Source organism: Oncorhynchus clarkii, chromosome 27, assembly GCF_045791955.1.
Source record: "Oncorhynchus clarkii lewisi isolate Uvic-CL-2024 chromosome 27, UVic_Ocla_1.0, whole genome shotgun sequence".
Taxonomy (NCBI): domain Eukaryota; kingdom Metazoa; phylum Chordata; class Actinopteri; order Salmoniformes; family Salmonidae; genus Oncorhynchus; species Oncorhynchus clarkii.
In genome coordinates, this window is record NC_092173.1 from 12,565,560 (window position 1) to 12,637,223 (window position 71,664).

The 71,664-nt window shown below is 43.7% G+C and overlaps 3 protein-coding genes across 4 annotated transcripts; all 3 read left to right on the forward strand.

The window, feature by feature from the left end:
• The first annotated feature begins 11,519 nt into the window (after positions 1-11,519).
• On the forward strand, positions 11,520-14,990 carry LOC139386347 (B-cell CLL/lymphoma 7 protein family member B-B-like). Its single transcript, XM_071131885.1, has 6 exons — positions 11,520-11,700; positions 12,166-12,241; positions 12,350-12,437; positions 12,668-12,838; positions 13,045-13,148; positions 13,292-14,990. Exons 1-6 carry the CDS (start codon positions 11,609-11,611, stop codon positions 13,358-13,360), a joined length of 600 nt encoding a protein of 199 aa, XP_070987986.1. The 5' UTR covers positions 11,520-11,608; the 3' UTR covers positions 13,361-14,990.
• Positions 14,991-16,365: 1,375 nt separating this feature from the next.
• LOC139386348 (B-cell CLL/lymphoma 7 protein family member B-A-like) lies at positions 16,366-18,961 on the forward strand. Its single transcript, XM_071131886.1, has 4 exons — positions 16,366-16,413; positions 16,644-16,814; positions 17,021-17,124; positions 17,267-18,961. Exons 2-4 carry the CDS (start codon positions 16,691-16,693, stop codon positions 17,333-17,335), a joined length of 297 nt encoding a protein of 98 aa, XP_070987987.1. The 5' UTR covers positions 16,366-16,413; positions 16,644-16,690; the 3' UTR covers positions 17,336-18,961.
• Positions 18,962-33,950: 14,989 nt separating this feature from the next.
• Positions 33,951-59,625, forward strand: LOC139386337 (bromodomain adjacent to zinc finger domain, 1B). Of its 2 annotated transcripts, XM_071131865.1 has the most exons (21): positions 33,951-33,972; positions 34,536-34,655; positions 36,050-36,166; positions 37,105-37,249; positions 37,380-37,596; positions 39,297-39,418; positions 39,678-39,875; positions 41,578-41,751; positions 41,972-43,544; positions 44,597-44,735; positions 44,964-45,097; positions 50,225-50,336; positions 50,502-50,600; positions 50,785-50,965; positions 51,214-51,399; positions 52,069-52,216; positions 54,333-54,480; positions 54,811-54,929; positions 56,311-56,447; positions 56,581-56,687; positions 56,952-59,625. In XM_071131865.1, exons 2-21 carry the CDS (start codon positions 34,537-34,539, stop codon positions 57,559-57,561), a joined length of 4,785 nt encoding a protein of 1,594 aa, XP_070987966.1. In that variant the 5' UTR covers positions 33,951-33,972; position 34,536; the 3' UTR covers positions 57,562-59,625. The 2 variants fall into 2 exon arrangements, with proteins under 2 accessions (XP_070987966.1, XP_070987965.1); XM_071131864.1 differs by lacking the exon at positions 33,951-33,972 and having other exon boundaries at positions 34,349-34,655.
• The last annotated feature ends 12,039 nt before the right edge of the window (positions 59,626-71,664 follow it).

The window sequence follows — 71,664 nt, forward strand, 5'->3', positions numbered from 1 at the left end:
AGTAGTTCTTCTTCACGATTGGCTGAACCTTTCTGATGACCTGGTTGGACATGACTCCAGCAGGGTCACCAGGAAGGATCAGCCAATGAAGTTGGAAGTCCAACCTGGACTCAGAGGTCAACATAACATAGTACATGTAAATCCGGGACACACTAATTAGTATGATATGTTAGGTTTCAAATGGTACTGTAGGTATTAATTTCTGATTGTCCATCATTCATGTCGTATGATATGTTACGAATTCCAATTCGTATGATATGTTACGAATTGTAATTTGTACAGTATGTTACAAATTTGCTAAACGTATGATATGTTACAAATTCCAATTTGTTGTGACTAAAGTTAGCTAAATTATGGGTTATGGTTAGGTTAAAGGGTTAAGGTTAGGATTAGATAACATGCTAAGTAGTTGCAAAGTAGATCAAAAGTAGTAAATAGTTGAAAAGTTCCTAATTATCTAAAAAGCAAAAGTTGTCCGCGATGACAATCGAACACGGAACCTTTGGGTTCTTAGAAGTTCACTAGACCTTTGCCTTAAACATTTCATACTGATTTGAGTATCCTGGATTATAATTTAATATGTTACTTCTAGTCTATGAGACCAGGCTGGAAAGTCCCACCCAGTTGACTACATTAAAATGGTGGAAGCCCTCAATGGTGCTGACCATGCTAATATGGTATTTTGGCCATGCCTTTTGGCCACTAGAGGCCTCTATCATTCTCTACGGCCCAGATGCACTGGCTGGAATTCCGCTGTTGTTGAACTGACCCCAATTAGTTGACTGGTCGATTTTTTTGGTTGTTAGGCTGTTGGTCGACCAAGATTGTTTTAGTCGAGCAGTAACAAATATATATTTGCGGCCATCTCAGTGAACTAATCCGTTGCGGAGGCCAAGACTAAATGCCAATTTATGCTTGATTTGAAAATGTGGTCGTATGCTCCATATGGAGGCAATTGTGGAGCCTCCAGAGGCACGCAGAGGCCAAATCGAGCTCTGTAAGGCATCACCATGGGCCTCCCAAATGTTGTAACAATGCGGAGGGCACCACCCTCTTTTTGAAAGATGCTGACCAGATTCCTAGAGCAGTCGATGTGATAAATATTTTGTGTTTCTTGGCCCAAGCAAGTCACTTCTTATTATCTGTGTCCTTTAGTAGTGGTTTCTTTGCAGCAATTCGACCATGAAGGCCTGATTCAAGCAGTCTCCTCTGAACTGTTGATGTTGAGATGTATCTGTTACTTGAACTCTGTGAAGCATTTATTTGGGCTGCAAATTCTGAGGTTGGTAACTCTAATGAACTTATACTCTGCAGCAGAGGTAACTCTGTGTCTTCCATTCCTGTGGCGGTCCTCATGAGAGCCAGTGTCATCATAGCGCTTGATGGTTTTTGCAACTGCACTTGAAGAAACTTGAAGCTAAGTAGTAACATCAACATGATGCCTTCTAATTGCAGTCGCTGTACTCATAATATACAGGAGAACGATCGCCTTACGGCGAGGATAGCTGTGCTGCAAGCCCAGCTTCAGATGCAAGTGTAGGAACGGATGAAACAGTGTCTCTGCCACCAGTAAGTACAGATAGTAGTATAAATCCCCTTGCACAGTCCCCGCAGCCGGACAACTTTCTCATGGCTTCTGGAGGGAAATGCTGTAGGAATGCTCAACCGGTGTCGCTCATTCAGCCGACAGAAACTTTCAACCGGTTCTCCCCATTAAGCATTAAGCAGCGAGTCGGAGTCAGAGGCCGAGCCTTCTCTGGTCTCTACTCCTACCGTTACGGGGAACTGAGACGCCGAAGCCTCCCACTATTAGATCTGACAAATTGAAAACCCTAGTCATTGAAGACTCCATTACCCGCAGTATTAGACTTAAAACGAATCATCCAGTGATCATACACTGTTTTACCAGGGGACAGGGCTACTGAGGTTAAGACTAATCTGAAGATGGTGCTGGCTAAAGCTAAAACTGGCGAGAGTATAGGGATATTGTTATCCACGTCGGCACCAACGATGTTAGGATGAAACAGTCAGAGGTCATCAAGCGCAACATAGCTTCAGCGTGTAAATCAGCTGGAAAGATGTGTCGGCATTGAGTAATTGTCTCTGGCCCCCTCCCAGTTAGGGGGAGTGATGAGCTCTACAGCAGAGTCTCACAACTCAATCGCTGGTTGAAAACTTTTTTCTGCCCCTCCCAAAAGATAGAATTTGTAGATAATTGTCCCTCTTTCTAGGACTCACCCACAAACAGGACCAAGCCTGGTAGACGCAGCACTTCCCAGGAGTCACGTGTATCCTCTGTCACAGGAGGAGACTGCGGCTATGGAAACATATGTCTCCGACTCTCTGGGGCAGGGATACATTCGGCCTTCCACTTCACCTGCCTCCTCAAGTTTCTTTTTTGTGAAGAAGAAGGATGGAGGTCTGCGCCCGTGTATTGACTATCGAGGTATCAATCAGATCACTGTGAGGTACAGTTACCCGCTCCCTCTTATAGCCAGTGTGATCGAGTCAATGCACGGGGCGCGCTTCTTCACAAAATTGGATCTCAGAAGCGCTTACAACCTGGTGCGTATCCAGGAGGGGGATGAGTGGAAGATGGCATTTAGTACCACCTCTGGGGACTATGACTACCTTGTCATGCCGTACAGGTTGATGAATGCTCCATTAGTCTTCCAATCTTGTAGACAAGATTTTCCGGGACCTACAAGGGCAGGGTGTAGTGGTGTATATCGACGACATTCTGATATACTCCGCTACACGCGCCGAGCATGTGTCCCTGGTGCGCAAGGTGCTTGGTTGACTGTTGGAGCATGACCTGTAAGTGAAGGCTGATAAATGTCTGTTCTTTCAACAGTCTGTCTCATTCCTAGGGTACCGCCTTTCCACGTCAGGGATGGAGATGGAAAGCGACCCCATTTCAGCCGTGCGTAATTGGCCGACTCCAACCACGGTAAAGGAGGTGCAGTTCTTAGGGTTTGCCAACTACTACCGGAAGTTTATCCAGGGCTTTGGTCAGGTAGCAGCTCCCATTACCTCACTGCTTAAGGGGGGACCGGTGCGACTGCAGTGGTCGGCTGGGGCGGACAGGGCTTTTGGTCACCTGAAGGCTCTGTTTACCCAGGCTCCCGTGCTGGCTCATCCCGATTCCTTCTTGGCATTTATAGTGTCTAGGAGGGTAGTAAGTTTTAAGTTCCTCGGCGTACACATCACGGACAAACTGAATTGGTCCACCCACACAGACAGCGTCGTGAAGAAGGCACAGCAGCGCCTCTTCAACCTCAGGAGGCTGAAGGAATCCGGCTTGTCACCAAAAGCACTCACAAACTTCTACAGATGCAAAATCGAGAGCATCCTGTCAGGCTGTATCACCGCCTGATAGGGTAACTGCTCTGCCCACAACCATAAGGCTCTCCAGAGGGTAGTGAGGTCTGCACAACGCATCACCGGGGGCAAACTACCTGCCCTCCAGGACACCTACACCACCCAATGTCACAGGAAGGCCATAAAGATCATCAAGGACAACAACCGCCCGAGCCACTGCCTGTTCACCCCGCTATTATCCAGAAGGCGAGGTCAGTACAGGTGAATCAAAGCAGGGACCGAGAGACTGAAAAACAGCTTCTATCTCAAGGCCATCAGACTGTTAAACAGCCACCACTAACATTGAGTGGCTACTGCCAACACACTAACTCAACTCCAGCCACTTTAATAATGGGAATTTATGGAAATTGATGTAAAATATATCACTAGCCACTTTAAACAATGCTATTTAATATAATGTTTACATACCCTACATTACTCATCTCATATGTATATGTATATACTGTACCCTTCCTTCGTCACAAGGAAACACCACGATCCTGGTCGTTGTGGATCGGTTTTCTAAGTCCTGCCATCTCCTACCTTTGCCCAGTCTCTCTACGGCTCTACAGACTGCGGAGGCCCTGTTCACCCACGTCTTCCGGCACTACGGGGTGCCTGAGGATATAGTTTCTGATCGGGGTCCCCGGGGTCTGGAGGGCGTTTATGGAACGTCTGGGGGTCTCGTCAGCCTCACATCAGGTTTTCACCCCGAGAGTAACAGGCAGGTGGAGAGAGTTAACCAGGATGTGGGTAGATTTCTGCGGTCCTATTGCCAGGACCGCCTGGGGGAGTGGGCGGCTTTCATCCCCTGGGCAGAGATGGCCCAAGACGCCCACGACTTCACTAACCTATCTCCTTTTCAGTGTGTACTAGATTATCAGCCAGTCCTGGCACCGTGGCATCAGAGCCAGATCGAGGCACCTGCGGTGGATGAATGGTTTCGGCGCTCGGAGGAGACATGGGACGCTGCCCATGTGCACCTGCAACGGGTCATCAGGCGGCAGAAGGCGAGCGCCGACCGCCACCGCAGTGAGGCCCCTGGCTCTCGACCCGAAACCTGCCCCTTCGCCTGCCCTGCCGGAAGCTGGGTCTGCGATTTGTGGGGCCATTTAAAGTCCAGAGGAGACCGAACAAGGTTTGTTATAGGTTACAGCTCCCCCTGATTACCATATTAACCCCTCATTTCATGTGTCTCTCTTCAGGCCGGTGGAGGCTGGTCCGCTCCAGGAGTCTGAGGTGCGGGAGGTTTCCCCGCCCCTCTGAACATCGAGGGGGCCCCGGTGTATAATGTTCGAGCCATCATGGACTCAAGGCGTCGGGCAAGGGGCCTTCAGTACCTCGTGGTGTGGGAGGGGTACGGTCCAGAGGAAAGATGCTGGGTGCCGGTGGAGGACATCCAGGACCCTTCGTTACTGTGGGAATTTCACCGTCTCCACCCGGATCGACCTGCGCCTCGTCCTCCGGGTCGTCCCCGAGGCCAGTGTCGGCGCACTGCTGGAGCTGCGCGTCAAGGGGGGGGGGGGGGGTACTGTCACGACTTCCGCCAAAGTTGGTGCCTCTCCTTGTTCGAGCGCCGTTCAACGGTCGATGTCATCAGTTTTCTAGCTGCCACCGATCTACGTTTCATTGTCCATTTGTTTTGTTTTATTGCACACACCTGGTTTCCATTACATTGTTATTTATTCCCTATTTAACCCTCTGGTTCCCACATGGTTTTGTGCGTGTTTGTTCGTTGATAAGTGTTCGCTATTTCTGTGAGCTGTATATTTTCCCTGCGTGGAATTATTTTGTTGTTTATTCAAGTAAAATATGTTTTTTACTCAGTTCTGTGTCCTGTGCCTGACTCCGTCCTACCTGCTGCACATTGACACTTGACAGAAATAGGGTGCAGGCCTGGCAGCAGGCTGCCAGCTTAGTGGAGTCTGTCACTAGCACAGTCAGTGTAGTCAGCTCAACTAATCACTGATCACAATCTTGATGTGATTGGCCTGACTGAAACATGGCTTAAGCCTGATGAATTTACTGTGTTAAATGAGGCCTCACCTCCTGGTTACACTAGTGACCATATCCCCCCGTGCAACCCGCAAAGGCGGAGGTGTTGCTAACATTTATGATAGCAAATTTAAATTTACCCCCCAAAAAACGACGTTTTCGTCTTTTGAGCTTCTAGTCATGAAATCTATGCAGCCTACTCAATCACTTTCTATAGCTACTGTTTACAGGCCTCCTGGGCCATATACAGCGTTCCTCACTGAGTTCCCTGAATTCCTATCGGACCTTGATTATGAAGAAAAACATTAAGATCCACAACATTTATTCCACAGGACAAAACTAGGTCCAGAGTATGACTGTGGCAGTGAGTAGGTCTGGAGACATGTTGGCCAGACCCACTGAGTCGATGATGGCTCCGAATGCCTTTTGGAGTGGGTCTGTGGACTTTTCCATGTGAATATTAAAGTCACCAAAAATTAGAATATTTTCAGCCATGACGGCCATCACTATTTTATTAAGTTTGCAAGCGCAACAAATAATCTGCTCAGACCCCAACCAAGGATCATCAAAAGTCGTGCTATAAATTCTCGGACAACCCAAAGATTCCTAGATGCCCTTCCAAACTCCCTCCGCCTACCCAAGGACGTCAGAGTACAAAAATCAGTTAACCACCTGAGGAACTTAATTTAACCTTGCACAATACCCTAGACGCACCCTTAAAAACAAAACACATTTGTCATCACAAACTAGCTCCCTGGTATACAGAAAATACCCGAGCTCTGAAGCAAGCTTCCAGAAAATTGGAACGGAAATGGCGCCATACCAAACTGGAAGTCTTCCGACTAGCTTGGAAAGACAGTACCGTGCAGTATTGAAGAGCCCTCACTGCTGCTTGATCATCCTATTTTCCAACTTAATTGAGGAAAATAAGAACAATCCAACATTTATTGTTGATGCTGTCGCAAAGCTAACTAAAAAGCAGCATTCCCTAAGAGAGGATGGCTTTCACTTCAACTTTTTGAGGAAAAGATCATGATCATTAGAAAGCAAATTATGAACTCCTCTTTAAATCTGCGTATTCCTCCAAAGCTCAGTTGTCCTGAGTCTGCACAACTCTGCCAGGACCTAGGATCAAGGGAGACACTCAAGTGTTTTAGTACTATATCTCTTGACACAATGATGAAAATAATCATGGCCTCTAAACCTTCAAGCTACATACTGGACCCTATTCCAACTAAACTACTGAAAGAGCTGCTTCCTGTGCTTGGCCCTCCTATGTTGAACATAATAAACGGCTCCCTATCCACTGGATGTGTACCAAACTCACTAAAAGTGGCAGTAATAAAGCATCTATTGAAAAAGCCCAACCTTGACCCAGAAAATATAAAAAACTATCGGCCGATATCGAATCTTCCATTCCTTTCAAAAATGTTAGAAAAAGCTGTTGCACAGACACTCATTGCCTTCCTGGAAAAAAACAATGTATATGAAACGCTTCAGCTCGGTTTTAGACCCCATCATAGCACTGAGACTGCACTTGTGAAGGTGGTAAATTACCTTTTAATGGCGTCAGACCGAGGCTCTGCATCTGTCCTCGTGCTCCTAGACCTTAGTGCTGCTTTTGATACCATCGATCACCACATTCTTTTGGAGTGATTGGAAACCCAAATTGGTCTACACGGACAAGTTCTGGCCTGCTTTACATTTTATCTGTCGGAAAGATATCAGTTTGTCCTCTGACAAATGAACTGTAAATTTTGGTGTTCCTCAAGGTTCTGTTTTAGGACCACTATTGTTTTCACTATGTATTTTACCTCTTGGTGATGTCATTTGGAAACATAATGTTAACTTTCACTGCTATGCGGATGACACACAGCTGTACATTTTGATGAAACATGGTGAAGCCCCAGCTTTGCTATCACAGACTGGAACATGTTCCGGGATTCTTCCGATGACATTGAGGAATATACCACATCAGTCACTGGCTTTATCAATAAGTGCATTTAGGACGTCGTCCCCACAGTGACTGTACGTACATACCCCAACCAGAAGCCATGGATTACAGGCAACATTCGCACTGAGCTAAAGGGTAGAGCTGAAGCTTTCAAGGTGAGCTAAAGGGTAGAGCTGAAGCTTTCAAGGTGCGGTACTCTAGATTAAGATCATACTACACCGGCTCCGACGCTCGTCGTATGTGGCAGGGCTTGCAAACTATTACAGACTACAAAGGGAAGCACAGCCGCGAGCTGCCCAGTGACACGAGCCTACCAGACGAGCTAAATCACTTCTATGCTCGCTTGAGGCAAGCAACACTGAGGCATGCATGAGAGCATCAGCTGTTCCGGACGACTGTGTGATCACGCTCTCTGTAGCCGACGTGAGTAAGACCTTTAAACAGGTCAACATACACAAGGCTGCGGGGTCAGACGGATTACCAGGATGTGTGCTCTGGGCATGTGCTGACCAACTGGCAGGTGTCTTCACTGACATTTTCAATATGTCCCTGATTGAGTCTGTAATACCAACATGCTTCATGCAGACCACCATAGTCCCTGTGCCCAAGAACACAAAGGCAACCTGCCTAAATGACTACAGACCCGTAGCACTCACGTCCGTAGCCATGAAGTGCTTTGAAAGGCTGGTCATGGCTCACATCAACACCATTATCCCAGAAACCCTAGACCCACTCCAATTTGCATACTGCCCTAACAGATCCACAGATGATGCAATCTCTATTGCACTCCACACTGCCCTTTCCCACCTGGACAAAAGGAACACTTATGTGAGTATGGTGTTCATTGACTACAGCTCAGCGTTCAACACCATAGTACCCTCAAAGCTCATCTCTAAGCTTAGGACCCTGAAACTGAACACCTCCCTGTGCAACTGGATCCTGGACTTCCTGATGGGCCGCCCACAGGTGGTGAGGGTAGGCAACAACACATCTGCCACGCTAGTGCCCTTCTGCACAACTCCAACACCATCATTAAGTTTGCAGAAAACATGATGGTGGTAATGATGAGAAAGTGTATAGGGATGAAGTCAGTGTGGTGCCAGGACAACAACCTCTCCCTCAACATCAGCAGGACAAAGGTGCTGATCGTTGACTACAGGAAACGGAGGGTTGAGCACACCCCCATTCACATCGACAGGGCTGTAGTGGAGCGGGTTGAGAGCTTCAAGTTCGCCGGTGTCCACATCACTAAGGATCTATCATGGTCCTAACACACCAACACATGACAATGCCTCCTCCCCCTCAGGAGGCTGAAAAGATTTGGCATGGGCCCTCAGATCTTCAAAAAGTTCTACAGCTGCACCACTGAGAGCATCTTGACAGGCTGCATCACTGCTTGGTATGGCAACTGCTTGACATCCGACTGCAAGGCGCTACAGTGAGTTCTGCATACGGCCCAATACATCACTGGGGGCAAGCTCCCTGCCATTCAGGACCTCTATACCATGCAGTGTCAGAGGAAGGCCCTAAAAATGGCCAAAGACTCCAGCCACCCAAGTCATAGTGTTCTCTCTGCTACCACATGGCAAGCGGTACCGATGCACCAAGTCTGGAACCAACAGGACCCTAAACAGCTTCTATCCCCAAGCCATAAGACTTCTAAATAGTTAGATAAATAGTTAACCAAATAGCTACCCGGACTATCAGCATAGACCCGTTTGCACAATTTTTGTTTGACTCATCACATACACTGCTGCTACTGTTTACTATCTGTCCTTTATTCCTAGTTATACAGTGGGGCAAAAAAAGTATTTAGTCAGCCACCAATTGTGCAAGTTCTCCCCCTTAAAAATATGAGAGAGGCCTGTAATTTTCATCATAGGTACACTTCAACTATGACAGACAAAATTAGAAAAAGAAATTCAGAAAATCACATTGTAGGATTTTTTAATGAATTTATTTCCAAATGATGGTGGAAAATAAGTATTTGGTCACCTACAAACAAGCAAGATTTCTGGCTCTCACAGACCTGTAACTTCTTCTTTAAGAGGCTCCTCTGTCCTCCACTCGTTACCTGTATTAATGGCACCTGTTTGAACTTGTTATCAGTATAAAAGACACCTGTCCACAACCTCAAACAGTCACACTCCAAACTCCACTATGGCCAAGACCAAAGAGCTGTCAAAGGACACCAGAAACAAAATTGTAGACCTGCACCAGGCTGGGAAGACTGAATCTGCAATAGGTAAGCAGCTTGGTTTGAAGAAATCAATTGTGGGAGCAATTATTAGGAAATGGAAGACATACTGATAATCTCCCTCGATCTGGGGCTCCACGCAAGGTCTCACCCCGTGGGGTCAAAATGATCACAAGAACGGTGAGCAAAAATCCCAGAACCACACGGGGGGAGCTAGTGAATGACCTGCAGAGAGCTGGGACCAAAATAACAAAGCCTACCATCAGAAACACACTACGCCGCCAGGGACTCAAATCCTGCAGTGCCAGACGTGTCCCCCTGCTTAAGCCAGTACATGTCCAGACCCGTCTGAAGTTTGCTAGAGAGCATTTGGATGATCCAGAAGAAGATTGGGAGAATGTCATATGGTCAGATGAAACCAAAATATAACTTTTTTGTTATGGAGGACAAAGAATGCTGAGTTGCATCCAAAGAACACCATACCTACTGTGAAGCATGGGGGTGGAAACATCATGCTTTGGGGCTGTTTTTCTGCAAAGGGACCAGGACGACTGATCCGTGTAAAGGATAGAATGAATGGGGCCATGTATCGTGAGATTTTGAGTGAAAACCTCCTTCCATCTGCAAGGGCATTGAAGATGAAACGTGGCTGGGTCTTTCAGCATGACAATGATCCCAAACACCCCGCCCGGGCCACGAAGGAGTGGCTTCGTGAGAAGCATTTCAAGGTCCTGGAGTGGCCTAGCCAGTCTCCAGATCTCAACCCCATAGAAAGTCTTTGGAGGGAATTGAAAGTCTGTGTTTCCCAGCAACAGCCCCAAAACATCACTGCTCTAGAGGAGATCTGCATGGAGGAATGGGCCAAAATACCAGCAACAGTGTGTGAAAACCTTGTGAAGACTTACAGAAAACGCTTGACCTCTGTCATTGCCAACAAAGGGTATATAACAAAGTATTGAGATAAACTTTTGTTATTGACCAAATACTTATTTTCCACCATAATTTGCAAATAAATTCATTAAAAATCCTACAATGTGATTTTCTGGATTTTTTTTCCTCATTTTGTCTGTCATAGTTGAAGTGTACCTATGATGAAAATTACAGGCCTCTCTCATCTTTTTAAGTGGGAGAACTTGCACAATTGGTGGCTGACTAAATACTTTTTCTTATTTACAATGATGGCCTACACCGGCCAAACCCGGACGATGCTAGGCCAATTGTGCGCCACCCTATGGGACTCCCAATCACGGCCGGTTGTGATACAGCCTGGACCAGGGTGTCTTTAGTGACGCCTCTAGCACTGAGATGCAGTGCCTTGGACCGCTGTGCCACTTATTAAGGTAGTTAGCCACAGCCATAAGATCAGAATACATAAAGGTTACACAAAATATCTCACCCTGCTGATTGAGCCTGCCAACCAATATTTGTTTGCTCCAGTGCCTGACTTGGGCAGGAGCTCACCGGAACTGAGTACCAGTACCTAAAATGTTTTACTGCTTCAGTTCCTGCACCTCCGATAAAATATTGGTTTAAAACTATTGCAGAGTTCCTGCACCTAAAAATAAACAGTACTGACACACAAAATGAGTACCGGCACCAATTTCAGTCCACGTCAAGCACTGGTTTGCTCAATAGAACCAAGCTTACAAATGTATGCCATATCAGTGTTTATTGGTCAGGGCAACCCTCTGCTTGACTAAAAAGATAGGCCCATAATAACACATACTGTATATAATTGTATCACTCCCTCTCTATTGTAGTTTCTTCATCCCCCTCACTTCCTCTCATACATAAGGATTATCATCTCATATCCAATTTGATATAATGAACCATGTAAATCGTTGTTTATGTCATTTATGCGATTAAATTATCCAGATATTCATCATTCCCATCATAACAACCTATTATTTTACTGTCAATGGTAATGTGATGACGTCGGTTCAAAGATGATGGGGAGGATGGAGAAAACAGACAGACCAACCACTAGGAAAAGAGAATGGGTGTTAAAACCTCGCGAGAATATTAGTATATTGGAAGAGTAGGCACACTGCAAGTTTGGAGTTGCAAGAAAATACATCTCCAAAAAGTAACAACAACTAAAGATGTCCGGACGGTCAGGTCGCGCGGAGACACGGAGTCGTGCTAAAGATGATATTAAAAAGGTGCTGGCAGCAATTGAAAAAGTGCGTAAATGGTAAGTAAAACCGCGGGGATTATGTAAATGAAATGTAAACATCTGCAACGCCACACATCAAACTTCACTCGTAAAATGTTAGAAGGGTTGGTGAGTGATTGAAACAACAGCCAATAGAGAGACTGGGCTGCCGAAGCCCGGTCATGCTAGAGGCGGACCTAACGGAATTTTTCCCAATCTGTCAAAATGGCTACACTTGTCCATATGTTGTTGCAATATTACGCATTCTGATATAACTGTGACCCACATTGGACATATCCATCGTCCATCTGAGCAGTTTCGCTCGGCGACTTTCAGGAATATTTGGCAGAAAATGCACTTGAGCATATAAATAAAATAATATCACACACAGGCTATTTACATACCCACCAGTAAATGAGCCAACGCCAGCAGAATCTTAGGTTCATGCTTTTTATTACTGAATGTAGTAAATCTACTCTCTGTTCTGTTACATTTCATTTTCAGGGAGAAGAAGTGGGTAACAGTGGGAGACACATCCCTACGAATATTCAAGTGGGTGCCTGTGACAGACACTAAACAGGTATGTTATCTTATAATGCTGCGTCTCTCCATTATATGGTTCATGAATTTAATGAGTTTGTGTATGAAACTACGCTGGCTCTATTTTACTCTCTCTCCTCTCTTTCAGATATACCGGAGCAAATCCATAACTGGAGAGGTTCGAGGTCTAAAAGATGTGGTGTTGGAAAACTCCAGCTCTACCTTGGATTTCCAAGGTGAGGCACTGACTGACTATGAGCAGCACAAGCAGCACTGTATTTGGAGCAGGTTTTAGAGCACTGCAATACTCTGTATAACAGGGTTTGGGGCGATTCTGTGGAAATTCACTCAATGCAGATTAAATCAATTTGACATACTTTTTAAATGGAAATTCAATTTACCTCCTGAATTGAAAATGATATTGATCTGAAACCGTTCAAGACTGCTCCTGTTCTCTTCAACATAGATGAATGCAGCAACCAGAGTTTCCTGTCTGATATCTACCAGCCCAAAATGGACAGCAGCAGCTCCAGCTCCCAGCATGCCAGTGAGGCAGTCAGTCCTCTTCCCCACACCACAACCCTCCGCACGACCGAAGACGCTCAACCACCCATGCTGGGCCAGGAGAGTGTGGACGGTACAGTTGACCTAGCATACTACACCATCACACTGCACCCATGTAGGGCAAGGAGCTTTTCCAGACCCTGTAACCTGACTAGGAAAAACTCTGGGCCCTAGCTATTATGTCACTCATGTAACATGAGGTATACTCTATTGGCTATATTACGGTTAATATCTCAATGCCTTTTAAGTGTTTCACTCAGTCTATCACTCTATATGCAGAACCATCCCAGCCAGCACATGAAGTTGCTGATGAGCCTCCAACATTGATCAAAGAGGACCTGGTTTTGCCCCTTGGTGTCCGAGTAAAAACTCCATGCACAGAGGTAAGTGGTTTTCTATATTAATAAAGGATATTACCTTTTTTTTTTCCTGCAATTTTTTTTTATTGATAATTGCTTCAGCTCTTAATAATAACATGAAAGAAATCACCATTGTCAATTTATTTAAATACCAATATTTCTAACAGGAAGAAGAGGGATCAGGAGCCCCTCCACTGAAGAAAGTTTGCACTGAAAAAAAGGCTGTACTGAGATAACTAGTTGATTGGATGGACATGCATGTAACCCATGTACTAGCTTTATTGAAGGCTTCAAATTGGACATACGAATAACTGACAAAATAATAGAATCACTTGAGTAAATGAGGGATACAAAGTATATTGAAAGCAGGTGCTTCCATACAGGTGTGGTTCCTGAGTTAATTAAGCAATTAACATCCCATCATGCTTAGGGTCATGTATACAAATGCTGGGGCAGGCCATTACTTTGGCTACCGTAGTACTGTATGACAACACCAAATGATGCAATTTCTTGTGGCAGAATGGAGTCGCCGCCCTCCGATAGAGTTCCAGACACTTGTAGAATCTATGCCAAGGTACATTGAAGCAGTTCTGGCTCGTAGTGGCACAACGCCCTATTAAGACACTTTATGTTGGTGTTTCCTTTATTTTGGCAGTTATTTGTAGATAGATTATTATAAAATATGCATTTCTGTTAATCAAGTTATTACAAATGGAATACATTTAAAAAGAACGTTGAAGTTATTGTTTTAATACAGTTTTGAATTGTTTTTAAAAAATACAATTTTACTTTCTCAGCTTTGAAAAGGAATCTTAAGCCGTTTAATGCGTTACACTGTACATAAAGTCGTGCTCACAGAAAGTGCCTATCGCTCTGAAATATACACTATTTATTTTCTGTCAGGCAAGTGACTCATATATTATGCTATTGTATAAATTGCACAGATATAAATAATTATGGCCCCTATTCAATCAAATCAGTTTGTTAATCCTAAGGGATGAAGTGGAGCACATCTTAATTCATGTTCGGTTGAGTTTCTTTTGTTTCACACTGTTAGCGCTGTTTTGTTAAATACATTTATCCAAGCAGCACAGGAAGTATGAGGGGAAACTTATTCCTGTCACTGGATTTGATTGAATATGGGCTGAAATTTTTTAAATCATTTTTTTACGTTTGTACTTTGCTTTGCTAATAAGATTAGAAAACTGTTTGTCATGTCTATCCTTTTTGATATACTGTATCTTGCTTGTTCCATTTTCATAGAGCATTGAAAGTGAATGGTGAACGACGTTGAAAGGTAGTTCAAGACCTTGGTGTAAATACACTTGTATTGCAATTCAGAGAATGTTTCTTATGGTCAGGTGGGTCATGCTCTCAAGTGCTTATTTTTGTGCTGCAAAAGTGATGCACATGCTGGAATATACACTGCTCCATAGTAAAATATGGTTGTAGATATTGTGTTTTCTGTTTGCAGTGTTTTGCATCTTTTGACTCCCATTCTCTCAAATAATTGGCCAAAATATTTTTCACCATATAGGATGACCACTTGACCTGGTTGCATTTTATCAACACTGTTTCATGGAAATTATTGGATTGCAAATCCATGGCCTGGGCTGTGGCTGACCATACATCTCCAGACTTAGCACTGTGGGTTTTTATCAAGTCCATGAAATAAACTCCTGACACCTGATAGAGATGATATAATTATTCTTGGTTGAATGTTAAAATCCATGGGAAGTAAATAACTCCTACCACTGTAGGACATTTCATTTCAGTATAAATTCTTGTGAAAATGTGATTTTAGTGTTTTCGTTATTTGTAAAGAATACTATTTTCCTGTCATACTAAAGATTTTCATGAGAAATACTCCATTGCTTGTTATTGAATGTAAGGGATAGTTCACTCAAAATAAAACAAAGTGGATTATAGGGGAATAAGGTGGCTTTTCAAATGTTCAAACAATGTTTTCAGACAGGGATACTGAATCTAAATGCAATGGGACATTTTTTTTTTACAACCCTTTCTCTTTCTAGAAGGGGCCCAACAATGTCAATATATTTGACAGTTATGGAGGTGCCCAGCCCACCCAAGCAATAGAGCAGTGGTTCCCAACCTTTTCGGTTACTGTACCACCAAATGAATTTTGCTCTGCCAGGAGTACCCCTGAAGTACCCCCACATGTGCATTTTACCAGTAGGCCTATGGTCTCATGAGTCTTCTCAAGTACCCCCTGTGGAAAGGCCAAGTACCCCCAGGGGTCCAAGTCTCCTGGGGGTACCACTGAACCACTGAAATAGAGCCCCACAGCGAATGCATCATAAAAACTAGCGGTCAAACAGGGAAATATTTCCCAAACTTTTTTTTTCACCATTCATTTTTCCCATAGGGCATTTTATAACCACTTCAAACAAGGTCTGTGTCTCATGTAGACTTTCCCTGGCGTGACGTTTTGATAACCATGTAAACTCTGTCAGACAAGGTGATTTTTAACAATATATTTGGCTCTATTTAATCTCTGATTCGAAAATGCTAATTAGCATCAAAGTAGACATGCAAGACTACAAGCTCCTGCACTTCATTTCTTGCAGACACCTTTGCTGTCAGCTAGCTAGCTACTAGCAACCTTGATCCAAAACAAAATATATATTGAAAATTGTCATTTACTGTTCCATATTTGGTCTTGTGTCATGTACATAATACTATTCTAGTAGCAGTCAGATATTTACAATGTGCCATGAATACTCAGCAATTTTTTTGCAAAGAAGCTAGCTAGCCAGCTACGTACATGAATACTAGCAACATACCCTTATTTTACAAGATCCTCTTCTCCTTCAGCCAGTGGAGGTCTATATTTAATCCCTTAACATTTCTGACAACTATATGAACGAGGAGAAATCTATTTCAATTAATGGTGTCAGAATGCACTGCTGTATTAAAGCAATTCAGAACTAACTTGTGGACATGTTCTGAAAATTCTTGCAATTCAAAGCAAGATTAATTAATTGCAGAATGTATACATAATTATGAATGAATACGCATATTTGTTTGACAAGAATGCACCTAGTCACCCATCAATCACTTCAAACAACTGAACTCCAACAGTTACATTGTTTTAAAGAAATGAACAATGCATGCATAAGCCTTTTATACATAACATATAAACATCTTACTTAAACATTAAACAATTTATTAATCAATGCCACAAACCTGGGACATCGAAGATCACCATATGAGTGAGGTCTAAAAGATGTGGTGTTGGAAAACTCCAGCTCTACCTTGGATTTCCAAGGTGAGGCACTGACTGACTATGAGCAGCACAAGCAGCACTGTATTTGGAGCAGGTTTTAGAGCACTGCAATACTCTGTATAACAGGGTTTGGGGCGATTCTGTGGAAATTCACTCAATGCAGATTAAATCAATTTGACATACTTTTTAAATGGAAATTCAATTTACCTCCTGAATTGAAAATGATATTGATCTGAAACCGTTCAAGACTGCTCCTGTTCTCTTCAACATAGATGAATGCAGCAACCAGAGTTTCCTGTCTGATATCTACCAGCCCAAAATGGACAGCAGCAGCTCCAGCTCCCAGCATGCCAGTGAGGCAGTCAGTCCTCTTCCCCACACCACAACCCTCCACACGACCGAAGACGCTCAACCACCCATGCTGGGCCAGGAGAGTGTGGACGGTACAGTTGACCTAGCATACTACACCATCACACTGCACCCATGTAGGGCAAGGAGCTTTTCCAGACCCTGTAACCTGACTAGGAAAAACTCTGGGCCCTAGCTATTATGTCACTCATGTAACATGAGGTATACTCTATTGGCTATATTACGGTTAATATCTCAATGCCTTTTAAGTGTTTCACTCAGTCTATCACTCTATATGCAGAACCATCCCAGCCAGCACATGAAGTTGCTGATGAGCCTCCAACATTGATCAAAGAGGACCTGGTTTTGCCCCTTGGTGTCCGAGTAAAAACTCCATGCACAGAGGTAAGTGGTTTTCTATATTAATAAAGGATATTACCTTTTTTTTTCCTGCAATTTTTTTTTATTGATAATTGCTTCAGCTCTTAATAATAACATGAAAGAAATCACCATTGTCAATTTATTTAAATACCAATATTTCTAACAGGAAGAAGAGGGATCAGGAGCCCCTCCACTGAAGAAAGTTTGCACTGAAAAAAAGGCTGTACTGAGATAACTAGTTGATTGGATGGACATGCATGTAACCCATGCACTAGCTTTATTGAAGGCTTCAAATTGGACATACGAATAACTGACAAAATAATAGAATCACTTGAGTAAATGAGGGATACAAAGTATATTGAAAGCAGGTGCTTCCATACAGGTGTGGTTCCTGAGTTAATTAAGCAATTAACATCCCATCATGCTTAGGGTCATGTATACAAATGCTGGGGCAGGCCATTACTTTGGCTACCGTAGTACTGTATGACAACACCAAATGATGCAATTTCTTGTGGCAGAATGGAGTCGCCGCCCTCCGATAGAGTTCCAGACACTTGTAGAATCTATGCCAAGGTACATTGAAGCAGTTCTGGCTCGTGGTGGCACAACGCCCTATTAAGACACTTTATGTTGGTGTTTCCTTTATTTTGGCAGTTATTTGTAGATTATTATAAAATATGCATTTCTGTTAATCAAGTTATTACAAATGGAATACATTTAAAAAGAACGTTGAAGTTATTGTTTTAATACAGTTTTAAGTTGTTTTTAAAAAATACAATTTTACTTTCTCAGCTTTGAAAAGGAATCTTAAGCCGTTTAATGCGTTACACTGTACATAAAGTCGTGCTCACAGAAAGTGCCTATCGCTCTGAAATATACACTATTTATTTTCTGTCAGGCAAGTGACTCATATATTATGCTATTGTATAAATTGCACAGATATAAATAATTATGGCCCCTATTCAATCAAATCAGTTTGTTAATCCTAAGGGATAAAGTGGAGCACATCTTAATTCATGTTCGGTTGAGTTTCTTTTGTTTCACACTGTTAGCGCTGTTTTGTTAAATACATTTATCCAAGCAGCACAGGAAGTATGAGGGGAAACTTATTCCTGTCACTGGATTTGATTGAATATGGGCTGAAATTTTTTAAATCATTTTTTTACGTTTGTACTTTGCTTTGCTAATAAGATTAGAAAACTGTTTGTCATGTCTATCCTTTTTGATATACTGTATCTTGCTTGTTCCATTTTCATAGAGCATTGAAAGTGAATGGTGAACGACGTTGAAAGGTAGTTCAAGACCTTGGTGTAAATACACTTGTATTGCAATTCAGAGAATGTTTCTTATGGTCAGGTGGGTCATGCTCTCAAGTGCTTATTTTTGTGCTGCAAAAGTGATGCACATGCTGGAATATACACTGCTCCATAGTAAAATATGGTTGTAGATATTGTGTTTTCTGTTTGCAGTGTTTTGCATCTTTTGACTCCCATTCTCTCAAATAATTGGCCAAAATATTTTTCACCATATAGGATGACCACTTGACCTGGTTGCATTTTATCAACACTGTTTCATGGAAATTATTGGATTGCAAATCCATGGCCTGGGCTGTGGCTGACCATACATCTCCAGACTTAGCACTGTGGGTTTTTATCAAGTCCATGAAATAAACTCCTGACACCTGATAGAGATGATATAATTATTCTTGGTTGAATGTTAAAATCCATGGGAAGTAAATAACTCCTACCACTGTAGGACATTTCATTTCAGTATAAATTCTTGTGAAAATGTGATTTTAGTGTTTTCGTTATTTGTAAAGAATACTATTTTCCTGTCATACTAAACATTTTCATGAGAAATACTCCATTGCTTGTTATTGAATGTAAGGGATAGTTCACTCAAAATAAAACAAAGTGGATTATAGGGGAATAAGGTGGCTTTTCAAATGTTCAAACAATGTTTTCAGACAGGGATACTGAATCTAAATGCAATGGGACATTTTTCTTTTTACAACCCTTTCTCTTTCTAGAAGGGGCCCAACAATGTCAATATATTTGACAGTTATGGAGGTGCCCAGCCCACCCAAGCAATAGAGCAGTGGTTCCCAACCTTTTCGGTTACTGTACCACCAAATGAATTTTGCTCTGCCAGGAGTACCCCTGAAGTACCCCCACATGTGCATTTTACCAGTAGGCCTATGGTCTCATGAGTCTTCTCAAGTACCCCCTGTGGAAAGGCCAAGTACCCCCAGGGGTCCAAGTCTCCTGGGGGTACCACTGAACCACTGACATAGAGCCCCACAGCGAATGCATCATAAAAACTAGCGGTCAAACAGGGAAATATTTCCCAAATTTTTTTTTTCACCATTCATTTTTCCCATAGGGCATTTTATAACCACTTCAAACAAGGTCTGTGTCTCATGTAGACTTTCCCTGGCGTGACGTTTTGATAACCATGTAAACTCTGTCAGACAAGGTGATTTTTAACAATATATTTGGCTCTATTTAATCTCTGATTCGAAAATGCTAATTAGCATCAAAGTAGACATGCAAGACTACAAGCTCCTGCACTTCATTTCTTGCAGACACCTTTGCTGTCAGCTAGCTAGCTACTAGCAACCTTGATCCAAAACAAAATATATATTGAAAATTGTCATTTACTGTTCCATATTTGGTCTTGTGTCATGTACATAATACTATTCTAGTAGCAGTCAGATATTTACAATGTGCCATGAATACTCAGCAATTTTTTTGCAAAGAAGCTAGCTAGCCAGCTACGTACATGAATACTAGCAACATACCCTTATTTTACAAGATCCTCTTCTCCTTCAGCCAGTGGAGGTCTATATTTAATCCCTTAACATTTCTGACAACTATATGAACGAGGAGAAATCTATTTCAATTAATGGTGTCAGAATGCACTGCTGTATTAAAGCAATTCAGAACTAACTTGTGGACATGTTCTGAAAATTCTTGCAATTCAAAGCAAGATTAATTAATTGCAGAATGTATACATAATTATGAATGAATACGCATATTTGTTTGACAAGAATGCACCTAGTCACCCATCAATCACTTCAAACAACTGAACTCCAACAGTTACATTGTTTTAAAGAAATGAACAATGCATGCATAAGCCTTTTATACATAACATATAAACATCTTACTTAAACATTAAACAATTTATTAATCAATGCCACAAACCTGGGACATCGAAGATCACCATATGAGTGAGTATTACTATCAGAGAGCGCACAGATTCTTCTGCTTTTCCATTTTAGAAATTAGACCAGCAAAAATAACACAATGTAAAACGTATTGTGTATTGTGATTTTTGTTGGGTGAGAAACAACTGGATGCGTAAGGTAGGTTTAATATAAAATACTAGGTCAACTCCGGCAGAATGAGAAACAACTGGATGCGTAAAGTAGGTTTAATATTAAATACTAGGTCAACTCCGGCAGAATGAGAAACAACTGGATGCGTAAGGTAGGTTTAATATAAAATACTAGGTCAACTCCGGCAGAATGAGAAACAACTGGATGCGTAAGGTAGGTTTAATATAAAATACTAGGTCAACTCCGGCAGAATGAGAAACAACTGGATGCGTAAGGTAGGTTTAATATAAAATACTAGGTCAACTCCGGCAGAATGAGAAACAACTGGATGCGTAAGGTAGGTTTAATATAAAATACTAGGTCAACTCCGGCAGAATGAGAAACAACTGGATGCGTAAGGTAGGTTTAATATAGAATACTAGGTCAACTCCGGCAGAATGAGAAACAACTGGATGCGTAAGGTAGGTTTAATATTAAATACTAGGTCAACTCCGGCAGAATGAGAAACAACTGGATGCGTAAGGTAGGTTTAATATAAAATACTAGGTCAACTCCGGCAGAATGAGAAACAACTGGATGCGTAAGGTAGGTTTAATATTAAATACTAGGTCAACTCCGGCAGAATGAGAAACAAAATATCACGTCCTGACCATAGAAAGCCTATATTTTCTATGGTAGAGTAGGTCAGGGTGTGACTAGGGGAATACGTCTAGTTTATATTTTCTATGTGGGGTTCTAGGTTGTTTTTTCTATGTTGGGGTTTTGGTATGATTCCCAATTAGAGGCAGCTGGCTATCGTTGTCTCTAATTGGGGATCATACTTAAGTTTTTCCACCTGTGGGTTATGGGATATTGTTTATGTTTAGTTGCCTGTTAGCACTGCATTGTCGTCACAGTTCGTATATTCTTTATTGTTTTGTCTTTGCTAAAGTTTCACTTCTTTATTAAATTATGTGGAACTCATATCGCGCTGCGTCTTGGCTCAACCATTATTACGAACATCGTGACACAAAACAAGGAAGCCATGCCTAAACACAGCTATATCAACAGCCTTCTTCTCAATGTAATGTTGCTGCTGTCAATTGTGAGCAGAATATGTACCACTGCATTCAGTCTGAACCCCAGAATTAGCAGGACAGAATTACACAGGTGAAATAAGGTAACAAAAACAGTACACCACAACACTTTTAAACCTTTTTTTTTTTAAATTATGACTTTTTTATTGAATAATTAAAACATATAATATACTTGCAGGGAAGCTGCTCAACAACAACATCACATCTAAAAGACTCCCATCCAGAGCGACACACAGAAGCAACCAGGGTCAACGGCCAGCTCAAGGGCACGTCGACAGATGTTCCACAAAGTCAAAAACGGGGACCCGAACCAACGATCCATCAGCCACCGACCCAAGTTTCCAACCGCTGTCCAAGATCCCCCTCCCCACAGTTACCCAAGAGCTGCCCCTCAACCATCTGAGACCCCCCCCCCCCCCCCCCCCCCCCGAGAAAATATAATTTTAAAATAATAATAATTCCACCACCCCCTTCCCAATAACCAGGAAAAAGAACAAAAGAGAAATAAGAGAAAGACAAAGGAAAAACAGAAAACAACAATGCAGAAAACAAAAGACATCAAGGACAACAAAAAATCATAACAAGCAAGGCCAACTGAATATGTTTGAGTGCATGTATGGCCCTATTTGCATGTGTGTGTGTATGTGCACGTGTGTGCATTTGAATGAGAGTGTGTATATGCATGTGTACAAACACCTGCACGGCATCAGCTTCAGGCAACCCGGCATTAGCTGTAAAAACCCTGCCCCTCAGTGTCATTCAAACTTACTTTATGTTGTTTTATTTTGACTTTTTATACTTTTATCTTTGACCGCCATTCTATCCCACGCCCAGCAACTCCACTCCCACTTGTTTCCAATTCCACATCCCAACCCTCAGCCCATCCTACCTACCTCTGCTGGCCACTTTTAAACATGTTACTTAGTCTAGATTTGATCAAATCAGGAGCATGGGAAAATGGGTGAAGGTAGGGTGGGTTTATAGAGATAAGATGGAGAGTTCCAAAATGCTCAAAGTTGAAGGACCACAGGGCATAAAAGGCAGTGTGGAATAAGGGGTAGCTATGGAATAAACATTTAACTTGCTTGTCATGGTACTGGTGTGTTTCTGCACCCCTTCTAAGTCATTGTCACAAATATTGTCACCGGCCCATGTCGTCATACTCAGGGTCTTAGCGTGTCCCTCAACGTCATTCAAATTGTGAACATCGAGTGTCTGTGAATCATAACATTAAAGTTATCGTGATTGGACTTTAACATTAATCTGAAGACTGTTATTTATCTAATTAACTAACTATGTTTAATTGTTACCCGATTAAATGAATCATGTAAAACATAACTCATTAGGATCTGGGGCACCACGAGAGCGGTTCTTTAAAGAGTTACCATCTCCTGAATTAAACTCTTAAAGGTCTTTACCTATCACATCTATAAACAGTCAACTTATGAATCATAACCTCGTATCATATCATCATTCTGAACAGTCGTAACCTCCTTGAATCTGCAAAAAACAGAATCTTACGATTCAGTACTACACAAATTGGTTAAATTATTTATGTACTAGCTAATTAAACGGGAGCACAGGATAAACACACACTCTGCATCGGTTATTGACTGGAGACTTATTACTCTGAAAACAGGTCTCTAGCGGAATGACAACAACATGGATGCTTGTTAAAGAAGGGACAGAGAGGGAGAGAGAGGAGCAGAGATACAGTGCCTTGCGAAAGTATTCGGCCCCCTTGAACTTTGCGACCTTTTGCCACATTTCAGGCTTCAAACATAAAGATATAAAACTGTATTTTTTTGTGAAGAATCAACAACAAGTGGGACACAATCATGAAGTGGAACGACATTTATTGGATATTTCAAACTTTTTTAACAAATCAAAAACTGAAAAATTGGGCGTGCAAAATTATTCAGCCCCTTTACTTTCAGTGCAGCAAACTCTCCCCAGAAGTTCAGTGAGGATCTCTGAATGATCCAATGTTGACCTAAATGACTAATGATGATAAATACAATCCACCTGTGTGTAATCAAGTCTCCGTATAAATGCACCTGCACTGTGATAGTCTCAGAGGTCCGTTAAAAGCGCAGAGAGCATCATGAAGAACAAGGAACACACCAGGCAGGTCCGAGATACTGTTGTGAAGAAGTTTAAAGCCGGATTTGGATACAAAAAGATTTCCCAAGCTTTAAACATCCCAAGGAGCACTGTGCAAGCGATAATATTGAAATGGAAGGAGTATCAGACCACTGCAAATCTACCAAGACCTGGCCGTCCCTCTAAACTTTCAGCTCATACAAGGAGAAGACTGATCAGAGATGCAGCCAAGAGGCCCATGATCACTCTGGATGAACTGCAGAGATCATCTACAGCTGAGGTGGGAGACTCTGTCCATAGGACAACAATCAGTCGTATATTGCACAAATCTGGCCTTTATGGAAGAGTGGCAAGAAGAAAGCCATTTCTTAAAGATATCCATAAAAAGTGTTGTTTAAAGTTTGCCACAAGCCACCTGGGAGACACACCAAACATGTGGAAGAAGGTGCTCTGGTCAGATGAAACCAAAATTGAACTTTTTGTCAACAAACAATGCAAAACGTTATGTTTGGCGTAAAAGCAACACACCATCCCCACTGTCAAACATGGTGGTGGCAGCATCATGGTTTGGGCCTGCTTTTCTTCAGCAGGGACAGGGAAGATGGTTAAAATTGATGGGAAGATGGATGGAGCCAAATACAGGACCATTCTGGAAGAATGACCTGAGACTGGGACGGAGATTTGTCTTCCAACAAGACAATGATCCAAAACATAAAGCAAAATCTACAATGGAATGGTTCAAAAATAAACATATCCAGGTGTTAGAATGGCCAAGTCAAAGTCCAGACCTGAATCCAATTGAGAATCTGTGGAAAGAATTGAAAACTGCTGTTCACAAATGCTCTCCATCCAACCTCACTGAGCTCGAGCTGTTTTGCAAGGAGGAATGGGGAAAAAATGTCAGTCTCTCGATGTGCAAAACTGATAGAGACATACCCCAAGCGACTTACAGCTGTAATCGCAGCAAAAGGTGGCGCTACAAAGTATTAACTTAAGGGGGCTGAATAATTTTGCACGCCCAATTTTTCAGTTTTTGATTTGTTAAAAAAGTTTGAAATATCCAATAAATGTCGTTCCACTTCATGATTGTGTCCCACTTGTTGTTGATTCTTCACAAAAAGATACAGTTTTATATCTTTATGTTTGAAGCCTGAAATGTGGCAAAAGGTCGCAAAGTTCAAAGGGGCCGAATACTTTCGCAAGGCACTGTACTTAACATTGCCACATTCAGAAGCTTCTCTCACCTACAGTAACCATTATCGTGACTTTACTTTCATTAATCTGATGACTGTTATTTATTTAACCAACTAACTACCTTTAATTGTTACCCAATTAAATTTATCATGCAACAATTAACTCATTAGGATTTGTGGCACCATGGAATAGGTTGTTAAATAAACTTCAGTTAGTGCTAAATACGGCTGCTAGAATCCTGACTAGAACCAAAAAATTTGATCATATTACTCCAGTGCCAGCCTCCCTACACTGGCGTCCTGTCAAGGCAAGGGCTGATTTCAAGGTTTTACTGCTAACCTACAAAGCATTACATGGGCTTGCTCCTACCTATCTCTCTGATTTGGTTCTGCCGTACATACCTACACCTACGCTACGGTCACAAGACGCAGGCCTCCTAATTGTCCCTAGAATTTCTAAGCAAACAGCTGAAGGCAGGGCTTTCTCCTATAGAGCTCCATTTTTATGGAATGGTCTGCCTACCCATGTGAGAGAAGCAAACTCGGTCTCAACCTTTAAGTCTTTACTGAAGACTCATCTCTTCAGTGGGTCATATGATTGAGTGTAGTCTGGCCCATGAGTGTGAAGGTGAACGAAAAGGCTCTGGAGCAACGAACCGCCCTTGCTGTCTCTGCCTGGCCGGTTCCCCTCTTTCCACTGGGATTCTCTGCCTCTAACACCCTATTACAGGGGCTGAGTCACTGGCTTTACTAGGGCTCTTTAATACCGTCCCTAGGAGGGGTGCGTCACTTGAGTGGGTTGAGTCACTGATGTGATCTTCCTGTCTGGGTTGGCGCCCCCCCTTGGGTTGTGCCGTGGCGGAGATCTTTGTGGGCTATACTCAGCCTTGTCTCAGGATGGTAAGTTGGTGGTTGAAGATATCCCTCTAGTGGTGTGGGGGCTGTGCTTTGGCAAAGTGGGTGGGGTTATATCCCTCCTGTTTGGCCCTGTCCGGGGGTGTCATCGGATGGGGCCACGGTGTCTGCTGACTCCTCCTGTCTCAGCCTCCAGTATTTATGCTGCAGTAGTTTATGTGTCCGTTTGTTATATCTGGAGTACTTCCCCTGTACTATCCGGTGTCCTGTGTGAATTTAAGTATGCTCTCTCTAATTCTCTCTTTCTTTCTTTCTCTCTGAGGACCTGAGCCCTAGGACCATGCCTCAGGACTACCTGACATGAGGACTCCTTGCTGTCCCCAGTCCACCTGGCCGTGCTGCTGCTCCAGTTTCAACTGTTCTGTCCATGCTGGTCATTTATGAACATTTGAACATCTTGGCCATGTTCTGCTATAATCTCCACCCGGCACAGCCAGAAGAGGACTGGCCACCCCACATAGCCTGGTTCCTCTCTAGGTTTCTTCCTAGGTTTTGGCCTTTCTAGGGAGTTTTTCCTAGCCACTGTGCTTCTACACCTGCATTGCTTGCTGTTTGGGGTTTTAGGCTGGGTTACTGTACAGCACTTTGAGATATCAGCTGATGTACGAAGGGCTATATAAATAAATTTGATTTGATTTTGTTTAAAGAGTTACCATCTCCTGAATTAAACTCTAAAGGTCTTTACCTATCACATCCATTAAACAGTCTACATATGAATCATTACCTCTTATCATATCATCATATAATCATATCATCATTCTGAACAGTCGTAACCATGCATCTGAAAAACAAAATAGCCTCACTCATGATTCAGTACTACACAAATTGGTTTAATTATTTATTTACTAGCTAACTAAATAATAACACAGACTAAAAATACACCCTTTACATGAGACAAAGGTCCCTACTGGACTGACAAAATATAGCGGCTTATAAACAATGAATAAAGTGGGGTAGGGAGGAGAGAGAGAGAGAAAAAGGGACACTCATCATGGATACATTTTATTATTATTTATTATTATTATTATTATTTATTATTTTATGAACTATTCTCACATTAATCATATATTTTGCATACGAACCGCCACCCATTTGGAATATGAAATCATTAATGTATTTACATGTGGGTGCCTTTGTTCGCCATTTATCTCTGTCGGAACCAGGCCTTCTTAGGAAGGATGTGGGTTGGCCTTTCAGCAGCACGCTTGCAAGTCTGAAATGGTCCGGATCCGTCTCTTCTAATGTTCTTCACTCTGGAAGATAGTTTTGGTGATGAGCGTAGTAGGATAGTCTCACTTAGATTCGCTTTTCTCGATATCTGACTTAGGACAGCTAATCAGTTGTTCCAGTGATTGTCTGAGGTGAGCTTCTCGCCTCTTCCTCCTCGTGTTGATAGTTAGGATTTATAGTCGGGAAAACTGTCTGTGAAGAAGCTTCTTTGAAGATAGGCTAGCTAGCCGTATCTATGGTTCCCCAGTGAGGTGATGAGAGTTGCGTAATATGATGGTTTGAGCAGAGTAACAGGTTGGTCCTACTTAAATTCGCTTTTGAAGATACTTTAATTAGGACAGCCAATCAGCCGTACCAGTGATTTTCTGGGAGGTGAGTTTATCGTCTCCACCTCGACTTGAGATTCAAAGTTCAAACCATTTTAAACACGCAGCTGCAGCTTCACACTTTTCTGGTCCCATGTGTTAATTCATAACCCATCATTTATAACTTTTGCACGAAACTGGCGGTTCTGGCAGGCTGGCATGCTCCATGACGTCACTCCGGGGCGGTGTGCAAAGTTATGGAAACAATTCTCTATTATAACTTTTCAAATCACATCCCTCTCTTAACAAAAACACGTTCATAATTTTCCATATTACATGCACAACCCATTGTATGGAAACTTCATCCACGTAGTGGGTATACTTTCCAAGTTGCAGTATTTCCTTTATAACATTTTTAATGACATCACAAAATAGCATACAAAACGACATTAGTGTTCTGTAGATCGCCTCTGACCGTTCCCCACATTCTACAATAGAAATATTGTCCCGTATTCGCTTTTGAACGTGTTAGAGTTTCAGCGGGAACAAGTCTGTTGAGACAAAGCACATTCCTTTGGTGAATTTTGAGAGCACAGGCCTCTTCTCCCTTGATTTACAACAGGATGTGAGTTGTTAATCCCCACTAGTTCTTTCCTTCCCCCTCTATTGGGGAGAGGGGGACTGATTGAAGTTATTCATTGCAAACCCGATCTGACCGATTTAGATTCTCAGGGTCAGTCATAACAAAGACGATGAGTGATCACATGATTTCCACCAATGGAGCCACACACAATTCAACTTAAGCATTAAGGACATAATTTTGTTGACAACCTCGTGGTTTATACTATGTCTACTGTGTGTGAATGATGGAAGAGTCTTACCCCGGATGTAGGTCCATTTCAGTGTGTGTGGTCACTTAGGCCCGCACATCAACCAGTACTGGGACCATTGGAGACTTGGGATGCTTGCTCTCAGAGTGCTGCTTGAACGTCTTCGGGTGATGTATTTACTCTATAAAGGTCAAGTACAAAATGGAGGAAGTTAACAATCTGTGGCTTAGATTGAATTCAAAGTTGACACAAATGATAAACTAAGCAATATGATGCAACAAACTACTACACATATGAAAGACTGTACCACACAGGCCAGTACAATAGCCTACACATAGAGAGTAACCTAAAAGCACATACAGTACCAACCAATACTACTCACCCAACACACAAGGCAGGTGTGGACCAGTGCTGCCTTGGCTGCAGTCTTCTGGTCCATAGCTACTCCGTGCTTCTTAGCAGCGGCCGCATTGGTATCAGTTAACAAGTTCAACTGTTCCCATAGTACAGAATAATTACTTAAATGGGTGGACAGATCCAGATACAAATAGCAGGATACAAATAAGCTTTTGTTCCAGCCCAGCTCATACCTGATTACAAAACATAGCCTATCGCGGTGATTCATTACTTTGATTATTTAAGTCAGGTGTTAGAGCTGGGCTGGGACAAAACCCTTCACAGGACTTCCTGCGATGACTGAAACAGACCAAAGCAGGAGCACAGCGTTCCAGGTTGAAACAGCTGACCTAGTTGAGAGATGATAAGACTCAGGCACACCCATAGGTTCTCGAATAGAAAAGGTGCATATAAGGTTTGCAATTTGGTATCAATAACATGACAGTAATTCTACCTAAAAAAAAAATAACATGTGAATACCAATTCATTTAAAACTCACCATAGCAGGCGGGACTAAATAACATTACATAACCTTGCCTCCTAGTTATACTAATGATCTGCTTTCCAGAGGGTAACAGCAAAGAGATCAACTCCTTCCTGTAGTAAAGTAAGCACACTGTTGACTCAAGAGAGGATGACAATAAGTCCATCTCTGAAACCTCTCAAAAAGCCAGACCAAAATCAGTGGTGTAAAATACTTAAGTAAAAATACTTGAAAAGGGTATCTGTACTTTCCTTTACTATTTAACATTTTGACTACTTTTACTTCACAACATTCCTAAATAAAATAATGTACTTTTTACTCCATATATTTTCCCTGACACCCAAAATGACTTGTTACATTTTGAATGCTCATCAAGAGAACATACCTGGTCATCCCTACTTCCTCTGATCTGGAGGACTCACTAAACACATGCTTCATTTGTAAATTATGTTTGAGTGTTGAAGTTTGCCCCTGGCTCTCCGTTAATGCATTTTTTTTATTAATATAAGGAGTTTGAAACTATTTATACTTTTATAAGTATATTTAAGTAATTACATTTACTTTTGATACTTATGTATATTTAAAACCAAATACCTTTACTGGGTGACTTTCACTTTTACTTGAGTCATTTTCTATTAAGGTATATTTACTTTTACTCAGATATGACATTTTGGTACTTTTTCCACCACCAACCAAAATAATACAGCAAGCTAGGGCAGCTACAAGTCAAGTAGTAATGAAGTAGGTTACCCACCACTCACCCTCACCCACAGACACAAAAACATACTCTCAAGGATGCCTAGTGTCACCATCTAAGTTATATGGATATGGATTTACTGTCAAAATACACGTCTCTAACAATGGGAGTCATTGTCCACGAAACGCCACAGTGGGCTGTCTCAGCTCCCGCCTATCCTTTCTTTGGATTGGTGGATACATCTCATTAGTGTAATGTTTTTTAAACATTTTTGATGAGGGTTTTTGACGTCAACCGCCAGTATTCAATGGAGAGAAATGCTATACTACTAGCCTCATGACATGAAAATGCATAGTCATCTCGAGACAACTCTGATATAAAGTATTTTGTCTCACAAAGTACACTATCCGTAGACTCGTAACATCTAAAGCATTACAAAACTTCTATCAGATCAAATAAACCTCACATAGCAAATAAGCCATTCATTTTTTTGTTGAGCAAATTTGACACTCATTGACCTCCATACAAAAACGTCTTGCTGGGTGGGCAAAACAAAAAAACAACTCTTCTCTTCCTCTTCCTCTCTGATAATAGTCACCTTGTCTGAGAGAGATTTACACAGTTATTAAAACGTCACGTCACGAAACACAGACCTTATTTGAATTGTTTCTAAAATCGATTGGAACCATTTCCGTGTTTGATCGCTAGGTTTTATGAGTATTGTAACATACTGTGGTTCTCTATTCAAATCCTGATTATGGTACTTACACTGTAGATACAACATTATTACATTATTTACAGTGGTTGATGGAATTTTACAGTATGGTAGCAGCTGCTACAGTACAATATATGTTTTCATTTGATGACATATTCAAAGTGTCTGGGTCTTAATTGCCATCTGCATACACCATCGACATTGGCTGTGTTCGAGAGCATCAAGACCATGATGTAGCATGGGTAAATTGTGACTGAATTTTGTCTTGCTGTTTGTTGTTCTATGTTGCTATGTCTGTATGCTACGTCTTGCTTGTCCTATGATGCTATGTCTGTATGCTACGTCTTGCTTGTCCTATGATGCTATGTCTGTATGCTACGTCTTGCTTGTCCTATGTTGCTATTGTCTATATTGTAATTTTTTTAAATAACCTGCCCAGGGACTGCGGTTGAAAATTAGCCGGCTGGCTAAAACCGGCACTTTTACTGAAACGTTGATTAATGTGCACTGTTCCTTTAAAAATAAAATAAACTCAAACTCAAACGACTGATCTACAAATAATATTGAGCAGTTATTTAGGATGCAAGCCAGGTGATTTGTAGATCAGGCAATCTCAACTTGACTTTAAAGTTGGCTGCTGTAATAGAGCTCGCCAGCTTGTAGTCCTAAAACCTGGAAATTAGCTACCTCTGTGTCACGTTCTGACCATCGTTCGTGTGTGTTTTCCTTGTTTTAGTGTTGGTCAGGACGTGAGCTGGGTGGGCATTCTATGTTGTGTGTCTGGTTTGTCTATTTCTATGTTTGGCCTGATATGGTTCTCAATCAGAGGCAGGTGTTAGTCATTGTCTCTGATTGGGAACCATATTTCGGTAGCCTGTTTGGTGTTGGGTTTTGTGGGTGATTGTTCCTGTCTCTGTGTTTATTTGTGCACCAGTATAGGCTGTTAGGGTTTCGTGATACGTTTCTTGTTTTTGTATTGATCGTGTGTTGTCTTTATTAAACATGTATCAAGAATACCACGCTGCGTTTTGGTCCGACTCTCCTTCACCGAAAGAAACCCGTTACACTCTGGTTCATTCAGCAGTCCCTACAGGAATAATCTATGGGAAAATAATATGGTTTTGGAATAAATGTATATTTTTGTATAAACGCTGAAAATAAGGTATGTGGTAAACGCAGACTTAGAAGATCTTATACATTTTGTCCTATAAGATAATCTTCATCAGCTAATGTCACTTTCTGTGAATTTTGAAGAAATTATGTAATGATAAAAATCACATAAAGGCTTCACAATTCATGTTAACTGAATGCTATTATCTCACAGAACAAAACGTATAAGATCTCAAGACAAAGGAGATGATTGTGGACTACAGGAAAAAGATAATTGAGCACGCCCCCATTCTCATCGACGGGGCTGCAGTGGAGCAGGTTGAGAGCTTCAAGTTCCTTGGTGTCCACATTACCAACAAACTAACATGGTCCAAGCACACCAAGACAGTCATGAAGAGGGCATGACTGTAACCCCCTGATCTGTTTCACCTGTCCTTGTGATTGTCTCCACCCCCTCCAGGTGTTGCTTGTTTTCCCCAGTGTATTTATCCCAGTGTTTCCTGTCTCTGTGCCAGTTCGTCTTGTATTTCCAAGTCAACCAGCGTGTTTTCCCGTGCACCTGCCTTTTGTATTCTCTTTTTGCTAGCCCCCCCGGTTCTGACCTGTGCCCCCCCCCCCCCCACTCTCTGTTATCATCTGAGCATATTCACCTACATGTACATATTATCACAACTAACCGGTGCCCCCTGCACATTGACTCTGTACCGGTAGCCCCCTTGTGTAGTCTCGCTATTGTTGCTCTCTATTTACTTGTTACTTTTATTTCTTATTGTTATTTGTATTTTTTTAAACTGCATTGTTGGTTAGGGGCTCATAAGTAAGTATTTCACTCTAAGGTCTACCTGTTGTATTCGGAGCATGTGACTAATACAATTTGATTTGAAACCTGTGTTAACCTCAGACATCATTTTTGTGTTTATTCCAAAACCCACTTTTTTTTCCCCATTCATTTTCCCCATAGGGATGGCTGAACCAAAGATGGTTTAGTATAAAGATATGTAGAAACTGCTTCTCCAATATAAATACCTATTCACGCTTGTAGGCGATGTCATGGCGACGTTGGCTTGCTAAACTCATGCGCAGAAACATATCGGGTGTAACGGTCGTATCGCGCCAAACTGCGCATGTGCAGGCCGTCAATTCAAAGGCACTCTTCTATATGAAGTTGTTCTTGCCGAAAATTAAAACTTGTTCGTTTGTCACATTCACGAGGTGGGAGTAATAACATGTTCAGCTACTTAAGGCAAAAGCTCGAAACTATGTTGTGCCTTTACATTTCAAGAAAATTAACAAAGGAAGGATTTTCCACTTCACTCATTCCCTAAACCCCGGTCTGCCGAGTCTTCCTCGCTAGAGTTCCCGAATGTGGCTGAACAAACCAGAGGTAAGTCATTTCCGGGTTTAGGACTACAACAACGATTTTTTTTATAACTAACCCAAGATAGACCACAGCCTGACGTTTCAAATTGAAACAAATGAGTCATAGTGGGCAGAACAAGCAGAGAGGGGTGCAGAGCCAAGCACGAGCTAGCGAGATTACTCACTGCCTGACCATTTCATTTTCTTACAGCTCACATTGTTAAACCACGCCCCTAATAGGATATAAGCGCTCGGTCAGGTAGTGACAAATTAACAATTAAAATCAATAAATCGCGTGTCCAAAATTACTTGTCATTTGAAATAATGTGTTGCCACAACAGCGACAAATCTAATTATACTGGGGTTATGAAACTGGCTCCATGACGTTTCATTCCGGAGGAGGGTACCATTTTGTCTCTATTGTTTCCAACCGTATTTCAAAGATTGTTATGAATAAACCAAGACAGACCACAGCCTGTCGTTTCAAACGGGAACAAATTAGTCACAGTGAGAAGAACAAGCAAGGAGGTGGGGTCGATCTAGAGATCCTATTGGCGCGTCGGGTGCTTCACATTTATACATCCGGTAAAATATCTTCCTCCTTGTTCTATTTGTGATATAACTCGACAGTTTGTAGTCACAGATAGAACAAGGAGACAGATATTTCACCAGATGTATGAGTGTGAAGCATCCGGTTGGCGTTTCCACTCCCTACCAAATATGATGAGAGGAAGCCCAGTGACCGGCAGTTGGAGAAGATGGATTTTGGCCGACAATTATGCTAATTTTCTCACCGAATAAACATTTAATCTCAATACAGTTTTATGTGCCCAAAACTAAAATATGTTACGAACAGAGTGGACTAGGTTTAGTAGATTTGACCCTTTGCCAAAGTTTATTTTTTTTAAATGCCGTTGTTTAGAAGGAGTGCAAGGGCGAAGTGAGTTACGGAAATATGCAAACACATGCTAGAACACGCCAATAGGGTCGCTCTTTGTGAGACCAATCGAAAACGAGAGGGGCGGGATAAATGTAACGCCGCTGTTTGCTGTCGGGGAAACTGAGTTTTGGGGTTGTGCAGAATTTTGCCGGGCGGGAACTCCCGCCATTTTTTCAACCCAGGTGATAACCTCTTGGATATTTATATTAAGTTGTTACAACCCTTTACTATTATTGTAACAACTTCAACTTTCAAGGACTGAAACTGCGAGTCAAAAAAAATCGCTCCATTAGAAGAGGCCTAGTCTTTGGAGAACGGAGAGAGCGCGCCAGATCCCCTGACGGGAAGCTCCGCTGTTGCCGCGAGTTGGAGAATCCTGTCAGCTCGCCTCTCCATCCTCCTTTGGGACTAGCTAGCATAAGTTTATCCGTATAGCCTACCCGAAGAGTCCATTATCAGTTCACACTTTTAAACAGCTGTTTTTGACAAGTTCGTGTTGATGAACAATGACACAACTACCGGCGAACAGAACAAGGATGCGATTTGACTGCTAGCAAGAAGTGCTGTGTTATTGTTTTGCAGCGAGGATTTAGTCGACTGGCTAGCTAGCTTGCTACACGTTGAATGCTCCTGGAATATTTTTTGGATACTTGACTACATGCTAAGGCCATATTGTGATATTTTGCGTAGTTTTGTACTAGGAGTTTTATTTGTAAAGACGTCATCGCTGCCGTTTCGTACTCAGGATGGCACCACTGCTGGGCCGGAAACCCTACCCGCTGGTTAAGCCGCTAGCCGAGCCGCCAGGCCCAGAGGAGGAGGTCTACATCATCGAACACACCAAGGAGGCCTTCAGGAACAAAGAGTATCCTTTCACATTATGGCAAAGCCGACTCAGTTCGCCAGCTAGCTGACTATCAAAGCACAACCATTATGTACACTAATTGGGACTTCGCGTTTTGTCAGTGTTTTAACATGTTATTCACCTTCTGACCTTCTGATGTTTAATAACTAAATACTGTAGAATGTTGTCTTTGTCGTAATATGAGCACACAGTGTTATTTCGTAGCCAAAGTTGTGCTCTCTTTTAAACTAGCTAACTAGACAAACAGTAGCTAAGTTAACTACTACTAGATTTATTTGAGAATAGTACTATCCAGCAATCTATCGAGCTGATTTATGCCTAACTGGTTTGGGTAATTCCCAACATCTGTTTAAGTTTGTTATGGCGCGTTTGTTAGCATAGCTAGCTAACTTTACAGAGTAGATCGAAGAGCAGCTAACTACAGACAGACAACGTCACAGATTACATCACGTCGGTTCTGACACTAGCTCATAATCAAATCGGTCTGATTTGACATGCAGATAAAATTGGCATGTTTGACTTGTTGTAAATACAACGGTTATGACATGTAAGAAAAAACAAACGTGTTTGTGCCATGAACCACTTTCCAATAAAGTGTAGCCGGTGTAGGCTGCCTGGCATGCACGATTGATATTAAACATGTAACGTTATCGTTCAGGTTGCTCAACTGTGTAGTAACAATGCAGTTCAATGCGTTGTTTTGAAGTACCCTAGCCCTACTACCAATAGTTACAGAAGTATTTTGGTGCCCCACGTGAGTTCGAGATCATGTATTTCTCCAGGAGGCTGCATAACTTACTAGGCCATCATCACCACTTTTTGTGTTTCTAGTCTAAAGGTACAGTACAATAACCTAATTTGATAAGCAGCTAATTGAGCCGCCTGTAAGCAAACCCTAACACTACTATCCCAATGTACACCACCATCAACCCAAAATGTTTGTGCTCTGCATTTTGTCAGTAAGTGTAATATAATGGGTGACGTTTGTACTGCTTAACATCTAGCTAGCCTATAGCCATTGGGGTTATAGATGCCAAAGTCATGATGATATCGGGACATGACTTAACACATTGCTTAGCCTCTACAGACAGGAACACTGTTGGATTTAGTTTCAGCTGGAGCACAGTGTTTCTGGGTATTACCCTGCACTTTGGCTCTGTTATGAAAGGATCCCGAATATATGCATTTTGTGGGATGTCCCTCACACTCACTTTTAATTATTGAGATCAATTGCTGCTAACATGATTAATTAATTATGAATCAGGGGTCTCTGGGTTTACCGTAGAGCTAACTGAGTCAAGTGACTAAGCGGATATTCCTATCCTGTATCCTAGTACTCATACTATGATCATTTGAAGGGAATATGTGTTGTTATCCTGATGAAATGGCTACAGAGAGTATGAGGCGCGCTTGCAGAGGTACGCCGAACGCATCTGGACATGCAAGAGTACCGGCAGCAACCAGCTCACACACAAGGAGGCCTGGGAGGAGGAGCAAGAAGTCACTGAACTGTGAGTAACAAGCAAGTCTAGCTTGAGTGACATTACAACAGAAATGCTCTGTTTCAAAATAAATATAAATTGTTATTCTATACAGAGGCTAAAAAGATCTGTAGCACACAGTGCTCACTGTCTCCCGTTGAAGGTCACACGATTCACAGCTGTGTTATTGGACTTTCCCCGTGCATCTCCTTCCTTTCTATTTGCATGACGTATGGATTGAGTCATCCTTGAATCCAATGATGGGGAGAATGTCTTCATTTTATTTAATGAAAAGAGAGTGCAAAATAAGTGTGTGGCCTGGTCCAGAAACAACCCTTAGCACTTCACACTCCCTAGCACCTGTGTCCATCTGAAGGGATTGGATTAGGGAATGTTTAGACAAGGTCTAGGTTCTCTTCGTTTGATAAGTTTCAGGACAGTGTGTCCAGGTTGGCTGCTGTGGCATTGAGTGCTGCACTGTGGGAGTGAAGGAAAGTTGAGTTCCGTGTGTTCACGAATGACCTCAGCGCAGTGCTACAGCCAGGCTCTGCTCCACAAGCACCCTCGGCGCAAGCCATGCAGGATCAGCAACCGTATTTAAATATGTCTATTTATACTATGCAGGGAAGCCTGGGTTTGAATCTGCTTCCCCTGCTGGAGAAGTGGTTGTGTACAGGTAGGATAGGCATTGGTGGTCCCAGCATTCCGTTTCATTGAGATGTGACCATTTGTATTCATTCCTCGGCTCGGACTGCTGCGTGCATGTTTATGAATTACGGAAAGCATTTGCGGGTGACTCGAACAGTGCAAATAGCAATAGCCATACAAAGCCACCATCTGTCAAAATGAATTGCGTGAATGTGCACCAATAAACCCAAATCAGTTAGCATAAGAAGACTGTTTATTGCTGCCATTTTCAATCGAGTGTTCGATAAGTGAGATGTTTGACATGAGTGTTTTATGTCCAGACTTCAGGAGGAATACCCACTATGGTTCGAGAAGCCCGTCCTGGAGATGGTCCATCACAACACTGTCTCCCTGGACAAGCTGGTGGACCAGGCCTGGGTGGAGATCCTCACCAAGTACGCCGTAGACGAAGAGTGTGACTTTCTGGTGAGGTTATCTTTATTTTGGTCGAATGCTGTGAATGTTTGTTTTCATGTGGTGAGATAGTAGTCTATGAAGGTGGAAGAAATACTTTTAATGGAAAATGTTGATTAAAAATCATTTTGGGGGTCTTTAGGTGGGGAAGGAAAAGAGTTTGCGGGTTAAGGTCGTGAAGATACACCCCCTTGAAGGGAACGCTGAGGGGGAGACGTCGGAGAAGAAGCTAGAGGGAGCCTGCGACTCTCCTTCCAGCGACAAGGAGAATGCCAGCCAGGAGAACCAGAAGAAGGAACAACAGCTGACCAGAGAGGAGAGCCCCAGGGAGACCAGGGAAAGCAGGAGAGAGAGCCTCAGTGAGTACAACACGTTTGGGTCATGTTGTGCTACAAATTATATTATTCGATTTTGGGTAACCTGCACCAAAATCCACAACATAGTAGAAGTGTAAATGTTTAAATGAAATTGGGAGCCTTAACGTTAAGAAAAATCCCTAACAGCTAAAACAATGTCCCTACAACATTCTTATGACAGTGCACTTATCACAAAACATATTATTTTCTGTGTTATAGCCTTAACCAGACAATATGCTATAAAGGCTTGGGGAAAATTTTTTAAAGGTAGACTCAGCAATATGAAGTGAATGCGGAAAGGAAACAACATAGTGGGTCAACTTATGCAACAACCTAGAGCGTTGAAGTGCAAGACTACTTCTCTGCTGTTTTGGTGCCCTGGCTACCATGCTGTTAACCGTGTGAATCAAGCCCATGTGCAGTGACTGTCAGGGCAACATGCTGCATCGTGCTCATCTCTATTCTAGCCTATTCATTGATAGGCCCTGTATTATGGAAGTTGCAAGGCATTGCAAGCCAAGAAATGGTGATCTACAGCATTCCCTTGCGAGAGACAGCTTTTGGTTGCCGGTAGATAGGCATAGTAAATGGTTCTGACTCTGTCTGCCTGGTGCCTGACCTGCCTATACTGTGCCCCTCCCCTCTCAGTCTCCTCCGTTCCAAAAATACTGAGTCTTAGGAGTCAATTCCTAGCGGAATCTAATCTTGACACTGCAAAATGCGAGTGAGTGTGCAAGGAATTGTCGTTAAGTTGGAAAAAATGGCAGAGAGAGGCAAGCGACGGCAGTGAAGTCCTCTATGGCAATACTTTGAGAAGTTAAATGAGAAGGAAATGTTAACTTTGCGAGGTAGAATTGAGGTACAGTAATGGTAGTACAGGAATAGAGAGAAGTACGCCCCCCTTTTTCTTCTCTCTGATTGGTAGTTAGTCGTGTCCCATCGCTGCAACTCCCGTACGGACTCGGGAGAGGTGAAGGTCAAGAGCTGTGCGTCCTCCGAAACACGACCCAGCCAAGCCGCACTGCTTCTTGACACAATGCCCTCTTAACCCGGAAGCCAGCTGCACCAACGTGTTGGAGGAAACATCGTTCACCTGGAGACCGTGTCAGCTTACAGGTGCTGAGGCAGCCACAGGAGTTGATAGAGCGTGATGGGACAAGGAAATCTCGTCCTGCCAAACACTCTCCTAACCCAGACAACGCTGGGCATTTGAGCTGCCTCATGGGTCTCCCAGCCACGGCCAGCTGTGACGCAGTCTGGAATCAAACCCGGGTCTGTAGTGACGCCTCAAGCACTGTGATGCAGTGCCTTAGACCACTGCGCCACTCCCCCTCAAATTGATTTTAACAAAATATTGGTCCTCTAAAAAATACGTCCCTCTGTTGAATTTCAAAATCCTGACGTGGCCCTCGAGCCAAAAAGTTTGCCCACCCCTGCTTTAGGCCCTCCATGGAATGAGTTTGACACCCATTATTTATTTTTTATGTCACATCCCTATAACACAGCACATGGAGCTTTAAGACATGTGGGCTAGTTCAGAGACAGCTGTTTTTACATATTAAAGAGATTTGATGTCTATTGGACAAACCTGGATGATTCTTTTTTTATTTTATTCAAATGTGCATGTAAAAATAGTATAGGATCCACACAGGCCTGATCTGTTGACATGTGTTAAAGTATACTGTGTGCTTGTTTGCCATTAGGTGATCGAGCACGGCGCTCCCCCAGGAAAACTCCCACCGCTATGAAGGAGGAGAAGAAGAGATGGGTGATGCCAAAGTTCCTGCCACACAAGTATGACGTGAAACTGATCAGCGAGGACAAGGTTGGTGTCCTCTCCACTGCTTTAAAATGTCTATTGTTCACCTCCGACCATCAAGTGCACGTTTTATGTTACTGGGTCGTGTTCATTGGTTACAAAATGGATTTAAACAAAGAGGCTGCCTGAACTTGTTGAATAAGAGACACACTTTTGTTTTTCGTTACCAAATTGATTTAAAACATTTTCCATTGCATACTCTAATGAACACAACACTGGCGTCTGTTATGTAATTTATATAAATGTTTAAACCCTACACCAACAGGTCATCAGTGATGTCCCAGTGGACAGCCTCTTCCGGACTGAGCGCCCTCCGACCAAGGAGATCATGCGCTACTTCATCCGCCACTATGCACTCCGGCTTGGGACGGGAGAGACGGCCCCCTGGGTGGTGGAGGATGAACTGGTGAAGAAGTTCAACCTGCCCAGCAAATTCAGCGACTTCCTCCTGGATCCACACAAGGTAAACCTGGATTTATATGGTTTTTTGTACTTTTGTTTGTAGGTCCAAAAACCTCCACATATACTCCTGTTGGTGTAGTAGCTCTGGATTATGTGATAGAATACAACAGTAAGACAAAATGGAAAAAAATATTGCCTTGAATTATTCCACTTTTTGTTCTTACAGCCTGAATTCAAAATAATAATACAAATATAATCTGTCTACACACAATACCCCATAATGACAGTGAAAACATGTTTTTACAAAATGTTGCTAATTTATTGATAATGAAATACAGAAATATATCTCATTTAAATTACTATTCACACCCAACCAAGCCGCACTGCTTTTTAAAGCGCGCATCCAACCCGGAAGCCAGCCGCACCAATGTGTTGGAGGAAACACCGTGCACCTGGCAACCTTGGTTAGCGTGCACTGTGCCCGGCCCGCCACAGGAGTCGCTGGTGCGCGATGAGACAAGGATATCCCTACCGGCCAAACACTCCCTAACCTGGATGACGCTAGGCCAATTTTGCGTCGCTCCACAGACCTCCCGGTCGCGGCCGGTTACGACAGAGCCTGGACTCGAACCCAGAGTCTCTGGTGGCACAGCCCTTAACCACTGTGCCACCCGGGAGGCCACCAACATTTGCATTCTGATATAATATCTTCAAGCTCTGTCAAATTGGTTGTTGATCATTGCTATTCAACTATTTCCTGGTCTTGCCATAGATTTTAAGTAGATTAAGTCAAAACTAACTCGGCCACTCAGGAACATTCCCTGTCTTTTAGATTTGGCCTTAGGTGATTGTCCTCCCGAAAGGTGAATTAATCTCCCAGTGTCTGGTGGAAAGCAGACTGAACCAGATATTCGTCTAGAATTTTGCCTGTGCTTAGGTCCATTGTCTTTTTTTAAATGTTATTTTTTATAAAAAAGCATACACAACATCATGCAGCCTTTACTATGCTTTAAAATATAGAGAGTGGTACTCAGTAATGTGTTGTGTTGGATTTGCCCTAAACAGAACAATTTGGATTTAGGAGAAAAGGTGAATTGCTTTGCCACATTTTTTGCTATATTACTTCAGTGCCTTGTTGCAGACAGGATGCATGTTTTGGAATATTTGTATTTTGCAAAGGCTTCCTTTTCACTCTTGTCAATTAGGTTAGTATTGTGGAGTAACTACAATGTTCTTGATCCATCCTCAGTTTTCTCCTATCACAGCCATTCAACTCTGTAACTGTTTTAAAGTCCCCATTGTTTGGCCTTATGGTGACATCCCTAACGGGTTTCCTTCCTCTTCGGCAACTGAGTTTGGAAAGATGCCTCTATCTTTGTAGTGATTGGACGTATTGATACACCATCCAAAGTGTAAATTTAATAACTTCACCATGCTCAAAGGGGTATTCATTATCTGCTTTTTCTTTTACCCATCTACCAATAGGTGCCCTTCTTTCTGAGGATTTTGAAAAACTCCCTGTTCTTTGTGGTTTAATCTGTTTGAAATTCACTGCTCGACTGAGGGATCTTATAATTATCTGAATGTGTTGGGTACAGGGATGAGGCGGTCATTAAAATAAATAATCAACACCATTATTGCACACAGTGAGTCCATGCAACTTAAGTCAAGCAGTGTGAATACTTTCTGAAGGCATTGTATGCATGTTTTTATGAAACATTTTGTTTTTAATTATGTGACTAATAGTTTTTTTTGCCTTCTAGTTTTTCGCAGAGAATCCAGTCTCAACCAAGCGCAGGAGCCTGAGCTCAACGGAGGGCAAACCCAGTAAGAAGCTGAAGACCTCGAACACCCCGGGAGGAGTGAATTCAGGGAACGAGAAGAAAAAGGATTCTCTTGGCATGCCCCTGAGCCCCACGATCTGGGGCCACATGCAGGTTTGTCAAATTTGATACATGCTGATGTAATCTGATTTGCAGATATTTTTGCTGGATTTGTGGTTTTATAAAGAATCTTATATTGAATATGACTGTTGGTAGATAAACACAGGGTTTGTTTTCCTTATTTGACCATTTGAGAATTTAAATGTTCTGTAGAATTTGCAGATTTAGTCTGTTGCTTGGGATTGAATCAATAATGCATCCATTTATATTGTAGATGAAAATGAATGGCTCGCCTCTGAAGGTAAAGAATTCTGGAACCCCCAAGAAAAGAGATGGTGGGGCCTCTGTCCTCTCCTCTCCAAAATCCAGCAAAAAACCCAGGGATAAGAAATCTGCTGCTGGCAAAAGGACCCCTGGCAAGAGTGGTCAGAAGATATCCTCCAAAAAGGATGATAAGGGTGGAGGTGCCAAGAAGCCCAAGATGAAGCAGATGACCCTGTTGGACTTGGCCAAGAACCCTCTCTCTGCTGGAAGCCCCAAGAAGAGAGCCCGGAGCACTGGCCCAGGGACCCCCAAACTGGGCAAGCCCCTCCACCCCATGGCCCTGCATCTGCTGCGCTACTACAAGGAGCACAAGGGCAAGGAGGACAAGAGGAACGCCATGTCCTGTCTCATATCCAAGGCAGCCAAGGCCCTCTCGCCTGAGGACCGGGGCAGGCTGCCAGAGGAGCTCCGAGACCTGGTCCTGAAGCGCTGGGAGCTGCTGGAGCAGAAGAAGAAATGGGCGGCCATGAGCGAGGAGGAGAAGCAGGATGTGATGAGGAAGAGGCGTGAGGAGATCAGGGAGAAACTCCGGGAGAAGACCAAGGAGCGGCGGGAGAAGGAGCTGCAGGTGCGCCGTGAGCAGCAGCGCCGCTATGAGGACCTGGAGATTGAGGGCGGCAAGGCACTTCCTGTCTTCAAGCTGGTTGACATGCCAGAGGGCCTGCCCAACTCACTGTTCGGAGATGTGGCCATGGTAGCAGACTTCCTCAACTGCTACGCGGGCCTGCTGATGCCCGATGACCAGTACCCGGTGACGGCAGTGGCCCTGATGGAGGCTCTGGCCGGGGAGAAGGCAGGTTTCCTCTACCTGAACCGTGTACTGGTGGTGCTGCTGCAGACCCTGCTGCAAGATGAGCTGGCTGAGGGCTACAGCGAGCTGGACATGCCCCTGTCGGAGATCCCCCTCACCCTCCACTCTGTCTCGGAGCTGGTGCGCCTGTGCCTGCGGCCGTGTGACGCCCACGGCGATGACTCTGGCCAGGGCTCTGGGGGGGATGACTGGGGCCCCCTAGGGGGATTCGACCAGGTGGTAAGCGGTGAGTTCCTCGAGCAGCTGGAGGCGGTGGAGGTGTTTGAGCTGACGTCGACGGAGAAGGCCAGCCTGCTGGTAGCACTGTGTCACCGCATCCTCATGACCTACTCGGTGGAGGACCACGTGGACTCCATGCAGCAGCGCTCGGCCGAGCTGTGGAAGGAGAGGTTGGCCTCGCTCAAGGAGGTCAACGACCGCAAGCGGGCTGAGAAGCAGCGGCGTAAGGAACAAGCCGAGGTCAAAGGCGAGGAGGCTGCCAGTGGCGACACGCCATCAGCCACCGCCGGCGACACGCCACCAGCCACCACCAAGGTGGAGAAAAAGAAAGAGGGTAGCGCTAAGAAAGAGGTGAAGAAGGTGAAAGCAGAGCCAGTGGCCGCGGAGCCGGTGGCCACCGAGTCGGAAGACATGATCAGTACGGTGAAGAGTAGGAGGCTGATGTCCATCCAGGCCAAGAAGGAAAAGGAGGAGCAGGACAAACAGAACAAGGGTAAGGACAGCTGGAAGTATTGTAGGTCATTAGACTGGGCCATTTTTCCTGTTCAGGTCACATGGTAAGGAAATACTCATCACTAGTCATAGAAAAAATATTAAACATGTAAACAGCAAACATGTCGTCCCCCATGAATTATGCAGCGCTTCCCATGAGCCAATCAGTGTAATTTTGTAAATGCCAGATCTCCATGGCAAGACGCATCATTCGCTCGCTTTTAGTCAAAATCGGGCCGTTGGTGTTTGAGATCTCGTGGGTTAGCTAGACTCATCCCTAAGCGTGTGTGCCAAATATCATCACTCTGAGTCAAACGGTTTAAGAGAGCTAAAAGTGTCTGTTATTTCGCCACCATGTTGTCGATATGAATGTTCTTGCATATGTAATGTCTTGACAGTGTTTGCAACATGTGTACCAAATATTGTTATAATATGAATGTCTTTTGACTGATTTATATGCATTTGTATCAGACAACGTGAAAGTTTATTGGTCATTAGTCTTGAAAATACTGCGTTGAGACCTTTGTCCATAGATGCCACATCAAGTTTTGTGTAGATTGGTCAGTTGGTGCCAGAAGAATAGCGTTGAAGTGTTTTTCGCAAATTCAAAATGGCGGAGTCCCTGAGGCCCCTAAGTCAAACAGGGTGAGGTGCTTGACCTTTCAAAGTTATCATTTTCAATCTCTTGTTACAGCGCCAACATCTGACCAATCAGTGTAATTTTGTAAATGCCAGATCTCTATGGTAAGACAAATCATTCACACAAGTTTCATCAAAATGGGGCCAATATGGTCTGAGGTCGCGTGTGACTAACGTACTAACAGATGGAGACCGATCCAAAGTCCTCTCCCCAATTTTTGTTGTGGAGGACAATTAGAAAAGATGAGATGACTATGGTTGAATTTGAGCCAAACAATGCTGAGTCCGTGGTTGCATAGGTGATTTATGCAATGGGAATGCTCTGTTAAGTGCCTATTTAAAACAAAGCGTCTTTTTTTTTTTTTTTTTTTTTTTTTGTCACCGGCTCCAATAATTCAGTTTCTCTCCCCTCAGAGCGCATGGAGAAGGAGGCGGAGGAGGAACGTGTCCGCAAGCAGAAGGCTGCAGCAGAGAGGGCCTTCCAGGATGGCATCGCCAAAGCCAAACTGGTGCTGAGAAGAATCCCACTGGGAACTGATCGAAACCATAACAGGTCAGCACGCACACTTCAATGATGCACAACCGGTTCAGGTGTTTCATTTACAGTTTACTCTTGATACATGCACATCACTTATATGGTATAGTGCACGCATCCTCAATGGTCCCAAGACTTTGGCTATATTAGGAATCAACAACTATGTCAAATGTAAACTAAATTAATGTCACGGTTGGTTTATATTACCGTCGGTATTGACCTTCCAGCTCTTTGTGTCTCTGTTAGGTACTGGCTGTTCTCTGATGTGGTGCCTGGCCTGTACATAGAGAAGGGCTGGGTGCACGAGAGCATTGACTATAGCTACACCCTCACCCTGGAAGAGGCTACAGCCGAGCCTGAAGACGAGGAGGAGACTAACGGTGAGTTATTACACTGTCATCACATCTGAGAGGCTGCAAACCATAAGCTGTACTATGTTTAGTGCCTCATGTCCCAGAAGCGTAAAGGAATATAATTAATAAATATAGCTGTGAGCAGCAATGACGTATTACAGATTTTGAACATTAGCGTTACATATGCAAAGAAGTTGCTTATAGTTTCCTTGTTTTAGATATCAATACCAAATTCGGTGTGGTTTTTCTTTGGGATGTCAGTTAGAAACAATGCTGAGTCCGTGGTTACATAGGTGATTTATGCAATGGGAATGCTCGGGTATGTGCCTATTTAAAATAGCAACTTCAAGTTAATAGGCCACTGTGAGGTGGATTTACAGTGGTTTAAATGGAAACAACATCTAATTTGGCAATAACTCATCTTTTGATCAGTCCCTTTGCTTTTTTAAAACGTAGGTAAGACTTGAACCATGGGCTTACATGTCATATGGTTCATGAGAAGATTTTAAAAGTATTTTTAGCATATTTGTGTATGGGCTAATATGCATCTTGTAGTGTGACACTCTTTGAATACGTCAGTGTTATTTTCTTAAACTCTTTAGGGGCTATTGTGATGAGTCAAAAGACATTTAGAGTAAATCTGACTTTTAGTCCATGATTATTCTGAGCATTAGCGTTACAGGGCGGCAGGGTAGCCTAGTGGTAGGAGCGTTGGACTAGTAACCGAAAGGCCTCATGTTCAAATCCCCGAGCTGACAAGGTACAAATCTGTCGTTCTGCCCCTGAACGACCCACTGCTCCTAGGCAGTCATTGAAAATATGAATGTGTTCTTAACCGACTTGCCTAGTTAAATAAAGGTTAAAACAAAAAACAAAAAAAAACAGTCAAAGTGAATTGTTAATAGTTTCCTTATTTATTTTTTTGCGTATTAACTTGAAACTTTGGCATTGATAAGCCATTGTGGAGTGGATTTACAAAGGATTTTAATGGACATGTGAAATCTTCTTTCCTTATTTATCTCTTAACCTAGGGGTTCCTAAACTTATTTATCTCTTAACCTAGGGGTTCCTAAACTTATTTATCTCTTAACCTAGGGGTTCCTAAACTTATTTATCTCTTAACCTAGGGGTTCCTAAACTTATTTATCTCTTAACCTAGGGGTTCCTAAACTTTTTGGGCCAACTACCCCATTTTGATATCTGAAAATGTTTGTGACTCCAACCACGTGGGGGGGAAATGTATGTAATTATTAACAGCCAATGTTTATGGCAGTCAACTCACCGTCACATACTTTTAACGTGCGGCTATGACGGTCAATTGCAAATGAGTCTGACATAAGACACATTATCTCACCACCACTAATGATGTGCTTGATGCATGTCGCATCGGAGCGTCTGATAACCATGGGGTGTAGTCGACAGTGTGCATCTCTGCTCTCAAATCCAACCTGGATAAATTTTTGGTTTTAATGCAGACGAGAGCACTTAACCCAGCTTCACATGAGTTTGATGGTGCTTCAAGACAACTGGGAACTCAGGAAAAACACGAGGTCAAATCATGACGTCGGTGATCTTTACGTCAGCAAGTCTGAGTTCTAGAAAGAGGCCCGACTTCCCGAGTTGTATGACTGTTCAAGCTCTTATTTTTTTATATTTCATGTTTCCAGTTGTCTTGGAACACTCTAAAATTTGAGATTTCTGAGTTCCCAGTTGTTTGCAACATTGCATTAATGCTCGGAGGGAGACTGCAGGGTATTCCCTTTGTGACGAACCAAACACTTGCAGTCTTGTGTTCAGTTTGTTCAGTTTCCCATATATGTCTGTTACATAAGCAAGGAGCCATTTTTCTTTTCATTACACAGTCTCTTTGTTTTTATATATCCATTGTGAAAGACAACAGTTCCTCTCTCAATATGAAACATCTTAAAACACTCCATCTTGGTAACCACCAAGCCTTGGTATGAAATAGAACATTGTCATGCTCTGATCCCATACCTCCACATAGTTTGCAAACAGGCGTGCGCGCAGTGGTTGTGGTTTGATGTAGTTTAGAATCGAAGTTACCTTCCGCAGTAAATCTGAGTTTTGTGCTGCCAGTTGCAAATATCATACAGTGCAGAAGGACTCATAACTCATAACTATCTCTTAAGATAATTTATTTAGGCACGGTTACATATTTTATCAAATAAAAATCAACATGTAAACAAGGATCAGAATAACACTTTAGAGTGTCTGTTTGCATCGCGTGCGAGACGAGTGGTCCGTTGCTCAAGGAGCGAGAGACGGTCAGACATTACAGTAGCAGGTAGGCCTATATACAGTGCCTTCGGAAAGTATTCAGACCCCTTGACCTTTTTCGCATCTTCTTAGGTTACAGCCTTAATCTAAAATTGGTCAAATTGTTATTTTTCCTCATCAATCTGCACACAATACCTCATAATGACAAAGCAGAAATATCACACTTAAGTATTCAGACCCTTTACTCAGTACTTTGTTGAAGCACCTTTCATAGTGATTACTTACAGCCTCAAGTTTTCTTGTGTATGCCACTACAAGCTTGGCACACCTGTATTTCTCCCATTCTTGTTTACAGATCCTCTCAAGCTCTGTCAGGTTGGATGGGGAGCTCTTTTCACGTCTCCAGAGATGTTCGATTAGGTTCAAGTCCAGGTTCTGGCTGGGCCACTCAAGAACATTCAGAGACTCCTGAGTTGTCTTGGCTGTGTGCTTAAGGTCGTTGTCGTCTTGGAAGGTGAACCTTCGCCCCAGTTTGAGGTCCTGAGCGCTCTAGAGCAGAATTTATCCTTTTCATAAATTTTTGCTCCGTTCATCTTTTCCTCGATCCTGACTAGTCTCTCAGTCCCTGCCACTGAAAAACATCTCCACAGCATGATGCTGCCGCCACTATGCTTCACCGTAGGGATAGTGCCAGGTTTCCTCCAGAAGTGACACTTTGCATTTAGGACAAAGAGTTCAATCTTGGTATCATCAGACCATAGAATCTTGTTTCTCATGGTCATAGTTTTTAGGTGCCTTTTGGCCAACTCCAAGCAGGCTGTCATAAGCTTTTTATTGAGGCGTGGCTTCTGTCTGGCCACTCTACTATAAAGTCCTGATTTGGTGGAGTGCTGCACAGATGGTTGTCCTTCTGGAAGGTTCTCCCTTCTCCACAGAGGAACTCTAGCTCTCTGTCTGTGACCATTGGGTTCTTGGTCACCTCCCTGAACAAGGCCCTTCTCTCCTGATTGCTCAGTTTGGCTGGGCAGCCAAATCTAGGAAGAGTCTTGGTGGTTCCAAATTTCTTCCATTTAAGAATAATGAAGGCCACTGTGTTCTTGGGGACCTTCAATGCTGCAGAATTGTTTTGGTAACCTTCCCCAGACCTGTGCCTCGACAATCCTGTCTCGGCGCTCTACGGACAATTCCTTCGCCCTCATAGCTTGGGTTTTGCTCTGACATGCACTGTCAACTGTTGGACCTTTCCATAGACAGGTCTGTGCCTTTCCAAATCATGTCCAATCAATTTAATTTACAGCAGGTGGACTCTAATCAAGTTGATCATCTCAAGGATGATCAATTGAAACAAGATTCACCTGAGCTCAATTTAGAGTCTCAAAACAAAGGGCCTGATTACTTACGTAAATAAGGTATTTCAGTTTTATTTTTAATAAAGTAGCAAAAATGTCTAAACCTGTTTTCAGTTTGTCATAATGGGGTATTGTGTGTAGACTGCTGAGTCAAGGGGTCTGAATACTTTCCAAAGGCACTGTATAACCTATAAAATATGATAAAGAACAATCAAATAGCTAGGTAGCCAATTCAAACCATGTCTTTTGAACTTTTTAGCTATTATTATCATATGTTGTCGGCATGTCCCAAAAAACGTTCCATCGACACTTGAGAATAAGGCCATGCAAAGTTGATTCATTTTTTACAACAAGCGTTTCACTTCACCATTGTATTAATTTGGATTTGGTTCAATCGGGATGAGTCGAATGTGAATCAAAATAGTTATGTGAATTGGAAACAGTAATATTAGATGTAGCCTTTCTTTAGGATTCAAAACCTTTTGTAGATATTTCCAGTTGATTTAGGCATCCAATGTATGGGACATTGCAGGCTGACTAGAATCTATTGAGATGCAAAGTAAACACTAAGATAAGATAAATATGACTAAACTAAAAAGGTACATTTTACTGATGAAAATTTGTGGGCTTCAGCTTAATCAAAAGATTTGTAGCCTACCATGGCCATTTTGATCTGCTGTATTAAATGAGTGGATTATTTCAAAAGGCGTAACTTATTTGGTTGTAATGTCGCAATGTTATACAGGACAGCTAGTGGGTGTAGGCTGTTATTCCAGCCCCCCTCTGTTTGAGCAGGGCTTGATCAAAAGCCCGCACATCCAGTAGCTTTCCATGCTGAGTGTTGACCACGTGTTTTATACAGCTGCCTAACTGGTATTCTACTTTTGTTGGGGGTTAACTGTCTTCCACAACGACAGGAGATGGTACTTGGGATCAGAGAGTAGCCTCTGTGTCAATACCACATTAAGCATACTTTTGTTACATGCACATATAGAGACGCCACTAACAGTTGGTCATGGATATTTGGTTAAAAGTCATGAAATTCCATCTGTCAATGTGTATGAACCCTGAAGTTAAGAGGCCTAAGTACCGAATTTGATTTTCTTTCCCCAAATTTCCAAAATGGAGGAAAATCAAACCTGACGGACTTTATGGGCCCTTGAGGCAAATTTGTTCAGTATGTAAAAGACTCCTACATACAACATTTAGTCTCTACTTATAATAGGGCCACCTATAGGCCAATCAGTGGCATTCTTTTAGACTAAATGACTAATGGTCCTGTAGTTTGTGTGCTTAGAAACGTTACCAATCTAGCTGTGAGTTATTTGACCATGTCCCAGAAAAGTATTTTTATTCAGAGAATAACAATGTTTCACAGCTTTGCTGTGAACCCCTAAATATAATTGAGTGATATTATTAGTTGTAGTAGATGGTCTTGTAGTAGTTGCAGCGTTTAAACCTGGGTCATATACCTTAGGGCAGACTGTAGAAAAATAAGCCATTCCTATTGGTCAAGTTTGGTTTTGTGCCTACTGAACACGACCCTATTCTGTTGCTGGTCCTGCAGATGTTGAGGACGGTGGCAGTCTAGATGGTGCTCTGAGCGAGGGAGCCCACCAGGGGGCGCCAGCTGCAGTCTGCATCGAGACCACCACTCCCAACCAGGGACAGAACCTCTGGTATGAAACTCACTTGCAGAGATGGTCATTGGTTGACTTGTTAACTAAAAAGATTTGTGTGTCTTTCAATAACAGTGTTAAAACGATACTTACACCAGAGAGTAGATGATTATATTTGTTCTAGGGCATACTATGTGATTACACCTAGCTTGTGTTGTGTTGAAGGTTTGTGTGTGATGCTCCACGGGACCTCGATGACCTGGTGGAGAGCCTCCATGCACAGGGTGTGAGAGAAAGCGAGCTGAAGACCAAGCTGCAAGTCAGGTGAGGAGACAAGTGTTACATTCTACATTCCCTCCACCAATTCACTCGACTCCACACTTTACATTAAAAAAAAATTATGTTTTTGTCTTGTTCTATTTATGCAAATAGCCCAGAGTTTTTCCTGGTTAGGTCACATGGTACAGGTATATGTGCGACTGACTGACTGGATGTTGTACGCTGACAGGTACCAGGACATCCTCCACTCTATCAACCTGGCCCGCAAGGGGAACCCAGGGCTGAGGAGCTGCGACGGCCACCAGGAGCTGCTCAAGTACATGCGCAGCGACGTCATCGAGGTGGCCTCGCGCCTCCAGAAGGGCGGCCTGGGCTACATGGACGACAGCATGGATGAGTTTGAGAAGAAGGTAACTATTTATTCATACAATCAATTGACATGTTTGGACTCAGGACTTTATCCTGATCACTTATCTGGTCAAGTCGTTTGGTCAGAAAGCACTAATGGCCATAAACATTATTTTGTTCAACCAACTTTTCAAGATCTTCCTCAATGCCCATTTACCTGTATTCGACTTTGTGCCTTGCACATTCGGCAAAATATGACCTCTGAACTTTACCATTCCCCTCTGACATCTTTCTCTTTGTGTGTGTTCAGGTGCGTGACCTGGAGAACCTGAAGGACTTTGGGGAGTGTGTCATCACTCTCCAGGCTTGTGTCATCAAGAAGTTCCTGCAGGGCTTCATGGCCCCCAAGCAGAAGAAGAAGAAGAAGCAGGAAGGGGAGGAGAGCAGGAAGACTGAGGAGGTGGATGAGGAGAAGAAGCTGGCAGAGGAGGCCAGGGTGAGTAATACATATTTTAATCAGAACATGGTATGTTACCTGTAATTAAAAACAAGGCAACCCCCTTTCAAACAGTCTCTTATTTACAATTTTCTTGCAAATATAACCCCTTTTATACATATCAGTGCGTAACTGGCAATTTGTATGGGGGGGAGGGTTAAACCATGGGGCCTGTTTGCAATTCATATTAGGAAGGTATTAAACCATATTGTTATTGAATTTACCTGTGTAAAACAGACCCATGTGGTTACAGGGTCTGAAAATACAGGTTTCATGACTAGGTCTCGAGGTGGGTTGTAAATGTAGTATGATTTTATTTTATTTGTACCCCTTACCTCTTTCAGGTATAAGCAAAATATGGTATAAAGAGGAGGGTATGGTAAAGTGTGATTTGTATCTGTATATGAAAGGGGTATTCCTAACGACTAATCCAGAATCCAATGTTTCTTCATAGGATAGGATTGAAGCTAGGGTAATCTGTCCCTTGATCTGGTTTTAAAGGGCTGCTTCTACCCCCAAGCTGTATTTGAGCTTAAGGAGGACTGTCTTTTCAAATCAATGTTTATTTAAAGTGCGTTTTAAACACACTTTTTTTTTTTCTGTGAAAATCGATACAATAAAAGAGATTAAATAAACAATGTCAATAATTGTAATTTGTCTGCTGTGCAGGTGGCGACGGCAGTAGAAAAATGGAAGACAGCGATCCGTGAGGCTCAGACCTTTTCCCGGATGCACGTGCTGCTGGGCATGCTGGACGCCTGCATCAAGTGGGACATGTCGGCGGAGAACGCACGCTGCAAGGTGTGCCGCAGGAAAGGTGGGTGATCCTCAATGTCCTGGAGCTGTCTGAAAACTGAAGGGGGAATTTTAAATGGTGTCAATGGAAAAACGGCATTCCAATTAGTAAGAAACAATTGAAGATGGTATCCTAAAAGTGGATCTAATTTTAACACTAAAGTCAATCAGATGAAGAAAAACTGAAATCTATCATTAGGTGGCGGTAGAGCACCGTGCCCCAGCGTCTCATTAAGAACACTTTTCACAGTATTGAGTCATCTACACCTAGGGTTTCCCAAACACGGTCCTGGGGTCCCCCCTTGATGCAAGTTTTGTTTTTTGTCCTAACACTACACAGCTGATTCAAATAATTAAAGCTTGATGAGGAGTTGGTTATTTGAATCGGCTGTGTAGTGTTAGGGCAAGAACCAAAACGGGCACGCAGGGTGGGCCCGGAAACAGAGTTTGGGAAACCCTGGTCTACACTACAGCATTTGACTGTCATTTCCTGCCTGTTGGCGATTATCTGCCTGAGCAAAGTCCTGTGAAGACTTGGCGATTCACAAATCACCTTGCATCCAAACAACTACCCACTAAAGCAGGGGTGTCAAACAAGGCCCACGAGCCCATTTCAATCCGGCCAGAGAGGTGGTTTGAGTAAAAAATGTATTTCCTCTGAAATGTTTGTTTATTCAATCTCAATCGACATTGAAATTACTAGAAGTAAATGGAGACTGTAGAAATAATGACCTGGGCCCCCCGTGTAGTGATCTAAGACACTGCATCGCAGTGCCGCTGGAGGTTCAGGGTCCGCAAACGGGAGACCCATGGGGCGGCGCACACTTAGCCCACCGTCGTCTGGGTTAGGGGAGGGTTTGGCAGGCAGGGATGTCCATGTCCCATCGCACACTAGCGACTCATGTGGCGGGCCAGGCGCAGTGCACGCCGACACAGTCGCCAGGTGTACAGTGTTTCCCCCGACACATTGGTGCGGCTGGCTTCCGGGTTAAGTGGGCATTGTGTCAAGAAGCAGTGCGGCTTGGCTGGTTTGTGTTTCGGAAGACGCACGGCTCTCGATCTTCGGCTCTCCGAGTCCGTACGGGAGTTGCAGTGATGAGAGGAGACTAACTACATAAAACAATTGAATACAACAAAAAAGGGGTTAAAATAAATAAATAAAATAATGACCTAGATTTAGTCTCTTTAAAAAAATATATATATTTTTTTTTTGTCACATACCCCCAATAGCTACAGTGAAATGTGTTTTACTCTGAAGCTTGATACAGTCATTGAAATGTAATTTAGGGGTAGCATAGAAAAATCCAAAAGTGATGGATAAGAGGACAATATTTTTCACATTTTGGCCTTTGAGTCAGACCTCGAAGAAACAAATGATTAACTAATATATATACATACATACAGTATAAGGCCCTGTAAGTGTTGATGTAATAAAAGTACCAATTACTGTAAGTAGAAGTACAATACTCAAGGCCCTGTATGAAAATACACTACTCCCTCCTATCCATGTTGCTGATTTGACATTAGCAGAGTTGGTGTAGTGGAAACCTACCCAGTGATTTCAGGTTAGCCATGACTTATCCTTAGCCTTATCTTGAACTGCAAATATTTGGAAATGAGGTATATATAGGTAATAAATTATTATGATGGATGCTTGTTTTGGTAGAGCTAATGGGTGAGCTAATAAGTGAAACAAAAGTCACTCTGGGCCCCTTCTCCCTGAGGGTTTGACCACCTGTCTCATTGCAAACTGAGCCCTAGCCAAATGACCCTGGATGTTTCGGGGCATCTTGGTCCAATGCCATATCATCCCCTACTCCCTAGCCCTTTTTGTGTACCACTCAGATTTTTTTTTGTCACACCTGTCCCTGTCAAAATAGTTCCTCCACCTCTAATCAGTAACCACCTCTGGTCCTAACTTGTAGATCTGAGTCCTGGGCTATGAGGGATGCAGCGCTGGTATTTTTTGTTGGTTCAGTTGGAGCTTTTGCACACGAACTCTGTACAAAGGCTTCTCCTTATTTCATATGAATAACTTTAGCTGGTCTTAGTGACTTTATGTATACACATTTCATTGTCTTGAGTTAATGACTCTTTACTGAGTCTGTTTGTGATGATAATCTCCATCCTGTCTTCAGGTGAGGATGACAAGCTCATCCTGTGTGACGAGTGCAACAAGGCCTTCCACCTGTTCTGTCTGCGCCCCGCCCTCTACCGCATCCCCCAGGGGGAGTGGCTGTGCCCCGCCTGCCAGCCTGCCGTGCAAAGACGCTGCTCCCGCGGAAGGTAAGGGGTCACACAATAAAACGCATCACTTCACTGGAGGATTAAAGACTTAGCTGTGTGTAAACTTTCTTGTTCCTCGTCAAACACGACAAGCAAGCCGTTTCAATCTGAAGATGGTACTGTATAGTCCACTTGGAAAATACTTGTTTTATTATTTTGACTCCACTGATGTGCCCCCCCAAAATCATACAATTCTGTTTCTAGTTTGATGTTCTTCCAAACCTACAGCGTGTGAAGAAAGAAGTCTGTTTTGCTGGTTGGGTGGTTGTTGGGTACCAATTGGATGAATGCTCTTTAACATAGAATGCTGGTGGCTACTTGTTGTTCCAGAAACTACAACGAGGACACTGAGGAAGAGGAGGATGAAGAGGAAGAAGAGGAGTCTGAATCGGAGGACTCTGATGAAGATGACGAGGAGGATGCTGATTACAAGGCCGTGGGCCACAGCTGTGAGTATTATTGACCCTTGTGAGGAGCCGTACTTATCATAACCCAATGTAACAGTACTAATGAGGGCAGGGTGGCCAGCATGTGCAGGGGTTTTTCCCAACCTAGCTACAGTGCCTATCATAAGTATTCACCCCCTTGCTGATTTAAAAAAAAATATATATATATTGTATTACTTTTTAGTGGGAGTCTTGCCAAAAAACTAAAGAACATTCTGTTTTCTTGGTACATTTTCAGTTAAGGCTGTAGCACAATGTGGAATAAGTCAAGTGGTATGAATATCTTCTTAAGGCACTGTTTGTATGGGGTAGGGGTAGAGGAAGGGGTGGTCATTCAGTAATCTTGTCAACCTGTATTTTGACAAAGTGAGCCCATAAACCTTTGTGATTTGTTAAGCCACATTTTACTCCTGAACTATTTTGGGCTTGCCTGAACAAAGGGGTTTATTTTTTTCATTTAATTTGTATTCGTTTGTGGAATTATTTCCACTTTGACATTTACGGAGTATTTTATGTAGATCAATGACAAATTCACAATTAAATCTATTTCAATCCCTCCTTGTAACTCAACAGAATGTGGGAAAAAATCCCAAGGCAGGGTGAATACTTCAATATGACACCCACTGTATATTTATTGAATCGGTGTAAGTGCAGAGTTGACACAGAAGCCCATACACTCTGAAGTGAACAACTGTGGACTAGGGCTCTAAGACTGGGTGGGAAGGGCCTGTTGTGGAGCAGTGGTTTTACATAAATACTAGGGCCCAGATTGTCTCCTATCCTGACCAGCAGACCAGGGAAAACTCTGAACAGCACGAACAATGGACACATTTCCATTTCACGAGTGCAGAGAGAGATGGGAATGACAGGAATGTGGTGCAGTATTCTGAGCCCATTCTCTCCCCTCTTCATTGTCTAAGTGTTGTCATTGTCCTCCACCCCCTTTTGATCTGGTGGGCTTTTCACCCCCAGCTTGGCTTGACAGTATGTGGCAGAGTGATCCTCTGAGTTTAGGCATGCACGTAAGGTTGGAAGACAGGGGTGGTTGATGGTTATAGTGCTGCAATAACATTGCGAACCAAACTGAGAGAGGATACGGCCTCGTGCATTTTGAGGTCTCTTGACTAGGCACAGCTCCCTCCCTCTGATCATTTGGACTCATTGATGAGCCTATTAGACCAGAGGAGATCTGTTGAAATTTTCTGTTTTTTTTTCTGATTTTTTATTTTTATTTTTTTAATTACAAATCGGAATTATGTTTGACCATTTAACTTGTGATTTATATCTTCATCCCTGTTCTTACAGTTCAAACAGGTACAACAAATGGGGCTGACTGAAATGTTTTCCTGATGGTGTGTGTATTTAACTAGACTCTTCTTCCCAGTGAGATCAAGGAAGAAGACCAAGCACTCTAAAGCATCGAAGGCGTCCAGTAAGGGTGGATCTAAGAAGCATACTCCCCCCAGTAAACCCAGGAAACAGAAGGCTGCCCATAGCAGCCCTGCAGACCTCGACGAGCTGGTGAGAACACACCCTATGGCTCATGGTTATAAAGACTTTGGTCTGGTGACTCCAACGCACTGGTGCAAGCCAGCTTCTATGCAGATCATTTGACCCCTTCCTAACACTATGGTGTGTTTTTGGTTTGCTGCAGGTGCATCAGAGCTCAAAGACAGGTGTGCGTCGGCAGGCCCTGGAGCTGGAGAGGAGCGAAGAGATCCTGCAGAAACTGGTCAAATTCCGCTACAGCTGGCCGTTTAGGTGAGACTGATGCACTACTAGTCTGTTAGACTGGCATGCTGGGAAATGCCTCCTGAAAGTGTTTAAACTATGGCTTGACTGGTACAACTAACTTTGGACTTATACTCCTATCTCAATGTAACAACATACATTAACTATATAAATATCAGACAGTTGATTTTTAAAATTTTCAATGTAGGTGTCCATGTGAATTCCATAGCAATGATAAGCTAACTAGATCTGAGACGGTAGACCTGACCCCTAACCTCCCCGTCTTCTCTCCAGAGAGCCGGTGTCAGTAGAGGAGGCGGAGGACTACTTTGACATCATCTCCAGCCCCATGGACTTCCAGACCATGCAGGCCAAGTTCAGCGAGGGCCAGTACCGCCACGCCCAGGACTTCCTGGAGGACGTCAAGCTGGTGTTCTCCAACGCTGAGGAGTACAACCAGACGGGCAGCTCGGTGCTCTCCTGCATGGCCAAGACGGAGCAGAGCTTCACCCAGCTGCTCCACAAGCTGCTGCCCGGCCTCAGCTACCTGCGCCGCCGCCAGCGGAAGAGAGTCAGTCGGACCCCCCAGGTCTCAGAGGATGAGGAGGAAGAGGAGACGCCGAAGGTTCGGAAGATGCCGAATGGGAAAGGCAAGGTGGGTCGGCCCAGGAAAGCAGTGGTGGAGCAAAGGAGGAGAGAGGAGGAGAGCGAGGAAGAGGGAAGCGCGAAGAGGAAGAGCAAGCGGGCGGTGGCCTCTTCCTGCCGGAGAGACTACCGGGAGCAGGAGAGCGATGGCGAGGAGTGCGACAAGCGGAGAACTCTGCAGCGTGGGGCTGATGGCGGGGATAGTGACGAGGAGAACAGGGCTGGCCACCGACATTCCAAGCGGCAAAAACGCTCCTAATGAAGTCCAGGGTGCTTTTTCTGTTCTGTCTTTTCAAATTTCTGCCCCTAAATGAAGCAGAACCCACCTCCCAATTCCGAGGAAATGGGGCTCAACTTCTCAGATGGAGTTTTTTTGTGATTTTGGTTTTGTTCATATTTTTTAGTAAAAAAAGAAGAAACTGATTTATATTTGTAATGCGATTTAATATTTTGACATTTTTCAAACCAAGAAATTTACATTTAAGACGAGAGGATTTGTCAGAGCTCTTAGAGACCACCCCCAAACCACCCCCCACACCTTACATTCTGGTCATCCTCCCAGGTTTAAAGTTGCTGAGAGAGATGGGCTGAGAGAGATGGGCTGGTAACCGTTGTCCAGGATAAATTAGGTCTATGTCGATGTACAGTCATCATTCTCTGGTTTTGCTTTTTTTGACGTGACTTAACACTGGCCTTTGGGCAACCCGGCCGTGTGAGGCCACCAAAGTCCTTGGCGTCTACGTCTGAATTCTTTCTTCAGGCCACACACACACACACACACACACACACTGCCTAGCCATCACTCTGCCTAAGCATTGAAACAGATTATCCAGGTTTTTACATATGCAATTCAGTTTCCAGTGTTATTGACAATGAAAAGACCTATTGTACAAACAGCAGTACTTTTTAGTCCACTCTTTCTCCAGATGGCTCTGTTCTGGATGCAGAAACACATGTTTATCTGCAGTGTCTCATTCCTGGTCCGCCGCGGTACCCGACCTTTCACCTCCATAATGTCCTCAGGTTGAGTAGTTGATTCTCCTTCAACTCAGCCCTGTAGTTCTCTCCCTGTAAAACTATGCCTGCCGCCTTTATTTTCACATGTCCACTGTCTCATTAGCATTTATAGGCTTTTATTATTTGAAACCAGTGTTGAAACCACATTCAAGGATAACCATGGTCTAAATGCATGGAAACGTGCTTGTTGATTTTAAATGTGATTTTCGTGTTCAGTGTTTTTGTTGCACATCTGTCTGAATTTGATTCAAAGGCAGTGTATGAGAAATACTTGTGGGCTGTAACCACTTCCTCGTTCACAAAGATTTGTCAGCGGTCATCTTTATGCCATCCATACAAAGTCTGGTTAGGGTCTAATCCGAGGTAGGCGGTCTGTGTGGGGAAGAGGGTTCGTGGACCATGGGACGTGTTAGGTTCACATTCTTCAGCAGCAGGTTATTGCCGCTGCTTCAAATTCCTTTCCGTTTCCATTCATTAGCACCAGGTGGCGCTATACTACTGCACGCTTAACCAGCATAGTGCAAGTCATGGTCTCATGAGAACCTCTTGTCTTGTTCGTATCCCTTTCCTTAACCTCATGCACATTCTACTATCACTAGAGTGTGTACCATACTGTGTGTGTACCATACTGACACCTTGGAAAGTGGCTAAGATCCTTATAGTAATTCTCAGATGGGGTGTTGGGGTATCTATGTACAGGTCGCAGGCTAGGTAGTGATCTACAATGCAGAGGTCTTGACTATACCCTGTTCTGTGTATGCAGTTATGTGCTGTTCTATGCAGTACGTTAGGTTTTCCGACACGTAGGATTGAGGATTCAATGACCGATCTGATTTAATTTTGGTTCTTATAATTTGGGCAGTTTTTAAAAAAGAGCTTTGAGGTTTTTGTTTGTACTACTCAGCTCCTGTATCTGAGATGATTGGGATTTCATTGTTGGCTGTTCAATTACATTGAATGTATATGGAAGTGCAAATCTAAATGACTGCGAAAGTGACTGCTCTCAGAATACCTGTCTGTTGTAAATGCTTTATTTCTGGAAGAACTAAAAGAGTATTTTATACTTTTTTGTTGTTGTATTAAGTCTCAACTGGGGTCGGGATTGGTTGGACAGGTGTGGGGCTCACACGTAAAGGATATGGGAGTTTAGATCTCCCCCTTTTTTTCTTCTTTGTTTTGAGGTAAATATTATTCCCCCAGCCATCACTGCCAATGGTACACCTTCTGATCCATCATTGCCTGTGGGGAGGAGTTAGCCAGGCTGACGTATGTTTTCTTTACTTTTTAATAAAACATCATACAATGGTATTGCTTTTCTAGTGTCTTGCTTATTTCTGTCTTTATACTTTGGTTGGTTGAATGCACTGATTCTAAGTTGTCTGCTTCATGACTGAAATGTAAATGTTGATAAAGGTCCTATGCATTGTGAAAGATGGTTACAACCCAGTACATGTATGCTTAGTTTGAAGATGACTAGAAGCCGTTTTAATTCTGCAAGTTTATCTGAGGGGGGACAAGACTTTCCTTAAAAGACTGTCCTATTAAGGCAGCTTTTGTGGAGTCAAGTGAAACTCTTGTGTGTCAGGTTTGAAGGGTTTCGTTGCCTCGTCGGGACGGCTGGAACACTGACGTGAGGCTTCATCAGTCTGTCTGCGGTCGGGCTCTCTGGTTCGGTCTCACTAGGCTTGCACTCTCACCCAGAGAAGCATGCCATTCTTTTAATTACAGACACTTGTGTTGTTCTTGGACCTCTCCGGAGGCACCAGGTAATTATCCCTAGTCTCTCGTGAGGCACACAGGCTCCAGACTTTCCACTGTTGCATGGAGGGAGAGGGCCTGTGGCAGAGAGGGGGATGGTGGGGAGAGGGCCTGTGGCAGAGAGGGGGATGATGGGGAGAGGGCCTGTGGCAGAGAGGGGGATGGTGGGGAGAGGGCCTGTGGCAGAGAGGGGGATGGTGGGGAGAGGGCCTGTGGCAGAGAGGGGGATGGTGGGGAGAGGGCCTGTGGCAGAGAGGGGGATGGTGGGGAGAGGGCCTGTGGCAGAGAGGGGGATGGTGGGGAGAGGGCCTGTGGCAGAGAGGGGGATGGTGGGGAGAGGGCCTGTGGCAGAGAGGGGGATGGTGGGGAGAGGGCCTGTGGCAGAGAGGGGGATGGTGGGGAGAGGGCCTGTGGCAGAGAGGGGGATGGTGGGGAGAGGGCCTGTGGCAGAGAGGGGGATGGTGGGGAGAGGGCCTGTGGCGGAGAGTGGGGGGTGGTGGGAAGAGAGCCTGTGGGGATGGTGGGCAGAGTTCCTGTGGCAGAGAGTGGGGATGGTGGGGAGAGGGGGTGTGGCAGAGAGGGGGGGGGTGGTGGGCAGAGGGCAGGGCCTGTGGAAGAGGGGGATGGTGGGGAGAGGGCATGTGGCAGAGAGGGGGGGTGGTGGGGAGAGGGCCTGTGGCAGAGATTGGGGGTGGTGGGGAGAGTGGATAATGGATAATGCTATGGAGTGGATAATGTGGTTAGGGAAGTGATAGCTCCCAAGTTTCTAGTTGGAGACTCAATAATATTTAACCATACAGGGAAATATCCAGACATAAGGTCATTTTGTACTCATTGATACTAAATCCAGATTGTTTGAGTGTATTGCCAGTACACATTATTTGACCTGACTGTCCGAGGGCTTATGAAAACCTCTGTTGATATACAGTACTTCCAAGTGTTCTGTCTCTGGTTCGGCTCATCATGGCTTCTGTTTATATTCAAGATGGGTTGTCCAACCTCCCCAAAACCTTTGGGATGTGTCAGTTGATTTGAAAGACTCCCTTACAAAGGTAAGAGCATTCCTCTGTCCTCATCCAGTATTGTGGTTCAGAATACCTTCAGCCAAATTCACTCTAGTCTCGGAAACCCCTGACATAAGGAAAACAGCATATAGTAGAAGACATGCTGTCTGTCTAGAGCGAATATACTCTACCTGGTCAGGCCAGACCAATCGGTGTACAATTGAGTCTGCTCACTTGCGTGGACGTGGACCTGCTCTACACATCTTTTGAGCATCTTGGTATGACGACAAGCCTGAACAGCCAAACTGACCAAACTCAGATGGAATGTACTGTACCTGAATACACTAGTTTTTTTTGTAAATTAGCTTTGATGAAATTTGGAAAAGTGTATCCTCAGCTTCAAGCTGCAGACATGAAATCTAAAGTTTTACTCAGCAAGTTGGGAAATGTTTTAAAATGTTTTGCAGCGGAAAGCGAAGATGTGTGTTTCTTAATAGTTAATGAAAAATACCCAGGTTTAATTTGAGGCAGTTACTTTTCATTATTATTTTATTTATTTTTTTACTTTAGTTTATCTGGTAAATATTTTCTTAACTCTTCTTGAACTGCACTGTTGGTTAAGGGCTTGTAAGTAAACATTTCACGGTAAAGTCTACACTCTTGGTTAAGGGCTTGTAAGTAAACATTTCACGGTAAGGTCTACACTGTTGGTTAAGGGCTTGTCAGTAAGCATTTCATGGTAAAGTCTACACTGTTGGTTAAGGGCTTGTCAGTAAGCATTTCACGGTAAAGTCTACACTGTTGGTTAAGGGCTTGTAAGTAAGCATTTCACGGTAAAGTCTACACTCGTTGTATTTGGCGCATGTGACAAATAAAGTTTGATTTGATATCACTATCGACAAGCAAACACTCGCCACGCGCAGAGCCACCTTTGACCAACCATGCCTTGTGCAACCTGCCAATTGGAGCTAGCGAGCCACAGCGTGTGGGGGGCAGTGTTGCGCCCAGCAAATATTGACCCACATCTTCTGTCCAAGGTCCTGCTCAGTGCAGAGGGCATTAGGCAGCAGCAAACCAAAAATAGTTCATAGGTGACAGGGGATTGTGTGTGTATGTTTGTGTCTGTGCGTCATGTGGTTTGGTGGGTATGAATCTTCATGCGAGGTCTGGTGATGAAACATTGGCTTTGGAACAATAAACAGACAAGAACAATCTTGACAGCCTGACTATGCAGACTGAAGCCAGACTGAGCCACAGAACCACAGAACCACACAGAGGGACAAAAAGGACCTGAAAACAAGAGACAGAACCAACTCCCCTGACCTCTGTATCAGCAACATCAATGCACCCAATTGAATCCTCTTCTCCCTTTCAATGCAAGCTCCAGAGGAGTACTAATGCATTATTCACAGAACATACTCCTTTACCCCAAATTTCTCGACAAAAGTACGTCCTCCTCTCCCTTTGATGATAAAAAAACGAAGTAAAAAAAAGTAAACAGCAGAATGCAGAAATAGAGAAGTTCTGAGGCTGAGCTTCCTCCTGGGGAAAGACAGGGAAATCATCCCGATGGGAGTCTCTGCTCTCCTCTGAAATCTTCCTCATCCCAGACTAGTTCAAACTCACCCAGAATTTACATCACTGATATATGCACTGCTGCGGCTGGATCTGGAAATAGACACTCATATAAAATCAAATTGTATTTGTCACATGCTTCGTTAACAACAGAGTAACAGAGAAATGCTTCCTTATGGGCCCTTTCCCACAATGCAGAGAGAAAGAATAGAAAAATAACACGAGGAATAAATACACAATGAGTAATGAAAACGTGGCTATATACATGGGGCACGACGTAGCTGAGGTAGATATGTACACAGAACTAAGAAGAAAGTGACAGACAAACAGCCCTCATCAGCTCAAACAGTCTTGGCCTGCTTACTGGCTGAATCCACTTCACATTCCATTTGAAAAGTTGAACGGAGGAGTGGTACACTCCTGGCCTGGAAGTGCTGTGGTGTTTACTGGTTTTGCATGTCACATCCTGGCACTTTGATCATTTGGCGGGGCTTTTTAGACGTGTCACATGTTGCAGCTGTTATATTGACCGGATTAGAATAGCAGTTCAGGTTGCTATTGAAAGTCTGTCTAAGGTGTGAAAACAAATGACAAACGTTTCAATACAGTATTTAGATCAGTCTCTTCACTTGTCAAATGGTTTCTGTTCTTCAACATTTTCCTTGTGTTTCACTCATATAACAGAACACGTGTCATGAGAAACACATCTAGTCTTCAACGTAGTCTTCGTCTTATTTGTCTGCGGATTTAGTTCCGCTAAATCCTGAGTTAAACTAATCCTGAGTGTGCTCTCGGCAGATAGAAGACTTCAATCAGAAAGAAAACCATTAAAGCGTGCAACAGCGTAATAACCACCCCAGGACTCTCACCTCCTACACAGCTGAACTAAACACTGGTGATTCATTAAAAAAACAGGCTGCAGCTGTTGGGTCCTGCAGGAGGTCAGATTCCTGTAAAAGAAAAGGGAGGGCTTTTACAGAGGTGTGAGCATGTGCAACAGAGCCCTTCTGGTGTGTGTGTGTGCTTGTGTGTGTGTTTTAATAGGAAGCGGTCAGAGGGGCTGCTGAGGGTTCCATAAAGGACCCTTTGAGTGGCGAGGCACTGACTAATGCACAGCAGATGTGGAGGAAAGAATATCTGCCCAGGTTGAGTGGCCTTCCATCGCCAGGCGACAGGAGCCCTGTCTCGGGGAGGCAGCCAGATGGCGGGCCAACACTCTGGTTCTCTGGACCCACCGAGTCTGGAGGTCCAGGCTTTATCCAAGCTTTATGCCACATCTCCTGGCTCTGATGCCAGCGGGGGCATGGAGGACGCCTTTTGGCCAATTAACATCCTCTCGTGTCATTGGCATGGCCAGTTTACACACAATACGTTCGCCGTCTGACCTGAGCCGCTTACGTGAGATCATCTGAGAAGACCATAACCTGAACACTGTTCCGTCTCCACACACTTTCATCTGTCAACAGGGCCTCTGGCCAGGTGATCACAAGGGAGACAGATGATTCAAACACCTCTGACTAGAGTACAATGTACTGTACAACTACCTTCGCTTACGAAGTACAAACCAACTGAAGTTATTTTAATCCTGTGATTCCTTTGATCTGGAAAAGCAGTGAAGTACGATACATCAGTAGCAATATTACAAGTCTCACTCTTGTGAAGATATCTCTAGTAAAATGTTCAGTTACAGATCAAATCTATGAAGGATGAGGTTAGAATGGGAGTGCTATAATTCCTATTTAACACAATAGAAAGATATACCATACTCCCAGTGACGGGGGAGGAGAGGGAGACGTTATTGTGCCTGGTCTGTGACCCAAGATGTCCCGCCTCGCCTGGCTGATAATGAAAACAAACAACCAGGAGAGAAGTTTCACACCATCATCACCTTCCGTGTAATAACCGCACCCCCGTCCCTTACCACACACGCACGCACACACACAAACTTCTCCTCATGCCCCCCTGTCCCTCCACACAGATGGGACTCAGTGGGCATCACTTTCACTTTGAATTAAAACTTAACACCCCAAATAAATTTGGCCGAGCGGATCTCCACCCCACTGCCCCCTCATTCCTGCCTCATGGAGAAAGTGGAGCCGGTAGGCCAGATGTTCGCCTTAGTTCGAATAAATATCCAAGTGCCAGCTTTCTCTGTAAGGCAATCTGCTCGCTGTGTCGTTTGTCGGATTAACGAGGGTAAGGCAAACATGGGGATTGTGTTCCCGTGGCATTTCCCGCTCTCTCTAACCGCTCTTTGTAAACACCCCGGGCCTCAGCCTCCCCTCACTTCAAGTTTAAAGTTTTATTAGTTGTATTTACGGGATATACATGGTACACAGGGTCCAATGAAATGCTTACGTGCAGGTTCCTTCTCGACAATGCAAAAACCATAAGAAATAATAAAATATAAGAATATGAACTTAAAGTAAATGGCTCAGTAGAATAGAATAAACATTTTTACGTAAGTATAATACAGAAGGCCCAATTTAATGTTCAATATTATAACACATGTTTTCGGGGAAGGAGCGATTAGGGAGCAAGTGTTTAAATTGTGCAGTATTTAGCCATTGTAATAAGAGTCTGGTAGCAGCAGTTGTGATGTGTGTGTAGCATGAAAGTATATGTCTGTCACTACATGAGTGAGTGCATACTATATGTGCTAAGGTGTGGAGGATCAGAGCAGGTGGTCAGTCCAGTTCAAGTGTTCAGCAGTCTAACGGCCTGTAGATAGAAACTGTCTCTTAGACCTTATACCTGTTATCAGACCTCATGCTCCGATACCGTCTGCCCAACGGTAAGGGAGTGGAGAGCTCGTGGCTGGGGTGTGAGAAGTCTTTGATGATGCTGCGGGCCTCCCTCAGGCAGTGTTTCGAGTAGATGTCCTGGATGGGTGGGAGCACGGTCCCAGTGATGTACTGGGCTGTCTTCACCACATGTTGGAGGGCCTTGCGGCAGTGGACGGAGCATTTCCTGTACCAGGCCGAGATGCAACCGGTCAGGACGCCCTCGATGGTGCAACAGTAGTATTTGGAGAGGACCCGGGGTGGCATGCCGAATTTCATCAGCTGCCTTAAGAAGTAGAGACAATGTTGTGTCCACTTAACAATGTTGTGTCCACTTAGTGGTGGAGTTTTTGGTCCATGTCAAGTCCTCGGTGTGGACGCAGAGGAACTTAAAACTGCTGACTCTCTCTATTGCAGTCCCATTGATGTGGTTCTGGGCATGTTCCCTACTCAGCTTCCTGAAGTCAACTACATTGTTTTGCTGAAGTTGATGGAGAGGTTGTTGTCCTGGCACCACAATGCCAGTTCAATTACCTCCTTCCTATAGACTGACTCGATGTTGTTGGTTATCAGGTCTACAACCGTGGTGTCATCAACAAATTTGATTATGGAGTTGGTGTTTTGCAAAGCCACGCAGTCGTGGGTGAACAACAGAGGACTGAGGACACACCCCTGGGAGGCCCCTGTGTTAAGAGTCAAACGTGGGGATCATTTCCACCTCTGCTGCAGCATTCTGTGGCTGCAGAGTTCCCGGCTCCCCCATGGCCGTTTGTTTTAGTAGCAGAGCCCCTGGAGGAGTGTTTGGTTGTGTTGCGTGTCACACACTCTGTGTGTGTTAGATAGTGCAGTCGAATACACTGTGTGTGTGTGTGTGTGTGTGTGTGTGTGTGTGTGTGAGAGAGCAGGACCGCAGCTCGTGAGAGCGCAGGGGATACTGCTAATCCCTCCTTCCCTTCTGTCTCCGCCCTCGGTCTCCCGTCCAAGGAACTATTTTGTGACACTTCAAACTGAAAACACTTGTGGAATTCATCTCATAGGCTTCACTGAGGGCTTTGTCTCAGAGTGCCCTCTCTGTCTCTCTTTCTCAGGGTATCGCTCTCTCTCTCTCTCTCTCTCTCTCTCTCTCTCTCTCTCTCTCTCTCTCTCTCTCTCTCTCTCTCTCTCTCTCTCTCTCTCTCTCTCTCTCTCTCTCTCTCTCTCTCTCTCTCTCTCTCTCTCTCTCTCTCTCTCTCTCTCTCTCTCTCTCTCTCTCTCTCTCTCTCTCTCTCTCTCTCTCTCTCTCTCTCTCTCTCTCTCTCTCTCTCTCACACACACACACATGCTTGACCTAACAAGAGAAATGCAGCCCTATCCCTGACACCCTGCAGCTGGACAACAATATTAGCCATGTTCCCTGTTGGTGCTGAAGGGCCTGGCATGGTGTAATAGAGCTAGAGGCCAACCGGTGTTGATGAGCACCTGGCCCAGTGTGACTGTGGCTCTGGCCTGCAGTCTGGAGCAACTAATAGGTACTTTATGGACATATCCGCCCAGCGGTGTGTCAGCCTTAATGAGGCTCTTCTCTGGCCTGTAAACAAGGCCAGATGCAGAGCAGACCAACTACACAGGAAATGTATTATTACCAGAACAAGGCAAATCATGCTTCATGCCAACGCAGGATGAATTGTGACGACAGAGAAAATGAAGACTGAGGTATTGAACTAAGTGATCGCAAGTGCTGCAGCTAGACCTGGAAATTCACCCAACCATCACTTGCTGCCAAAATCATCACCGACCAGCCACCTCACTGTTTCCAAAGCCTATACTGGTTGGCAGTTGATTCCAGTTCTACATCGAGCTGGCATGTAATGTTCAACATGCCACAATGGAGAACCATGTTCATCTTAACATAAAGAACACCTCTCATGCAAGAACTGTTTTTTTCTTTAGGTTTGGGGTGGTTGAGCGTTCCTTCATTTGCGGTACAAAAAAGGTCTAGTGTGTATGACTGACTTTGGCCTATTGGCCGCCAGCTGGTTCTTCTTAGTGCTGAGCAGTCTAATGTACAGTGATCAGCCTAAATCAACACACCTGGCTGGAGAACGGGCTTAATTGATGATAGGAAAAATTGGAGCCAGTATGTCTGAACCGCCTAAAGAACTGTCTCAATAGCCCCATCTATACCTGGTTGTAACTAGGGCTATTACAGTGACCATATTACCACCACCAGGATGGGGAGTAATGAATTACATGTAATCCGTTCCATTTAAGGGATTACAAAAACGGTAACTGTAATCCATTAGGTTACCAGCAAAAATATTGTAATCAGATTACAGATACTTTTGAAAAACTAGATCATTACTTCGATAATTACTTTTAAATTCAGAAAAGATGTTTGTGAAGGAAAGTATTTGACACTTCTCTGTTTTTTCAATGGCATTCAAATCACCATTGGAAAAAGGCGCAAGTTTAAGTTTGTTCCACGTGAGCGAGTCTGACCACAAGTCAGAGATCACTATGATGAGACACCAAATGTGTTTGATTTATCGCGGGAAAATAGCAGAAATAGGCTACATACAGACACCGGTTAGTCAGGCTGATTGAGGTAGTATGTACATGTAGATATGGTTAAAGTGACTATGCATATATGATGAACAGAGAGTAGCAGTAGCGTAAAAGAGGGGGTGGTGGGTGGGACACAATGCAGATAGCCCGGTTAGCCAATGTGCGGGAACACTGGTTGGTCGGCCCAATTGAGGTAGTATGTACATGAATGTATAGTGAAAGTGACTATGCATATATGATAAACAGAGAGTAGCAGCAGTGTAAAAAGATGGGTTGGGGAGGCACACAATGCAAATAGTCTGGGTAGCCATTTGATTACCTGTTCAGGAGTCTTATGGCTTGGGGGTGAAAACTGTTGAGAAGCCTTTTTGTCCTAGACTTGGCACTTCGGTACCGCTTGCCATGCGGTAGTAGAGAGAACAGTCTATGACTGGGGTGGCTGGGGTCTTTGACAATTTTTAGGGCCTTCCTCTGCTTAGCCCCAGTGATGTACTGGGCTGTATGCACTACCCTCTGAAGTGCCTTGTGGTTGGAGGCCGAGCAATTGCCGTACCAGGCAGTGATGCAACCCGTCAGGATGCTCTCGATGTTGCAGCTGTAGAACCTTTTGAGGACCTCAGGACCCATGCCAAATCTTTTTAGTTTCCTGAGGGGGAATAGGCTTTGTCGTGCCCTCTTCACGACTGTCTTGGTGTGTTTGGACCATTCTAGTTTGTTGTTGATGTGGACACCAAGGAACTTGAAGCTCTCAACCTGCTCCACTACAGCCCCATCGATGAGAATGGGGGAGTGCTCGGTCCTCCTTTTCCTGTTGTCCACAATAATCTCCTTAGTCTTGGTTACGTTGAGGGATAGGTTGTTATTCTGGCACCACCCGGCCAGGTCTCTGACTTCCTCCCTATAGGCTGTCTCGTCGTTGTCGGTGATCAGGCCTACTACCACTGTTGTGTCGTCTGCAAACTTAATGATGGTGTTGGAGTCATGCCTGGCCATGAATTCGTGGGTGAACATGGAGTACAGGAGGGGACTGAGCACACACCCCTGGGGAGCTCCAGTGTTGAGGATCAGCGTGGAAGATGTGTTGCTACCTACCTCACCACCTTGGGGCGGCCCGTCAGGAATTCCAGGATCCAGTTGCAGAGGGAGTTGTTTAGTCCCAGGATCCTTAGCTTAGTGATGAGCTTTGAGGGTACTATGGTGTTGAACGCTGAGCTGTAGTCAATGAATAGCATTCTCACATAAGTGTTCCTTTTGTCCAGGTGGGAAAGGGCAGTGTGGAGTGTAATAGAGATTGCATCATCTGTGGATCTGTTAGGGCGGTATGCAAATTGGAGTGGGTCTAGGGTTTCGGGGATAATGGTGTTGATGTGAGCCATTGCCAACCTTTCAAAGCACTTCATGGATACGGACGTGAGTGCTACGGGTCTGTAGTAATTTAGGCAGGTTGTCTTTGTGTTCTTGGGCACAGGGACTATGGTGGTCTGCTTGAAACATGTTGGTATTACAGACTCAATCAGGGACATGTTGAAAATGTCAGTGAAGTCACCTGCCAGTTGGTCAGCACATGCCCGGAGCACACGTCCTGGTAATCCATCTGGCCCCGCAGCTTTGTGTATGTTGACCTGTTTAAAGGTCTTACGTCGGTTATGGAGAGCGTGATCACACAGTCATCCGGAACAACTGATGCTCTCATGCATGCCTCAGTGTTGCTTGCCTCGAAGCGAGCATAGAAGTGATTTAGCTCGTCTGGTAGGCTTGTGTCACTGGGCAGCTCGCGGCTGTGCTTCCCTTAGTAGTCTGTAATCGTTTGCAAGCCCTGCCACATAAGACGAGTGTCGGAGCCGGTGTAGTATGATTCAATCTTAGTCCTGTATTGATGCTTTGCCTGTTTGATGGTTTGTCACAGGGCATAGCAGGAAGTCTTGTAAGCTTCCGGGTTAGAGTTCCGCACCTTGAAAGCGGCAGCTCTACCCTTTAGCTCAGTGCGAATGTTTCCAGTAATCCATGGCTTCTGGTTGGGGTATGTATGTACAGTCACTGTGGGGACAACGTCCTCAATGCACTTATTGATAAAGCCAGTGACTGATGTGGTGTACTCCTCAATGCCATCAGAAGAATGCCGGAACGCCGGATTGTTCCAGTCTGTGATAGGAAAACAGTCCTGTAGTTTAGCATCTGCTTCATTTGACCACTTTTTTATAGACCGAGTCACTGGTGCTTCCTGCTTTAATTTCTGCTTGTAAGCCGGAATCAGGAGGATAGAGTTGTGGTCGGATTTACCAAATGGAGGGTGAGGGAGAGCTTTGTACTCAACTCTGTGTGTGGAGTACAGGTGATCTAGAATTTTTTTCCCTCTGGTTGCACATTTAACATGTTGATAGAGATTTGGTAGAACTGATTTAAGTTTCCCTGCATTAAAGTCTCCGGCCACTAGGAGCGCCGCCTCTGGGTGAGTGGTTTCCTGTTTGCTTATTTCCTTATACAGCTGACTGAGTGCGGTCTTAGTGCCAGCATATGTCTGTGGTGGTAAATAAACAGCCACGAAAAGTATAGCTGAAAACTCTCTTGGCAAGTAGTGTGGTCTGCAATTTATCACAATATACTCTACTTCAGGCGAGCACAATCTAGAGACTTCCTTAGATTTCGTGCACCAGCTGTTGCTTACAAATATGCACAGACTGCCGCCCCTCGTCTTACTGGAGTGTGCTGTTCTATCTTGCCGGTGCAGCGTGTATACCGCGAGCTGAATATCCATGTCATTCAGCCACGATTCCGTGAAACTGGATATTACAGTTTTTGATGTCCCGTTGGTAGGATATTCGTGATCGTACCTTGTCTAGTTTATTGTCCAAGCATTGCACGTTGGCGAATAGTATTGATGGTAATGGCAGCTTTCCCACTCGCCTTTTCCGGGTCCTGACCAGGCATTCGGCTCTTTGTCCTCTGTACCTGCGTCGCTTCCTCTTGCAAATAACGGGGATGTCGGCCCTGCCGGGTGTTTGGGAATGTCTTGTGCTGTCTTGTTTGTTGAAGAAAACATCTTTGTCTAATCCGAGGTGTGTGATCGCTGTCATGATTTCCAGAAGCTCTTTTTTTGCCGTAAGATACGGTTGCAGAAACATTATGTACAAAATAAGTTGCAAAAAACCCACATAATAGCGCAATTAGTTGGGTGCCCGTAAAACTGCTGCCATTTCTTCTGGCGCCATTTTAGCTGATAAAAATGTATATTTTAGTCGTATTATATGTAGTAGAAATTGATGGGCTAGAAGAAGCCTACATAACCAACCCATAAAATAAAATGTAACATCCATATATGGCCAGCTATGTAAACTTTAACATTGATTTATCCTGCAATAGATGTCGTTCAATTGGAAACATACATTTTTGTCTTCTTGTAATGCCTCTTAAGGGGAAAGTAATCTAAAAGTAACGGAATGTAATCAGATTACGTTACTGAGTTTGGGTAATCCAAAAGTTACGTTACTGATTACAATTTTGGACAGATAAGTAGTAACTGTAACAGATTATATTTAGAAGGTAACCTACCCAACCCTGACCGCCACACCGGCGGTCACGAGTCATGAAGGCAGTCAAATTCCATGTGACTGTTTAGTCACGATAATTAGGCATCTCCAAACTCTGATGCTGCTGATGGTCCTTAGTAGCCTACCTAACTTG

Coding starts and splice junctions, on each gene's coding strand:
- LOC139386337 (XM_071131865.1), top strand. CDS start 34,537: ATGGCACCACTGCTGGGCCGGAAACCCTACCCGCTGGTTAAGCCGCTA. Junction 36,167..37,104: donor GAGCAAGAAGTCACTGAACT/GTGAGTAACAAG, acceptor TTTTATGTCCAG/ACTTCAGGAGGAATACCCAC. Junction 56,688..56,951: donor CGCTACAGCTGGCCGTTTAG/GTGAGACTGATG, acceptor TCTTCTCTCCAG/AGAGCCGGTGTCAGTAGAGG.
- LOC139386348 (XM_071131886.1), top strand. CDS start 16,691: ATGGACAGCAGCAGCTCCAGCTCCCAGCATGCCAGTGAGGCAGTCAGT. Junction 16,815..17,020: donor GGGCCAGGAGAGTGTGGACG/GTACAGTTGACC, acceptor CTCTATATGCAG/AACCATCCCAGCCAGCACAT. Junction 17,125..17,266: donor TAAAAACTCCATGCACAGAG/GTAAGTGGTTTT, acceptor TATTTCTAACAG/GAAGAAGAGGGATCAGGAGC.
- LOC139386347 (XM_071131885.1), top strand. CDS start 11,609: ATGTCCGGACGGTCAGGTCGCGCGGAGACACGGAGTCGTGCTAAAGAT. Junction 11,701..12,165: donor ATTGAAAAAGTGCGTAAATG/GTAAGTAAAACC, acceptor TTTCATTTTCAG/GGAGAAGAAGTGGGTAACAG. Junction 13,149..13,291: donor TAAAAACTCCATGCACAGAG/GTAAGTGGTTTT, acceptor TATTTCTAACAG/GAAGAAGAGGGATCAGGAGC.